The sequence below is a fragment of the Notechis scutatus genome, chromosome 2 (genome assembly GCF_049901735.1).
Source record: "Notechis scutatus isolate UNSWTSFEM ecotype Mainland chromosome 2, rNotScu1.2, whole genome shotgun sequence".
In the NCBI taxonomy this organism is placed as follows: domain Eukaryota; kingdom Metazoa; phylum Chordata; class Lepidosauria; order Squamata; family Elapidae; genus Notechis; species Notechis scutatus.
In genome coordinates, this window is record NC_142010.1 from 178,440,352 (window position 1) to 178,512,440 (window position 72,089).

At 39.8% G+C, this 72,089-nt stretch overlaps 1 long non-coding RNA gene across 2 annotated transcripts; it reads left to right on the forward strand.

Annotated features, from left to right (window-relative positions):
• The first annotated feature begins 3,253 nt into the window (after nucleotides 1-3,253).
• LOC113420612 (uncharacterized) lies at nucleotides 3,254-20,592 on the forward strand. 2 transcript variants are annotated; one of them, XR_015747988.1, is made up of 4 exons: nucleotides 3,254-3,472; nucleotides 6,378-7,672; nucleotides 13,230-14,183; nucleotides 19,057-20,592. It is a non-coding gene; the product is annotated as an uncharacterized LOC113420612 (long non-coding RNA). The 2 variants fall into 2 exon arrangements; XR_015747989.1 differs by lacking the exon at nucleotides 3,254-3,472 and adding an exon at nucleotides 3,934-4,272.
• The last annotated feature ends 51,497 nt before the right edge of the window (nucleotides 20,593-72,089 follow it).

Here is a 72,089-nt window from a genome sequence, read left to right on the forward strand (position 1 = left end):
CCCTTTCCCCCGCAAGTCATTTTGCTTGAAAAAGCACCAAAGATGTTTAACTTTATTTCTTTTTTGGTGCTGCTCAGCCGAGCCCCTTCATGCAGAGGATTTTGAATTGATAGATGGTTCATAACTGGAACCTATTTTTGCTTTCTTGGGAATGTATGCCATGCTAAACTATATGGAATTTCCCCTTAATTGTATATGTAAAATGGAAGTCGTGTGTGAGGCTAATGGTCTCTTTACTAGGTCCAAAAATTATAGCCATATTATTGTCTAAGCACATATCAGTTACAGTTGGAGTGTTTCAAAGATGCTTTTCCAAAAAGCAACTGGACTTTATTTTCCCCCTCTGAAAACATTTTGCTTCTCATCCAAGAACTGTAAAAGCTTCTTGGAACATTTTCAAGGAAAAAGCAAATCAAGAAAGCCCAGTTGCCTTTTGGAAAACACCTTTGTGACAACCATGACTTGGATGATTGAGAATCTCCATAGACATTGTCCCAAAGCAGAGGGGGTATTCAGCAGGTTCTGACCAGTTCTGGAGAACTGGTAGTGGAAATTTTGAGTAATTCAGAGAACCAGCAAATACCACCTCTGACTGGCCTCACCCCCATCTATTCTCTGCCTCCCGAGTCGCAGCTGATCGGCTGGGTCTTCTTTTGTTGCCCTGCACAGGAGAACAGAGCTGGAAAGCAGGCTAGCGGGGAAGGAATGGGGATTTTGCAGTAACCTTCCCCTGTCACGCCCACCAAGCCATGCCCACAGAACTGGTAGTAAATTTTTTTCAATCCCACCACTGTCCCAAAGGTGCTTTTTCAAAAAGGCAACTGGGCTTTCTTTGTTTTTCCTTGAAGACGTTTCCCTTCTCATCCAAGAAGCTTCTTCATTTCTGACCTGGAGCCCCATTTTCCAGAATTGGGCAGTATTGTCCCATTATGGAGAAATGTTGTAATATTCAGTTCAGTGCCTATGCAAAGCTTAAAAATTTAATCTGGCCCCTTAAAATGCAACAATTCAATTAATTAAATGTCATAAACCTCCGTGCCACCATCACTCCTCTCCCTTTCAAGATTTCAAGCATTTGCTCCAACCTTTTGGGAGAGGACCAAAAAAGGACATTCATGCAGGCCCTGTTAAATTACAAGTATTGGGGGCTAAGGCAGCAACCATTATGCCACGAGAGTGCCAAGGCATTCTATATAGATAGCACGTTTGTAAAGTTCTCATGCCTGCACTGTGTCCTTAGTAACTTTTAACTGATGTGACATTTGTTGTTGATATTCTAGCTGTTGAATATCATGGTATTAAACAGAAGTTTTTCAAACTAGTGAAAGTCAGGCAAAATAATTCAGAATGTGAGCTGAAAATGAAATGCTGCAATAAAGCAATTGCTTGGGATAAATGGCAAGCGGGAAAATACAGATGGCAGGTCACATAAGTGACACTGGAGGACAAAATTCTGCAAGCAACATAAGTCTAAACATAGGATTCTCTATTGGCTGTTCTTAATGACTTAATTGCATTTAATATATGTACTAGTCTGTACACAAGTGATAAAGGAAAGTGCAAAGTAATTCTGAGATGATGCAAAGAAACAGTTCTCTTTACTGTTGCGGTAAGAATTTCTTTACAGACAGAATCTAAAGCTGCAATTTTATGTACATGCTTATTTGGGAATAAGTAACATTAAAATTGGTAAGATTTGCATCCAATTGTGTAAACACGCACGTTGAAAGTGCTATAAAAGTGTCTAGTGCCTGCTGAAATATTATTCCCAGGATGCTTCATGCTACACAGATAAATAAACAAAATAATAACGACCATGATGGTGTTAATAACTTGAACATCTTCTTTCACTGTCAGATGGCTTCGCTTATTATAAAACTGCAAAATGCAACTAGTTTCTTAGTTTCTTTCCATTCCTTCATTTTAGCAGATTTATCAAGGGCATCGTGAAGCTGAATAGTTCTTTAGGCAGAGTTGGAAATGTGTGTCATGTCTAATCCAAATTAGACTTGTGATTCTACAGAAAATTATGCAGCCTAGAATATTTTGGAAAAAGCTGCCAAACTACTTTGGTTGTTAAGCCCAGCTTTAGCATTTGATAGAGTTACGGAACTAATCCATGCAGCAGAAATTGAAAAGCAAATGGTTATTTATTGTAGCTCTTTGAATTTGTATTGTTACAGTTGGCTACTTCTGCTAACTGCTGGCTGCCTGCAGTTTGGCAGTTCGATTCTCACCAGCTGAAGATTGATTCAGCCTTCCATCTGTTGGTTAAAATGAGGACCCAGATTTCTGGGACCAATACGCTGACTCTGTAAACAGCTTAGAGAGGGGCAGTGAAGCACTGTTAAGCAGTATATAAGTCTAAGTGCTATTGCTATTTGCACTGGACTGAGATGGATAAATTGTGCACAGGTGTATTGCCAAAAAAACATTGAGTTTCAATTCTATCAAAGAAGTTTTTAAAAAAAAGTCAAGATGGGGAAACAATTATGCAATCAAAGCCTTGCCCTTTTACATGTGTTGTAACATAAAGGAGTATGGCTTCAATTCCATGGTTGAGTCCATTTTGACTTTTTTGACTCTTTTTCTATGGACAACCCTGGATACTGTTCATTTTGATATCAGGAGGTGGGCACCATTTGTGCCTCTGCTTTCAAACAGCAGTGCTGCTTGTGCATACGTTTTGAAAGGTGCATTGTTCAGAACAGTATGACTATTAATGTACCCTGATAGTCTGGCATTTTGTGTTCTTGAAATCAGTTTATATGCTATTTGGAACAGCATGCTCATTTCCAACCTTTGGACCAGTGGTGGGATTCAAATTTTTTTACTATCGGTTCTGTGGGCATGGCTTGGTCGGCATGGCAGGGGAAAGATACTGTAAAATCTCCAGTCAGAGGTGGTATTTGCTGGTTCTCTGAACTACTCCAAATTTTCGCTACTGGTTCTCCAGAACTGGTCAGAACCTGCTGAATACCACCTCTGCTTTGGACTAACTCTTCAGAAACGTAGTGAGTAATCCTCTTCTCTTCTCTTCTCTTCTCTTCTCTTCTCTTCTCTTCTCTTCTCTTCTCTTCTCTTCTCTTCTCTTCTCTTCTCCTCTCCTCTCCTCTCCTCTCCTCTCCTCTCCTCTCCTCTCCTCTCCTCTCCTCTCCCTTCCCCTCCCCTCCCCCCTCCTTTAGTTGTCACTCAATATCACATAGATCTCATGGCAATGTAAAAATCAAGCAGCCCTGTCCAATCGGTGATAGAGAAAAAGTAGTGAAATGGAAAAAGTAGAAACATTTCTAGCCATTCTACTGTTCTTAACCAAGTGAAGAGTTTCCTACTTGGCAAGGAGCAGAGGAAAATAGGGACTCGGTGCTGTTCCTAATTATGAAACTCTTAGGGCCAGCTCCTGCTGGTTTTTAGAACAAGATAAATTTACAGCAGTTTGACACTCACAGCTACTGGCAAACTCCACTCGGAGGTAAGTTTTGCTTGCCTGTTTCAGGCACTGGAGGTTTTGTTCTTTTCTGTTGGGCTTTGATAGATAGAAAATCGGGGCAGGCTCTCCATACGCTCTGTTCACATTGGGCTGAACTACAATAACCATCATTTGAAAAATGTATACCGAGAATAACCATTCAAAGAAGCCTCTTGGTAGAAGCAAGTCTGTCCTGCACAAAGTGCCATTTCTCATCTCTGAAAAGGGTGAAAGAACAAAAGCCTGTTTTAAACATTAAATCACACCAACTATGTTCAAAAGGAGTTTGCAATGAAGCAAAGTGGACCGAAACAGAGGTAGAAGAGGTGCCGTTGCCAAAGATAAGAGCCGTCCCTGTCACTGGGAGAATAGTCTTTGTATATCTTACCCCAGGCTAGAGGTTTTGAGCTAAGCCACTCGACTGAGCAAGTGACAAACGGTTGTTCTTTTCTCCCCAGTTAGGTCATCTTGGAAGGGAAATCTGCTGGCACAAACAATGACCTGAACAATCTCTTCAAATGCTAGCGAGCTGACAGCCTTGGCTCCTGCTGTTGGAAGGAATCTAGGGTTACGTAGCTAATGGGACAGTTGGAGAAGTGACTTCCCAGGATTATGCTGTGGACTTTACCAAGATTGTTCACTCAGCAGACTTCCATCCCAGGGGGACCCAGCCTCAAAGAAAGAGAAGGAGAGGGAGGGAAAGAGAGGAAGCAAGGAGGGAGAGATTCGATTTTAAAGCTTGCCTAAGGCTCTTTTTCTGAAGAGATCAGAAAGCCTCTTTCTTCAAGAGATTGATGTAGAAGGTGGGCCTGCTCTGTTTTGTTTTTAAAGTGTCGGTTATAAGTTTGTTTGCTTGGCTTGGCTTTCCAGTTCTCTATTTCATTCTCTATTATCAGAGACCTCAGAAAAGTAACTTGCCAGGTTACCCCTAATATTTCCTGGAACAGGTAGCCATATATTACAAAGTTGCTTCAATGGCTAAGGCAGGGGTCTTTAAGACTTGTGGACTTCAACTCCCAGAATTCCTGCGCTAACATGACTGGAGGAGGAATTATGAAAGTTGAAGTCCACAAGTCTTAAAGGTGTTGTTGGAAGAATTATCCTTCTGGGTTCAGTTCCAAGTGGGGAAAATGACACTGGAAACATGGAGGCTGTTTGGAAAGATGGTTTAATGGTGGACAGGACCACGTGGCTTGGAGCTCCAAAGAAGGAAGGGCTGAGATGCTGAAAGTGCTTGGGTTTTATATCCTCTGTTGGGATTTGAATTTGACCTTATATTCTGATTGGTTGTCAGACTCCCATGAGTCCATGCAGGGGCAACTCTGTAGGCTGTCCTGAGTCCCAGGCTTGGATGAACCTTGCAGGGTGATGATGTAATGAAAGGGCTTTGGGCAATTCCTATAGCTCTACCTGGAGATCTTTGTTATGTAAAATAGGCTGGCCTAGGCCAGAGTAATGGCCCATGAGCAAAGCGGGGCTGAGTTTCTGCTTCTGAGGTGAGTTTCTGCTTCTGAGTGTCTACTCTTTTTAGTGGAAATATTCTGCCTTTTTAATATTTCCTAGGATATTTCAATTTTCTATGAGATGGGTGGGTTTTAACTCCCAACACTGTCAAGTTTGAGGACCCTTGGGCTAAAGGATTGGCAAGGAGCTGACTGGTCTACCAATGGACAACAAGGTTGGGGTGTAGTTTGAGGTGAGATTAAGGCCCTGAATGGTTAGGGAATACATTGGGTGAGCAGAACCGGACTGGGAAACATCTGAATGCTGTATCCATGGTTGCGGTTGCAATCATAGAATTTGTAACCTGCTCCCAATAAATCCCTTCTTTGAATCCCTTCTTTAGTTCCATTGAAGTGAATGGGGCAAGCTAGGCATAGCAAAGCAAATTTGTATTGATTTCTGCAGGGCTTTAATATAACTTTTTGGGGACTTTGCTGTAACTTTTTCTGGGTCTAATTCGTTGCGTTTTTCTGCCACTATACAGACAGTTGTTTGTCTGCTTGCAAATGAGTGTCTATGAGCCAGCCTATCAAAAAAAAAAACCTTCATTTTTTATTTGAAGAAAACCTTTATTTACTCTCCCCCCAGTATGTCCTGAAACATGCCTGAATGTATATGGAAAAATGTTGCTGAACTATAGATTCCAGCTTCTCTTATCATGGGCAGGTGACCTGCAGCTGTTGGGCTCTGTAGTCCTCCCATATCTAAAGGGCCATAAACTCCCATCCCTGGATTCAAAAAGGTTTGGCTGATTAATTACATGGTAGCTACTAATGAGGAGAGAGTGACCAATTACTCCATCTATCACAGCAATCATCACCTTCATTTTTTTGACTACCTATGTTAGAGATTATTATATTATATATAACAACTTATTTTTTCCCCCAAATAAAATCCCACTAGCCATGGCTTGAATGGCCACAGAATACCCACCTGCACATCTCAGTCCAAGGAACATGAAGCGGTAATAATACCTATGGACATTTGAACAGATTGGGATGGTGGTGGTAGAAATTCACAAGGAGAGAAAATGGAGGAGAAACCCCTGAATAAGAGCATGAAGAAGCTGGAGACAGTGCTCAGTTCTGCAATATTTATTTATTTATTTATTTATTTATTTGTTTGTTTGTTTGTTTATTTATGCGATTATAAGAACAGGTATAAGTATAAACATAGTTATGAATACATGAAATGGATACATATAAGAAAAATAAAAAGAAACAATAGGACAGGGACGGTAGGCACATTGGTGCGCTTATGCACACCCCCTACAGACCTCTTAGGAAACGGGTGAGGTCAATAGTAGACTGTCTAAGTTTCAAGTTTTCAAGACTTACTTTTATGTGTAATAAATTAATACAAATAATGCACATCTGGGTAAGATTTTTTCTTCTTCTTCTTCCAGGTAATGTACTGATGAGTATTTGAAAATAATATAATATTGAACTCCAAGGATTAAGCATGATGCTGGAATGGGAAGTGGATATCCCTTTATTTTTGCATCCAGCAGAAGATTTATGAATGCAAAAGACACTTGGTGCTTTCTGCACAGCAAGGGAAAACAAACTTGCTGTGTCAACATTTGCCATAGAAGTGTCACATCAGCATTTGAAACTGGAAGGTTCATGGACCCATTGATGTATATTCTGGTGAAGAGGATGGCTTAAGCTAAGAGAAACAAACCTCTCTTGTGTTTCTTGAGATGCTGTTCTAAGCAGATTTATTTAGAGTACGCGTTTCCGAACAAAGTGACTGTGGTTAGGTTTGCATTCCTGGAATGGACAAAAAAAAAGTGTTCATGTTTGAGTGTGTGTATGGGTATGGGTAAGGAATTGAATTCAAGAGAAATCAACTTGTTTAGGTTGTCCAAAGTCATCCTGAGATATTTAGAGTTTGGCATAACCCTTTGGCTGTACGATACACTGCAAAAATCTGGTAGCATTTTCCACCCCATGTTTAGGTTTCCACCAGAGGTGGTATTGAGCAGGTTCTGACCAGTTCTGGAGAACCGGTAGTAGAAATTTTGAGTAGTTTGGAGAACTGGCAAATACCACCTCTGACTGGCCCCACCCTCATCTATTCTCTGCCTCCTGAGTCCCAGCTGATTGGCTGGGTCTTCCTTTGTTGCCCTGCACAGGAGAAGGGAGCTGGAAAGCAGGTTAGTGGGGTGGGGAGGGAATGGGGATTTTACAGTATCCTTCCCCTGCCTTGCCCACCAAGCCATGCCCACAGAACCAGTGGTATTTATTTTTTTTGAATCCCACCACTGGTTGCCACCAAGCATCAAGGTTTCTTATAGCAGTTAATGGCTCAGTGGTTAAAGACGAGACCTGAGCACTGTGCAATGGGGTGAACTCCAGTTACTTGCCCCAGCTCCTGACCACCTGGAACAGGGGTGTCAAACTGGTGACCCACGAGCCAGATGCATCACGTGCAGGCCACGCCCACCCCAGCTCCGTGAAGGGAAAAAGCATCACGATACATCACGCGATGCCACAAGTTTGACACCTGTGACCTAGCAGTTCAAAAGCAGGCAAATGTGAGTAGATAAATAAGTACCACTTCAGTGGGAAGGTAATGGGGGTTAGGGTTCCATGTGCCTCGGCCTATAGTCACGGGGGGCCACATGACCATGGAAAGGTCTTCAGACAACACTGTCTCCCTTGGCTGAGACATGGAGATGAACACCATCCCCTAGAGGCACGCGGCTTGCTGGCGCCGCCATCTTTTTCATGAAAAAGTGCTTCCGGTGAGCTTTTTCGGGTAGAAAGCTCACCAGAAGCACGTTTTCATCAAAAAGATGGCGGCGCAAGTGCTTCCGGTGAGCTTTTCTGGGTAGAAAGCCTGTTAGGGATAACATTGTTTTACCCTAACTGTTTTGGGTAAAGATAATAAAATGATGAATCATGGTTTGTCAGATAAAGTGTATGTGACTTTAAGCTAAAGGAATGTAATTAAGGGTGCAGCTGTAAAGTAATATATAAGCAGCAAGGCACTCTCTGGCTTACTGATCCCTAATTACTGGCTGGCTTATTGAAGACTGCATTCTTGCTGGATTGGGGAGGAGAGGAAGTGTTGGATTACTTTGAAGATATTTCTCAACGGAGAGAAGATAAGTTTTGGACAGATTTATTATATGTGTACTGACATTGGCTATTCAACACGGACTTTGCAAATAGAGTATCCCTGACAAGACTTGACTGAAATTGATATATGACTACTGGACTGTTTACATGACTATGCTATAATTCTTAAATGGAATAAATTATAATTTTGATAGCACAAGCGTATCTGTATTTTTACTGTGTGTTAACTAGAAAACTTATCTCACACATTTACCTGTCTTCCTATCTGACTTCGCTATACATTCTGTTTAGTTTGTTTTCCTTAACACCCGTTGGGGAATCCAGGCTTAACACTGGTTATGGGCCCAGAGAGACTGCAAAGTCAGTTTAACTAGGATAAAAACAGGTTTATGTAAAAAGTGAGATTTTGTATTGTTACACGTTACAGTAAACAGACAGCTGTGTTTTATCAATTATAGTTTTATATCCATATAGTGAAACATGGCACAAGTCAGTCTACAAAGTTTGTCCCTTATATCCAAGCTGGATGGAACAAACTATGTTTCATGGTCTATGAAATGTAGTCTACTTCTACGAAGAGAAGGTCTGTGGAACATAATTGAAAATCCACCAAACGTAGAAGAATGGGATCCTGAAGATGAGGAAGATAGTCTAAAGATAAAAGAATTTAAACAGAAAAATGAGCAAGCACTTTGCATCATAGGATTAACTTTAACTGATCAGCAGCTTGTTCATATACGCGGAGAGCAAACTGCTGTTGGGTGTTGGCAAAAACTGAGGAGGATTTATGTTCGAGATAACGTTGGTGCTCACATAAATCTAACACGGAAGCTTTTCCGGACGTATCTCCAAAAGAATGGTGATATGCTGAGTCATTTGAATACTATGAAAAGCATTTTTCCAAGAACTGCATGAGAAGGAATTAATTTTCTCTGAACTACATCAGGTCTACATAATTCTATCTTCATTGGACGAAAGTTTTGATGACTACGTAACTTCCCTTGAAATATTGCCTAAAGAAAGCCTAAATTTAACTGATATCACTGGCAGATTGATTGAAGAGGCCAGAAGAAGGCTTGAAAGAGATCAGTTAAGGAGGGAGCAACCTCACAAGGAAAATAATGAATCTCCTACTGCATTCGCAATTAAAAGTGTTTTAATTGTGGAGGGAGAGGACATTTTGCAAGATTTTGTAAGAAACCAAAGCGCCAGAATGCAAGCCAGAATGCTGTAAGACATCAAAGAAGAAATAAGAATTATGAGTTAGCAATGTATAGTAATGGAGTTGTAAAAAATAATTTATGGGTGGTTGACAGTGGTGCGTCCCACTGTATTACAAATGATAACAAAAAAAAAATTTGTAAAAATGTCCATGAGTTCACAGCATATCTCATTGGCAAACGGATGGAAAATGAAGGCAAAAGGTCAAGGTATAGCTCATTGTTCTAGTATAAATGAGAACATAAAAATGTTATATGTACCTCAACTTAAATTTAATTTGCTTTCTGTTAGAATGTTGGTTAGATTAGGATACATAATTACCTTTAGGGAGATACTTGTTTAATTGAAAAGAAGGTAAGAAAATTACTGCATCTTTAAGAGGTGACTTATATGTGTTAAATGATAATGGTTTAGAAGTGGCTAACACAATTTATGATAAATAAAAAACCTCATAATGAATGTATTCACTTGTTACATCAAGGTTAGGTCATTTAAATTTTAAAATGATTAAGAGAACTGTTCAACTATCTAAAGGAATAAGTTTGAAACCTTGTAATAAGTATTTGCAATGTTCTGCTTGTAATCAAAATAAAAGCAAAGTTATACCGGCAAATAGATTTGATGGATTTACTACCAAAGAGCCTTTAGAGGTAGTATTTGCCGATATAATAGGTCCTAAAAGCCAAGTGTAGGTGGTGCTAGATACATATTAAGCATAATGGACCACTATTCTAGGTATGGTTTCTGTTTTTAATGAAGAGAAAAACTGAAACGTATACAAATTTCTTTAATTGGTTAAAATTTGCAGAGAGGAAAACTAAAAGGAAATTAGTAACTCTTATAACAGATAATGGTACTGAATTTACAAATAATAAATTCAGAATAGACTTAGAATGGCAGGTATTCAACATAAAAGTCTGCACCATATAGGCCTCAGCATAATGCATTTATAGAGAGACGAGGCCAAACACTGCAATCAATGGGAAGGACAATGTTATCTGATTCTGGATTACCTGACAATTTGTGGGGAGAAGCTATAATGTGTGGTAATCACATATTAAACAATGTTGTTAATTCAACAACAGGTGAATTACCATTCACTCTGTGGCATGGTAGGAAACCTGATTTGAGTTATATTCACACATTTGGTGCACCAGCATGGGTGCATATCCCTACACAACTCAGGCACAAAGGACAACGTAGAGCAAAAGGTTAATTTTTGTTGGATATCAAGCAAACCATAGATCTTATAGATTCTGGGAACCAGGTACATCTAGAGTATACTGCAGTGCAAGTGCACAATTCCTAGAACATATAGGATGGAATAGATTAGAGCAGGATTCAGATAATGATGTTATTATAGAACACTACAAGAGGCAGAAAGAAAAGACTAGTTATAAGAAAAGTCCAATTAAAGAAGTCCATGAAGAGCAAATAGAATCAGATCAAGAGGAAATAATTGATCAAGAAGAGATAGATAGTCAAGAACAGGAAATAAAGGAAAGTCCACCTGTAAGTCCTGTTATACCTAGACGCACAACGTATAACTAAACCACCTGAAAGATATCAGGCAAGTATTGTTTGCCAAGTAAATAAAGTTCCAACTAGCATAGATGAACTTAAGATGTATCCTGCTAAGGATCAGGAGAATTGGCAAAGGCAATGAATAAAGAGTTAAATTCATTAAAGGAAATGAAGGTTTATGAAGAAACAAAATTACCTCCAGCAGAAAAATCCATTGGGTGCAAATGGATATTTAAAATAAAGACAGGAAATAATGGGAAAGTAACTTATAAAGCTAGGTTAGTAGCACAAGGATTTAACCAAAATATATCTGATTATGATGAGGTATTTGCACCAAATCTTAAGGCTACAACTTTAAGAGCAGCTTTAGTATGGGCAGCTAAGAAGAATTATATTGTTAACCATTTAGATGTAGAAACTGCATATCTACATGCACCATTGCAGCATACAATATATTTGAAAAACCAGTTGGCATAAATGATAATAAAGTAAATAGCAATGATTGTTGGAAACTCAAGAAGAGTTTATATGGATTGAAACAATCTGGCTATGAATGGAACCAATATATTGTGAAAGAATTAAACAATATAGGGTTTAAATCTGGTTTAGCAGATCCATGTATGTTTAAAAGAGAAAATAATGGAATGGTGTCATTATTGTTATTATTTACAGATGATATTGCTTTGATTACTAAGACCAATAATGAAGCTACTGAGATTATTTCATTATTAGCCAAAAGGATAAAATTAAAGCATTTAGGTGAAATTAAAAAGTATCTAGGATTGACAATTAATAAAACCACAAAAGGATTTAAGATATCTCAAGAGGATAAAATTTGCCAATTAATTAAATTGTATAAAATGGAACTTTGTAAGCCTGCAAAGACTCCAATGAGTCAGGAAATTTGCAAAATGGATGCTCAAAGTCCCAAATTTGATAAGACCATATATCAATCTTTGATTGGTAGCTTATCATATATAAGCAATTGGTCTAGGCCAGATATAGCTTATAGTATTAATCAGCTGGCAAGATATAATAATGATCCACATCAATGTCATTGGCAAGCATTAAAGAGAATTTTTAAGATATCTTAAAGGAACAATGCACCATGCATTGTATCTAGAGCCAAAGGTGATTTGAATCTTAGTGCCTATGCAGATGCAAGTTTTGCAACTGACATAAATACTAGAAAATCAACATCTGGGATGGCTATATTATTTGGTAAGACTTTAATAGGGTGGAGGTCAATCAGACAACAGCATATTAGCTTGTCAACAATGGAAGCAGAATTTTCATGTCTGTCATTACTATGCACTGACTTAATTCTGTACAAACAGTTATTATTAGACATGGGTATAACTGTTAAAGATTCTATTATTGTATACGAAGACAACCAGGCAGCTATACAATTAGCTACTAATATTGCTGTAAAGACTAGATCAAAGCATACTGATTTAAGATACTTAAATGTTAGAGAATCTGTAAAAAATGGTCTAATTAAACTTGAGTACTGCATGACGGAAGAAAACATTGCAGACCAGTTTACAAAAGCTCAAGGTGTTGTAAAATTTAAAGAGAGTTGTAACAATTATGATTTGAAAGTGTAAATGGATATATTATTGTAATATTTATTATTATTACCCAAAAGGGAGAATGTTAGGGATAACATTGTTTACCCTAACTGTTTTGGGTAAAGATAATAAAATGATGAATCATGGTTTGTCAGATAAAGTGTATGTGACTTTAAGCTAAAGGAATGTAATTAAGGGTGCAGCTGTAAAAGTAATATATAAGCAGCAAGGCACTCTCTGGCTTACTGATCCCTAATTACTGGCTGGCTTATTGAAGACTGCATTCTTGCTGGATCGGGAGGAGAAGAAGTGTTGGATTACTTTGAAGATATTTCTCAACGGAGAGAAGATAAGTTTTGGACAGATTTATTATATGTGTACTGACATTGGCTATTCAACACGGACTTTGCAAATAGAGTATCCCTGACAAGACTTGACTGAAATTGATATATGACTACTGGACTGTTTACATGACTATGCTATAATTCTTAAATGGAATAAATTATAATTTTGATAGCACAAGCGTATCTGTATTTTTACTGCGTGTTAACTAGAAAACTTATCTCACACATTTACCTGTCTTCCTATCTGACTTCACTGTACATTCTGTTTAGTTTGTTTTCCTTAACACCCATTGGGGAATCCAGGCTTAACAAAGCCATTTCTACCGGAAAAGCTCACCGAGCGCTGGCGCCGCCATCTTTTTTTGATGAAAACGTGCTTCCGGTGAGGTCACCAGAAGCACTTTTTCATCAAAAAGATGGCGCCCAGCTGATGCCGGTACCGGGCCGCGGCGCCCAGCTGATGCGGTACTGGGCTGCGGCGTCAAAAAGGTTGGGGATCACTGCCCTAGAGGCACGACAGGGCAGGAGAAAACCTTTACTTTTACCTACCCTGCTTTAAGGAGTTGGATACGACTCTGTTTTGCAAAATCTGATGGGGCAAGTGTCACAGTTTCAGTTCTTAGTTATTGCTAATACAAATGTAAAGGTAAAGGTTTCCCTGTCCAGTTGTGTTCAACTGTAGTACAAGGTACTCTGTTTCTTGGCTGAGGGAGTCAGCATGGTCTGAAGACATTTTCCATGACCATGTGGCCCATATGCCAAAGGTGCACGGAATGCTGTTACTTTCCCATCAAAGTGGTACCTATTGATCTACTTGCATTTGGATCTTTCAAACTGCTAGATAGGCAGGAACTGGGGAAGGAAGGGAAGCTCACCCCATTGTGTGTGGCTCTTGGCTTTTGAACGGGAGCTGTCAGCTTTCCAAATGACAAGGTCAGGGTCTTTAAATGTGTCTAAAGGCTAAACGTATCAATTTGGGGGGGGAAACAGCTGGGAGGGGAGATTTTAAATTTCAAGATTTTCAGTCCATTGCTCTCACCAAAAGAAAGGGAAAAGAGCACACGGATGCATCCATAGAGCAAATGCATAAAGCAAACAATGAATTTAATTTCCTGGAGAGTTGTGCAATTTTTGCATTTCATCTTAATGAAGATGGTTATTTTTTTTTTTTAATATAGTTCTATTATACTTTCTCCAAATCATCCAAAATAATCTCAAGTTATCGAGTAATAAATACATAGCCGCTGCTTGTTAGACAAATGTAATCTCTCCTTTTTAAAAATGTTCTCATGGTGTCCTTGGTGAATAGCCATTGAGACAGACATTCATTCTACCGTTCCTAAGTTGCAGGTCCCAGCAGTGTTTCTTTTAACTACGTTGCGTTGTTTATTTCAAGGTGTGATATTTCCAACATTCACAAAAGTCCTTTGTTTTGTGACCTGATCACTACTTCTTTCTCATCAAGGTTAGTATGATTATTTATATACATGCCAGACTGTTTTATATATTTGTTTGGGGTCCTGCATTTTCTTGTAAGAAGAAATCAACCCCCCCTCCTATATTATCTCAAATAAAATATTAACCATAAGGAAAAGCCTTAGAAATAAGGAATATTAACCATAAGGAAAAGCCTCAGAAAAGTCCAAAGCCCAAGATACTAATAAAAAAACTGCCTGAAGCCCATTCCACATTCCAGCCAGACACCTAAAAAAAACACTGTAAAAAGCAGCTAACTGCAGATGCTGGCGCTTAAGGAGATAATGAACTTATTGAAAGAGGAAGCCAACTATCTAGATGGCTCCATTCATAAGCAAAGCAAATACCACCGGAAGAAGTCCATTCAAGACAGGATATTTCAAAAGCCCTTACAGCAATTTTGACAGCTAACAAAACCAGAGTGATAGGCTTAATGTTAGCAGCCACTCACCCAAAAATCTAACACAGGACATAGCCATCAGCCAAAGTAAGAATTACCCAACACCCTTTCAGAATGTTGCACAAATCCCAAACTTCAGAGTTATAGAAACAATAAAGATCCATTCATTCCTTCAGCCATTTGGTCAGTTGCCCCAGGACCACAGGCTGGTTCTGCTCGTTGATAAACAAAGCCTTTCTTTCCAATCAGCCTCCATGTTATTTCCAGCATCTTTCTCCCAGCTTGGAACTGAACCAGGTGGATTTTACTTCCAACAATCTTTTTAACAGCAGTTCATCCATTTATACGTCTTCTTCTTCTTCTTCTTCTTTAGTCTCTACTTCAGTGAAGATTTTTGCTTAATCTGTTCACAGACTTGATTCACTGAGAACATATGTAAAATCTGGTGGGATATTTTACTCTTTTTCAGGCTGAGGTTTTCTTTTCCCTCCATTTTTTTTACTACTCTAAGAATGCTATTATGAATGGCATGTGGTTGGTGACTTACCATACTAGTAAATGATGGGAAGACCATACAATTGAATCTAGAGCTAAAACTTGTTGATTCAGACATATAAATCCAAAGATTAACCAAGAGCGCTTCCATACGGACCCATTTCTATTCCCCAATCTCTTAAAAAAATGTTAAAGTCAGCACTGAAATTCCTTTCATTCTTCTTCTCTCTAGAATGCCAAAACCAGGCAGGAAACATGATGAACCACCAACATTCTCTCCAACTGACCAATAGGAGAAGCCAAAAATTACTATTTAGTTGAATCCCCACCCCCTGGAGTAATAGAATTCTATTTGCCTCTGTTCCATAGAGCTTTCCCTCCCAAAAGAATCTGAACTGGGGATGCAGCAGGAAAATTGTTTGGCTGCTAAAACATCATCCTTGCCAGATATAAATTCCCACTAAAAGCTATGGTGATGATACGATGCCAGGATTCACCAACTGAGGATTTTTCACTAACGGCAACCAGAATTGTTGGTTACATTGTACAGCCTCTCATGGGAGGGTGACGTGGGGAATACTTTAATAGAATAATAGCTATCTTGTACCCCAGTGATGATGAGACAACAATTGGGTACATTTTATTCATGCAAACTGTTCCCCCCTCTTTTTTTTTTTTTTTTTTTGCACAGATTAGGAAAACTAGAAGGATTAAATTAGGGATCATTGATAAGGTTGGCTGTGAAATATGTTGGAAAGCTCCAGGTTCTAGAAGTAGGAGTGAGTGAGATGAGCTTTCCTCAAACCAGCCATGGCCTGCCCACAAACCTCAGAGAATTCTTCTATTGCAATTTAGAAAAGAAAAAGGAAGCTTTGCAATTTGATTTCCAGAGCTAAAAGAAACTCTGCTCAAAGAACAATACTGGAATATGATTCAAAGGGTGTGATGTGGCCCAAATAAAGTGGCCCAAATAACATTGGTTAGTGATCAAGGTGGCAATCAAGGTGGCAGGATGTTTAGTTCCTGTTTGCTTTTGGGGGATTCAGAGAACTCGACTATAATATAATTGAAAAGATCCGTGTTGTGATGGACATGCTTTTAATTTCTTGATCTGAATCATTAGCTTCCTTAAACATTGAGAATGACCTCTAAGTTTGAACTTCCTTTAATGTTTGATACTTGCTTGTTTGTTTTAGTGTTCAGGCACCACCCAGCTCCCTTTGGGCATTTATCAGACTAAATGCTGTGCTGAAACCCGATGGCAACGAAATGTTTCAATGTTTTAGATATTTTGAAGTGCGATTCCTATTGGTCCATGCCACGCATTTTGCTAAATACACGTCAAAGTTGTAGTCCAAAGATCTGGAGAGTACCAAGCTGCTTTAAAGGGAGATCAATGCAAGTTAGATCAGGGTTAGAGAAATGCCCTGGAGCCATAGAACTGCCATGTTTTGAAAGGCACTAAAACCATGCTTGAAGCAACTGCTCAACGGGCTTAGGGAGTTGGCGGTTAGACCTGCCTTCTCCTGCTTTGACACCAAGAACAGGAGCTTTTCTTCTGCACCTGTCAGAACTTGCTATTTCCTCAACCATGTTCAATATCTATTAGGAAGGCAGGCAAGATTTGATCTGTGTTGCAATGTAGGAGAGTGGATTAGTCCCCTCTTAAGACTCACTCTCTCTTCCAAACCTCATCTTTGCATTGGAAGGGAATGGAGTATAATCATTCCGTCAGCGGCATTTTTTTCTAAAATGCAAGGATCTTTTCCCACTTTTGAATTAAAGTGCTATGCAGCTCTCCCTGATTTGATAGAAAACTGGCTATTCCCCATTGCTGATCCCTATCCTGCATCTATAGCCTTTTGCGGTGGGGCCCAAATGGAGTCCTGATTTGGATAGGCAGGTTGTATTAAGCAAAGTAGTTGGTTAAACCTTCTAGCTTTACCGCCGTCTACCCCCAACATCACCAGCCAAAGGGAAACCATTTGCCGGTCAGGACAAGGAACATTTGGAAGAGGTAGTGAGTTTTAAGAGGGGACTAACCCACTTCTCCTACATAATGATGCATATCAAAACTTGCAACTCCTGTATATCTTGCTAAATAAACATTGGTTTGAGGAAACCGCAGGTTCTGACAGGTGTAGAAGCAGGTCTCCTGTCCTATTATTTGTGACAAAGCAGGAGAAGGCTCGTCTATTTGCCAGCTCCTTAAGTCCATGGAGCAGTTGCTTCAAGCTTGGTTTTAGCGCAATTTCAAAATAGCATTTTCATAATTCTAAGGGTTTCCTGAGGTGCCGTGTTTTGAAACAGTACTAAACCCCTGATTAAAACCTTGTGACTTCAGTGGTCTCGGGGGAGGTATGGGGTAAAGCGAGAGAGAAAGTGGCACTTTCAAAACCCATCACCTTTGCAAACATCTGGCCTTGGGCAGGTGTAGAGTTTTGAAAGAGTATGAGTGTCAGCCTTCAAGATCTTTTCTACTGCTTTGCATCTTTTGGCTGCCATAAGTAACGGGGGGAGGGGATATGTCTGGGAAGAGAGCTGGAGGTGTTACATTCCTGTGTTGTGTAAATGAGGAGTGGGGGGGAGTATAAATTCCTACTCTTAAGTTTCTATTCCTCGCTTAGCTTTCTTTTCTCTGCGCAGCTGCAAATCTTTATCAAAATATGTCAAAGTCAACGGACAGAGGCCTCATCACCACCTGAAGATGCTCACATGATCATATTCACAACTTTGAATTGGAAGACTCATTTGGACTATGAGGGGTGGGAACGTTTCCAACACTTTGTATATGCGGTCTGCGCGCCTAATTTCTTAGATTCAGAATTCTATTTGATGCTACCACTTCATTTTCAGTAAAAGATTTCTTTGCTCTAATCTAAAGAGTCTAAGTTTTTCTTTCTTGAATTTTGAATGGAGCACCATCTGACAGTGAGATCTGTGCTCAGAATAAGCCCGCTGAGCATACGGTTTACTTTGATTTTAGGAGCTGTAGTTTACAAGGTAGGGAAAGATGACGTGGAGGCAAGGAGACAGAGGGTGAAGTGAGCATTGCAAGCTTTTGCATAGACCTTGTGGCCTTGTGTGAGAGAGAGTACATAAGGCAGTGGTAGTAAGCGACCAGTTTGGACCCGTTCAGCCCAACCGGTAGTAAAAAAATAAATAAATCCTCTGACAACCAGCTGAGAGGAGAAAGAAGAGAAAAGTGCAGGACCAGCCCTTCTGCCTGCCCCTGTGTTTTTCTCTTCTTCACCCTCTCAGCTGGTTGGCGCTGCAGGTCTCAGCTGGTGTGGGGAAGTCTGTTCTGTATTGTACATTAGCATTCTTGTAGATAACCGTTCTGATTGGCTAAGACGCGCGGCGACCCGATTGGTCGAGCGAGCCGCACTGATTGGCCCGCCGCGAATCCCCCGCGATTGGAAGAAACCGATCGCGGGAGATTCAAAGCGGTGTCATTGGCCGCGGCTTGGCCGGCAAGTTCTATAAAAGCTGCCGCCTGCCCTAGCCGCACCGAGTCGATCTCGGGACCAAATAAAGAGCTGAAAACGGTCACTGACTCCCGAGCCTTTTTCCAACGGCGAACTTAACAAAATCTGTGCAAGTGCATTAGGTGCATGCACAATCACCAAACCGGTAGTGGAACAGGTAGAATCCCACTGCTGAAATAAGGGATACATAAGAGTACATAAGAGCCTGTGTTGCAATGATGCGGCCCTTGGTTTGTCATTCTGACAAAAGTGTTGGGTTCTAGGGAAGTCTCAGAGGCAACACTGCCATCCAAACGTTCAGAATAGGCTGGTTGTTTCTTAGCTTGGTGCACTGTCTTACATTTATTAAATGATTTTTTACCATTCTATTATTTTTAGTTGTTCTGGAATGTTCTCGTTTCCTACTTTCCATCTTTTTTCCCCCAAATTCAAATGCTTGTTGATATTAGATCAACTGCTATCTCATTTTTCCCTTACAGTTTTAACCTAATGGGATAAATTAACCAGAAGATAGCCAGCTGATATCATTCTCAATTCTTCACAATGTGATTTTAGAGTGCTTTTACACAACAGCAACTTAGCTGCATCTGCACAGAAAAAGCAGGAAGGAAGAGGTTCCCGTCACCTGGTGACAATAACTTTCTCTTAATACTTCGTAGAGAATCAAAAAGACATCAGTGAAGAGCATTCTAGAGGGAGCATATGGGATTCTCTTAATGTGTTAATTTCTTCAAAAGAATTAATATAAGACACTGCAGGAAAGGCAATGCAAATGAAGAAAGAATCGAGGTTGAAGTTTTGGAGACATCACTGATCAAATTTGGTAAAATGCAAGGCCACGTAAAGTAGAGAAACTCTCTTGGTTCATTACTATAACATGAACACAGGATGAAAGATATTTGTGACTTGCTAGAAGAAAAAACAGAGGGAGAGTTGTATTTTCATATAATGGCTACATCGACTATCTTGTTTTATGTTACAAGAACCCAGACAAAGCTTAGAAGAGCTTATATTCATGGTAGCATTTGTGATTCTTGGAATAGCTTGTCATACGTTTGTTGTGAAAAGGAAGCTACAGCGAGCTTCTGCTAGATATTAATCAGTAGAGTCTCTTATTTGCTGTTGCAACAAGACCAGAGGTCTGCACTTTGATAAAGTGGGCACTGTCCCATTGGCCAGTGAAAGCCAGCAATAGCAATAACACTTAGACTTATATATTGCTTCACAGTGCTGTACAGCCCTTTCTAAGCAGTTTACAGAGCCAGCATATTGCCCTCAACAATCTGAGTCCTCATTTTAATGACCTCGGAAGGATGGAAGACAGCCTTGAGCCAGTCAGGATTGAACTGCTGGCAGTCAGCAGAGTTAGCCTGCAATACTGCATTCTTACCACTGCACCAGCAGCACGGCAGCAATGCAAATAACTTGCAAACCATCTCTATTGAAAGGTAGAGGACACAATGTTAAGCCAAAGTGTTCTGACTGAGCTCTGTCCCCAAAATAAATGGTGCTGTCCATCTATAATGGGTTGAAGGGACAATTTTGCACTTATTTCTGAATAGCAATAGCAATAGCAATTAGACTTAAATGCCGCTTCACAGTGCTTTACAGCCCTCTCTAATCTAATATTAACCCTTTATCAGTCTGACTGATATTGAGTGATGTCTGGTAGGCAGATTGGTACCAATGTTGATGTTGTCTGGTTAACAATAGAGCTTGGGGTCTTGGGTTCTACCCACCCAGCACATGTTAAAGGATTTTATTTATTTTCTTATTAATCTATTTGCCACCCATCTCATAGCAAACGACTGTGTGCAGCTTCCAATATTAAAACATTAAAAATCCAAGAAATAAATATCTTTAAAAGAGTACAAATAGAAATCCCAATCAAGATATTGTTAAAAGATGGGGAGGCAGGGAACAGAATGTGTGTGTGTGTGTGTGTATGTGTGTGTGTGTGTGTGTGTGTGTGTGTGTAGGTGGGATTGCCTTAATTCAACAAAACCCTCCAATGTGAGGTTATCTGGCAGAGCCAGAAATTCAGGGTCCTGTGGAAGGGAAGTAGGATGGGAGCCAATCTCACTTCAGGGAGTAAGGTATACAGGAGCCGTGGCAGAAATGGAATCCCTTGACTGGCAGGGCCTGCCGACAAACCAGAGGCTTCCTTGCAGATCAATGTTTCTCAACCTCCGCTGCTTTAAGATGCACGGACTTCAACTTCAGCTCCCAGAATCCCCCTCCCCACTCTAACTCCCATGCTGACTGGAGGATTCTGGGAGTTGAAGTCTACACATTTTAAAGCGGCGGAGGTTGAGAAACACTGTTGTAACTGATGCTAGAAGCTTGCGTTTTATTTTGCGGCATGCCAGTTTCGCCTTTAATTGTTCCTAATTAAAAGAGTCCATCCATGTTTAATGGTCGGGTTTGTTTATGTTTTAATATTTCATCAAAAGAATACAGTCAAGTGGTTAGGGAGGCTGAGAGCACCCAAGGAGGTATGGTTAGGCACCATACTGGGCACCACATTGTCTTCCTACCTTATAGGACGTGTTGATAAAAGTTTGGAGAAAAATCTCCTGTGTGGTGTTGAATAATTGCTGTGTTGTGACTAGTCACTGCTTATGGAGTGAGGGCTTAGTATAAAACTGCTCATCATTCAGATCCGGCCATTTTCTCAGCTCTGCATTGTACATGTCAAGAATATTTCTGAAATTGTGTTGGTCCTTTAGTGCTAGACTTTTTCTTTACTTTTTCATTTGTTACCATAATAGAATCGGAGAGAAGGCAATGAAAGCAGCATGTCTGAATCCCTCTGTAATGTCGGAACATTTAATGCCTCTCATTGCAGATGTTCATTGGGTCCCTTCTCTTTTTATGCAACCGTCTACCCTACAGCCGAACATATATTTTACATATGATTGCCACCCCTACCAAAACTAACACGAAGATCTGCTGATATCGTTGCCTCCTGTACTGAGAAATGGGATCTTAAGCCCACTAAAGCATTAAATGGATACGCTGGTAGCAATCAACTGTTTGAAATTGGGCTAACGTGGCATATTCATCACCCCATGCTTAACTGTTGTAGAATCATTAAACCTAGTCATGCTGTTGTACTGTGCATACTGGGGAACATTTGAATCTGCAGGAAGCTGGCTGTTGCTTTGTTATTTGAAATGCTTACAAGTTGGCAACTGGTTTTTAGACGGTATAAAAAGTAAACTACACCTGGATGCATTATCCAGTCATTCTATCCCGAGTTGGAATTTTGGCAACTGAAGATAGTTTATTTCAGGAAATGAAAGAGGGCAGAAAGATGCAACAATGAGAAAGCTCCTCATGGAGCAGGCAAAAACCGAAAGTAGCTTAGCAGAAGACCACCAACTAAGTTCAATGTCTTATCCAAAAGCTAATTTCTTAGTTCATCTGTCTTCATACTAATAGATATGGATGCCCATAATCCACCCAGCCAGCCTTATACTCGCATAATTAAACGAAGGCCCTAATGTGCACAACCACAGCCAGCTGGCTGGGCCTGCTGCTTTGCCTTGGTAAATGACTTATTTGGTGATCTAATGGCAGACAGTCAAAAGAATCTAAAGCTGGTTTGAGAGCTGCTATTGGGAGCAGCTGTTTTAGTTTGAATTCCAGGCTTCCTGTTCTTTTTCTTGTGGTTGATACTTTAGGAAAATAAAACAGGAAAGGTCCATAGTGGCCTGATTGGGTTCAGACCCACCAAGGTGGGAGAAATCTTACTCCATACCACATCCTTTCATGCACCATTTCCCTTTGCTCTGCCTATTTCTAGGTGTGTATGCATGTATACTTTGAAAATAAAAGCAACGTAGCAGAAGAAAACCCATTGCACAGGGCTGTTTTATGCTCCTGTCTCTGTGACCCATGGAGAGTTAGATTTCTCTTTTGGACTTGTATAACACAGCCTGATTTTGACTCTGAACAAATACTTAAATGTAACTGGATGGTACTCTGTGGATTTGGGGGTGAGTATGTCTCATATCAGCAGTCCAGGTTCTAGACCTGAGCGCCACATGACGGGGTGAGCCCTCATCCCAGCTTCTCTCAACCCAGCAGTTCGAAAGCATGCAAATGTGAGTAGATAAATAGGTACCACTTCGGTGGGACGGGAACAGCACTCTGTGACATCATGCTGGCTACATGACTGTGGAAATATTTTTGGACTGCACTGGCTCAATGGTCTTGAAACGGAGATGAACACCAACCCCTAGAGTCGGTAACGAGTAGCGGAGTAAAATCAACAGGGATTCCTTTATCTTTATCATACTGACCCAGGCAGGCTCAGGCTTCTGAATTGACACATTCTCCAAATGAACATTTTCTACAAATGGGGGCATGTCCTCATAGAACTAACTCCCAGATTCTTTTTTCAGCCTGGGGATTCCTCTGATCACAGCACAGATTCCTGCTCCTCTGAAGACACATGAGGTGTCTTGTATTGTATAAACTCTAAGATCTGAAAACCCTAGCAGCTTAGCCAGTGGTGGGATTCAATTTTTTTTACTACCAGTTCTGTGAGCGTGGCTTGGTGGGCGTGGCATAGCTTAGTGGGCGTGGCAGGGGAAGGATACTGCAAAATCTTCATTCCCACCCCACTCCTGGAGGAAGGTTACCACCGGTTCTCTGAACTACTCAAAATTTCCGCTACCGGTTCTCCAGAACTGGTCAGAACCTGCTGAATACCACCTCTGAGCTTAGCCCCCATGATATTAAAGTACATAGTGGTCCTCTCCTCTTTGTAACTATGACTGTTGGCTACCAAAAGTTTGTCCAATGTTATTATGCAGACATAAGCATATATGAGTCAAGTTCCAGTTCTAGCACGGGTGGTCCTCAACTTACAACCTTTCATTTAGTGACTGTTCAAAGTTATAACAGCGCTGAAAAAAAGTGACTTACAAGTTACAACCAGTTCTCACACTTACGATTGTCACAAGCATCTCCACGGTTGTGTGTTTCAAATTCAGACACTTTGCAACTGGCATGCGTTTATAAGGTTATGTGATTGCTGTTTGCCACTTCTCAGCTGGCTTACCACAAGCAAAGTCAATGAGAGAAGCTAGATTTAGTCAATGATTGTGCGATTCATTTAACAACTGCAGTGATTCACTTTACAACCATGGCAAAAAAAATCGGGCAGGATTCATTTAACAATTGTCTCGCTTAATAATGGAAATTCTGGTCCCAACTGAGGTTGTAAGTGAAGGACTACTATACACATTTGAAATTCACAAGTGTCTCAGGTTTGTATTTCACCATTCACTAAAATATTCTGAACTGTCTACAGAGCTCCTTTGTACAACATCATTAAGTTCTTCTTTCACTAGTTCTGCCACTTCTGCCATAGGTTGCAGATGCTTTTTCATATCAAGTTTTGTTTTCATATATTTTTAAAATCTAATTCAGTGCAATAGATTGTTCTGTAGATACATTTTTTTTAACAAATAAACCTCGTTTGGTTAGGATGTTGGGATGGAGGTGAGCAAGCTTGCATTCGAGACCCAAGTACTGTCCTGGAGCAGGATTGAGCTCCTGTCCTTCACTCTAGCTTCAGTAGGGAGCATGAAAGGAGCCCTCAACTGGGCATCTCCTGGGCAACTGTGATGTCACCTTTCAACCCAGAAGCACCTCAGTGCTTCCAATCTGAGTGCAATTCTTTACTGAGGTGGTTATAATTGAATCAGGTGAATGATATGAAATTAAAGGAGGTTAAATATGGGCTTTTGTTAAAAGATAGAATTAATTTAAAAGCACAGGTTTAGGCAATGCCACCTAGTCATGACAGAACATATTACTAGAAAATAGATTTAGTTTTGCACAATAAGAGCTTTGACATTGTGAAACAGGATTACCAAATCATGCGTTAATTAATCATATTTACATTATTGTTTAATATATTTTAATGTTTCTTTGCATACGAAATAATGTAGAATGAGCTTAAAATATAAAATGCACATTAAAACTTAATAAATTAAAAACAATTAAAAAAACCTTTTACAAAAAAGATTTAGTTTGATTTGATGTGTATAATAACAAGTGGTGATGGGAGAAAGCAAAAGGAAGATGATTCATACAGGGAAGGCCTGACTACAGACAAAGATCTTTAGTACCATAGATGCCAGTAGCAGTGGTGGGATTCAAATTATTTTTACTACCGGTTCTGTGGGAGTGGTGTAGCAGGGGAAGGATACTGTAAAATCTTCAGTCAGAGGTGGTATTTGCCGGTTCTCCGAACTACTCAAAATTTCCACTACCGGTTCTCTAGTACTGGTCAGAACCTGTTGAATACCACTTCTGAGTAGTAGGTAGCTCGCACATTTTATGAGACAGAGAATACTAAGGGTTAGACCCACCAGATAAAGGCCAACCAAATGTGATTGAAAGATGGCCCATACATTAGGAATTTCCTCAGTGTTGTGAGTGAAGGTAGCTCATCCCATATCCTTGCACCAAACGGATAAATTTATACATTGAAAGCAGAATTTTCAACCTGGTTCAAATAGCTAATGGTCAGCCAATGCAATTGTCTCAATAAATGACTACTGAGATTCTCAGTCATCCAGGTCATGGTTGTCCCAAAGGTGCTTTTTTTCAAGATGCAACTGGACTTTCTGATTTTTCTTTGAATACGTTTCACTTCTCATCCAAGAAGCTTGAAGATCCAATGAGCTGAAGAAGCTTCTTGGGTGAGAAGTGAAAATACCTTCAAAGAAAAACAAGAAAGTCCAGTTGCCTCTTGAAAAAAAAAACACCTTTGGGGCGTCTCAATAAATATGTTACATATACACAACAGGCACTGGGCTCAGCCAACTTGGCTACCATGTTTTGCACCAGTTGTAGCTTCTAGCTAGATTGCATGATAGTAATCTTAACATGTATAAGGCAGTGACGGGATTCAAAATTTATTTCTACCAGTTCTGTGGGTGTGGCTTGGTGGGCGTGGCTTGGTGGGCATGGCAGGGGAAGGATACTGCAAAATCCCATTCCCTCCCACCCCACTAACCTGCTTTCCAGCTCCATTCTCCTGTGTAGGTCAACAAAAGAAGACTCAGCCAATCAGCTGGGACTCAGGAGGCAGAGAATAGATGGGGGAGGGGTCAGTCAGAGGTGGTATTTGCCAGATCTCTGAACTACTCAAAATTTCTGCTACCGATTCTCCAGAACTGGTCAGAACCTGTTGAATACCATCTCTGGTATAAGGTATAAATGTATGGAGGATACTATAGTAGGTAGGGCTTTTCCTCAGGGGTGGGATTCGACTGGTAAGGACCAGTTCTATAGAACCGGTTGTTATGATTCTGTGCAGTCCGGAGAACCAGCAAATCATGCCCCTGGATGGCCCTGCCCCTCTCTTCCGCCCCTCCCCTCCCAGTTAGTCCTTATTGCACATATATGACATTGTGTGCATGCCCGACATCGCTGACTGCATTCTCTCCTGCCCAGTCACTCCTTAAGGCATTTCTTTTTCCCTCCCGATGATCAGCTGTTCCAATGATCAGCTGTTCTGGGATCCCCCTTGCTGTCTTACTGCTTCACCCAGGAGGCTTCCCTGAGGCCCAGGAGGCAAAAAGGGGTGGAGGGTGCATGAGGGGGATGCGTGGGGGAGCTGTGCCCCCTTGTGCTCAATTTTCTACCTTCCTGGGTCCCAGGGAAGCCTTCTGGGAGCAAAAACAACCCCCCAGGAAGCTTCTCTGAGGCCCAGATGGCCCAAAAACAGAGCGGGGGGGGGGGCTGCATAGCAGGCTCCATTTTTTTTGACTTCCTGGGCCCCAGGGAAGCTTCCTGGGAGCAAAAACGCCCCCCCCCCCCAAAGGAGGCTGTGTCCCAGAAGGCCCGATAAAAACAGGGGGATGCTGCAAAAAACCACACCCACCCAGTCACATGACTACATCCCCCTAGCCACTCCCACCTAGCCGTGCCCATAGAACCAGTTGTTAAAAAATGTGAATCCCACCCTTGCTTTTCCTGCTTTATCCAGGTAAGGTTTTATTTGAAATAATAATGGGCATTTTGGGCCACTGACACTGAGGACACTAAGAAAACCTCCAAATGATGCAATTGAATTTTCTGAGGGGGCATTTCCCATTAAGGACATTGATGTTATCAAAATCTGCTAAGATCAAACGGTCAAACTCACACTCTTCCTCAAGGGTGCTAAAGTTTATCGAAGGGATCTAGTCCTAAACCCAAACCTGGAAACATTCTAAGTATTTCCTTCAAAAACATCTGCAACTACACAGGTGTCCGTTCCTCAGGCACCCTCACATACAGGAGTATTTGTAATAGTGCAGTAGTTGGTAAAATCCTATGGCTTTGTGACTCACTTTTTCAACAGCGGATATGCCACTTGCCTCTTTTAAGGCCGAGAGTCTGGCTCCATGTCATAAGGAAAACACCCCTGCTCCTTGGATCAACACTGCCAATCTTGTTTGGCCATTACAGAGAAAGCAAGATAGGAAGAGCCCAAAGCAGTATTTAGCCGCCCAGACAGTAAAAAACGTGTTATGCATTTCCCCAGCTTCATAAATTGAAACTGAGCACGCAGAATTAGCATTGTGCTGGATGTATCAAAACCAGTATTCAAATTGGCACGCATTCTTTATCCACAAAATGCCTTGCTAATCTGTCACAGCAGGCCTTCAAGGACTCCAATGTCAGCTTTTGCAGAGCAGATGACAATAATTCCTTGACCATCCTAAAGATTTGGACTGGGTAGGTACTTGAGAAAGTAACGGTAGCTTGCAAAGACTTTTACAGTCCTGCTTGCACCGCCCACACAAAGAGCAGGACTGCGTGCACAATGCCGGAGGCCACAGATCACCTGTCCTTGCTTGAAACAAAGGCTGCCTGTCTGGCGCAATTTCTGATTTACGTCCATAATTGGGTTTAACAGTAGCTGTATCAGATATGACACCCTTCTCCAATTGCTTTCATGCTTATATATTAAGCTTTCGTGCATACTTCTACTCTGGAAAGAACTTCAAGATTGTATTTTGTCTGATGCAACCTTGCGTTGTAGCTGTCTGGTTTACTAATTTTAAATGGGTAGCAAAATAACCAAGAGCATCTGCTTACATTTTAGCTGAGATGCAGATCTCCATTATGATTATAGGCAAAGGAATTGTAAAAAGCTGCCAAACTTATCTCTATAAATTTCCAGGATAATATATATTATCCAAACAGCGTTTTTGCTTAGATTCTGCCTAGACTTCTTTAACATCTTCCAACCAGCAGTTCAGCCATTTCAGCCATCTACATCTGTCAAACAAAATCCTAACATATACTGTGATTAAGTGGGAGGAGTTACATTACACGAATTATTCATAATTGTTTTGAGTGTGGACTCCTTGAATGAAAAGAGGTGAAGGTAGGAACTCTAACTCAGCAAGGAGGGAACATTTGGAAGAATACACCCATTACTTTGGAGCCGATATGTTTTCTAATTGCTAGATGCTGCAGGGGTCGTTCTTCTAAAGGAACCACAAAACGCATGAGATAGAAATGGATATGATACAGATAGAACTACAACTAGATACAGTTAGAGATGGAGATGATAATAAAAATGAGAGACAGAGGTAGAGATAAAAGAGACACAGCTAGAGAAAAAGATAGAGATTTAATTCATTTAATTTATTGTCATTCTGAGATGATTGGATCCTGAGATGATTCTGAACTGATATCAAAACCCCATGTGGAAATGCCATTTGTTGAATTCATGTGATGACAAAATGCTTCTGTCATGACCCTGTTGGAATATGACTCAGAAGGGGAGGTTGAACAGCTGACAGGGAATGGGAGTGTGGCTCCATTGGCTGTGGAAGAAACTGGGGAAGGGCAAAGTCCAGCTGGGCAGAGCAGGGAAGAGGTAGAGCAAGGGAGAAGGAATTCAGAGGAAGACCCAGGCCCAGCCCCTCTTCATCCTAGGGCACACAGGGATGAACGGAGAAGGGAGCAACATGAGTTGCGTGGCTTACGGGGGAGGAAAGGGCCCTGATTCCCTTCATTAGCTGCAGCTGGGAACACAGTGTATAAAAGAGGAAGCTGCGCACAGCAAGTTGTTGGAAGCAAACATGAATTTATCTGGTATCTTCATGGCTTATCTGTGTTCCTGGCGTCTTCCCAACTATGTGAGTTTTGCTGTGCTTTCATGTCTGAAATTCCTTCTCCTGCCCTGTCAAGTTAATTACTTCAGCTTGGCATTTGGATTTTTAGTTACAGTTTGTATGTACCTTCTTTTGGACTGAATTTTCTACAGTTAAAGGCTGTTCCTGGGAGAGTTTTTTCTCCAGCCGAAGATAACTTGGACATTGGGGGCAAAGTTGGAGATAATTTTTATTTATTTATTATTTATTTTGATTTGTCAATCGCTTACAAGATAATAGGTATAAGTATATACATAGTTATGAATACATGAGGTCAATAGTAGACAGACTAAGGTTAAAGTTTTTGGGGTTTGGGGAAGAAACCACAGAATCAGGTAGAGTATTCCAGACATTGACCACTCTGTTGCTGAAGTCGTATTTCTTGCAATCAAGTTTGGTGCGGTTAACCTTGAGTTTGTATCTATTGTGTGCTCTTGTGTTGTTATGGTTGAAGCTGAAGTATTCATTGACAAGTAGGACATTGCACTGTATGATTTTATATACCATACTTAAATCAGAACGAAGACAGCGTAATTCAAGGTTTTCTAGGTCTAGAATTTCTAGTCTGGTGGCATAAGGTATTCTACAATGAGTAGAGGAGTGGAGAACTCTTCTTGTGAAATATTTCTGGACTTTCTCAATTGTGATATTACCAGAGAAAAAGCTATGTAGGATTAGGTTAACAACTCTTAATGCCTTTTTGGCTATGTAGTTACAGTGGGCTCTAGCACTTAGATCATTAGAGATGAGTATTCCAAGGTCCTTTACAGAGGTTGGATCATCAACAAGATCTTGACTATTCAGCTTGTATTTTATTTTCTGATTTTTTTTGCCAATATGTAAGACAGAGCATTTATTTGTTGAGATTTGAAGTTGCCATTTGTTTGACCATTCTGATACATAGTCAAGATCTTTTTGAAGGGTAGCAGTATTGTCTGTGGTATTGAACACCTTTACATCATCAGCGAAAAGAACGCAGTTGCTCTTAATATGATCACAGAGGTCATTTATGTAGAGTATGAAGAGAGTTGGTCCTAGAACACTGCCTTGGGGACACCACTATTGACAGGTACAGAATTTGATAGGACACTCCCAATTTTGATCATTTGTTGTCTGTTTGACAGGAATGCTTCTATCCAGTTATGCAGGTGTCCAGAGATACCGTAAGATTTTAGTTTTAGGAGTAGTTTGTCGTGTACCAGTGAATCAAAGGCTTTACAGAAGTCTATGTAGATTGCGTCTATTGCTTTGCCCTGATCGAGTTGTGTAGTCCATATGTTTTTGCAGTGTAAGAGTTGCAGATTACAGGATAGTTTTTTTCCTGAAACCAAATTGTTTATTGGAGAGTAGGTTGTTTGTCTCTAAGTGGAGGATAATGGATTGGTTAATAATTGATTCCATGACTTTACAGGTGATGCAGCATAAGGAGATTGGTCTGTAATTTTCAACTAGGCTGGGGTCTCCCTTTTTGAAGATGGGGATGACTGTGGCTTGTGACCATAGATTAGGCAAGGAGCTGGTCCTGAAAGATTTTTCAAAGATTATGGTTAGAGGTTTGGCTATAGCAGTGGATAGCTTTTTTAAGAAGTAGGCACATATTCCATCCAGTCCAATAGATAGAGATGGTTTTAGATTGTGTAGTGCTTTTTCAACATTGTCTTCTGTAAAATCGATATGTATTAGATCATTGTAGTTGTCTGTGGTTCGGCTAGGAAATACTGGGCAAGATCCATTGCTGTTTACAAATACTGAGCCAAAGAATGTGTTAAAGATGTTGGCTTTAATGGTGTCGTCGTTGCAGTCTTTACCATTAGGTCCTATCAGGGGTGGGATGGACCTTGAGTCTTTTAGTTTGTTGTTTACAAAATTGTAGAAAGTGTGGGTGGAATTGGTGCATAGAAGGTTTTCCTCTTGTTTAATGTGATAATTGGTGCATTCAGTCTTTATCTGGTGGCATAAATTTTTGTATCGGCTTTTGAAATTGGCAACGTGACCAGATTTGTTTTTCTGCCAGAGTGATCTCTTTTTGGATTGAAGTTTCCTTATTGTTATGGGTAATCTGTTTTTTTTTTGTTTTTTTTTGGGAGTTGTTGTTGGTACATATAGTTTGATGACTCTTTTGACTTCAAGTAAAAATATGTTGTAATTGTCTTCAACAGTATTGCATCCAGTGAATAGAGATTGCCAATCAAGGGATGAGAGATCGTTGTCTATAAGATCATAGTTGCCTTTTTTAAAGTTATAATTGGGGATTACGTCATTGTGATGATTTTTGTGTGGGCGTATGTTGAGACAAAAGTCAGTCATATTGTGGTCACTGCTGGAAAAGGGTTCTTTAGTTTGTATTCTGTAAATTAAATTCAAACTATTGCAGAAGATGAGATCGAGGCAGTTGTTTAGTCTAGTGTTGTTGGTTACTAGTTGTTCCAGTCCCAGATTTGTAACAGCATTGTAGAAGGTTGCGTGTATGGGTTCAGTTGTACATTCATTTAGGGTCCAGTCAATATGAGGTAGATTGAAGTCACCAAGAAAGATAAAAGTGTGTGGGCAGGATGCTGCCCATGTTAGTAGTGTATTTAGCTTGTTTACATGTTCGATGTCATAATCAGGTGCTCTGTAACATAGTAAGAATCGAAATGTGATATTTAAGGATAGTTCACAGATGATGGTCTTAGGAAGAGCAAGCTCCTGGGTAACTTGGATGTTTTTTAGATGTAAAGAGTTTTTATAGAAGATAGCAACACCACCTCCTCTACGAATTTCACAATCTGATCGGTAAACATGATAGTGTCTTACTGTGGTAATGGAGTCAGGGAGAGATGCGTTGAGCCATGTTTCACAGACAAATATGATGTCGAATTTAGCCATATTTAGTAAGAAGAGAAATTCAGGTATTTTATTCGCAAGGCTTCTTGCATTGAGTAGCTTGCATTTAAGGCCAGCAGTAGTTGGAATTGAGATAGTTAGGGGCGTGCGTGCCTAGTGGTAGGTGATGGTGGATTGGTTGAGATAGGGTTGTGGTTGAAGGTTAAAGCTGAGTTGCGGGTTGTGTGACTTACTTTTGATACAGTCAGCATGGTAGTCAATGTACAGGTCCATCTCTCCATTGTCTAGATGTTTTTTGAGTTCAGTGCGGAGTACACGGGAGCAGGCACGTTGCTGTATGGTTAGGTCAGGACGACAACGGAGGTTCTTATGGTTGGTGTTGGTTTTGGCGAGTGAATTTATAGTGTAAACGAATTTACATTTGCTTGATTCATTTTTGCAAATGTCCCTGCAGAAGTGTGGGGCCACAGAGCCGTTTCTGTTTTTGAGCTCTCAGCCAATGCGGAAAATGTCAAGTATTTCATCAGGGGAGATGGTTGATGCTTGATAATCACTGATGATGTTTCGGACAGTTGTGATGTCATCATTATCATTGATGTCCTCTAGACCAAATAAGATGGCGTTTGGACATTTCCGTTCACGCTCAACAGCTTCTCTGATGAGGATTGGGATATCATTATTTGTCTGGCTTATGTTTTTTTGTGGATTGGGTTGTGGATTGGGTTGTGGTTGTTGGGTAGAGATGTGGTTTGTAGCTATTGGATGTTCAGGTTTTTGCATTGTGTCTTTTTTTTCAAGATTGGATAATCTTTCTTTTAAGGCGTCCAGGGATGCTACCATGGTGTCAAGGGATGTTATTCGTGTTTCTATGGTATCAACTCTTTCAAACAGATCCAGTTTGGGTCTGCATGATTTGCAGAGATATGGAAACTCATTGGATGATTCTAGATATCGAATCATTTATATTAATCATTCTAGGTATTGAATCATAATAAAGAGAGTCTTCTTGCTTATTTGACTGTATTGCCTTTGTGCCATGCCCCAGGTCATCACAGCTTCATTTTATATAAGACAAATATGGATCAAGACTGTTGGATATATTTTATATTTTTTTACCAGAACCTGAGTTCTGCTCATTGAAGCCAAGTGGTGCATTGTAGATTAATCATAAACTGATCTACAATATATGATTGATCTGTTAATCATCTATTGCATCTAAGTATCTAAATTACTATAATATTTAAAAAAAAATCTAAAGGTGCCAGTGACTAAGTATTTTGCTTTAATTATCAGAATCTAGCCTTTTCATATAAAATCATCCCTGTTATGTTTTTTTTTTTTTGAGGAAAGGCAAAGATATTTTTATTTACTGCTATTGTTATAGAGCAGGCTGTGTTTGCTAGTCTAGAGCCAAGAGACTCAAAGGTATATACAGGTTTATTCTTTGATGATTCTTAATGCGAGGACTTGAGAACAAGCCTTACAGGGACAGGATGAAGAACTTTGGATGCTTGTTCTTGAGAAAAGAGGACGGAGGGAAACCTAAGTTCATTGTTTGGACACATCAGAGAATTTTAGTTATCGTATTTTCTTGTTTGGAATTAATTCATCGGATGCATGGGTATTACAGTGCTTCTTTGTGAATTTGCTTTTATTTATTTATTAGATTTTTATCCCACCTTTATTTCTTTATAAATAACTCGTGGTGGCAAACTACACAATACTCTTTCTTCTCCCTATTTTCCCCACAGCAACAACCCTAGGCAGAGAGAGGTTGGGCTGAGAAAGGGTGACTCACCCCAGTGCCTTTCATGCCTAAAATGGGATTACAGCTCAGTTTCCTGGCCCCTAGTCCAATACCTTAACCATTACATTAAACTAGCTTCTGCATAATGTTTTCCCAATAGGTGTGTATGTTATGTGTTGGTATGGGAAAATATTCTGAAAAGCTGCACAACACTGGAAGAATCTACCTCCTGAAGCTGAAGGTCTCTGACCCTGGAGGTTTCAGGAAGTAGCTGGACAGTTACCTCTGCAAGATGGTTTAATTCAGGGCTGTCAAACTCGCGGCTCACAGGCTGGATGCATCATGCACTGGCCACACCCATGCCTGGTATAGCGAAGGGAAAAAGTCATGATACATCATGTGACACTGTGAGTTTGACACCTCTGGTTTAATTGTTTTTCTTACACATTGCAGAGGGTTGGACTAGATCAGGGGTGTCAAACTCGCATCGTCCACAGTGGCGTCACATGATGTATCGGGACTATTTCCCCCTTTGCTAAACTGGGTGTGGGTGTGGCCAGCGCATGACACATCCTGCCTGCGGGCCGTGAGTTTGACAGCCATGGACTAGATGAACCTTGTGGAGCTTACTCCATAGTTCTATTCGTAGATATAGAACAGGAGTGAGCAAATAGCAAAATAGATTTATGCATCGCAAGGCAATTCAGTATAATACTCTGTGTCATTCACATACACAGAAAATTGAAAATTCACTTCCTTCTCTTCACCTTGCCTCTCAGTGACCTTATTACAGGTCTCTGCCTGGAAGATCTGCTAATTACAGGAGTATTTGTACTGATCTATAAAGTACCTTTTTGCGAAATCAAACCTGAGAGTAATCCCTCCTGTGTTTTTTCTACTGTTCCATGTGCATGTCAAATTATTAAATCATATTGCCATATGGTAGATATGTTTTACTTTTCCAAGAAGAGGATAGAAGTCAGAAAAGAAGAAACACATTTCTTCCAACAGGAATTTCTGATTCGTGTGCCTCAGTGGTCATACCCAGATTTTATTTCTCATTTTTAGAATATCTACCCTACTATTTGATAATCAGTTGATTATCACTTGATAAATAACTCAGAGAGGGACTGTCAAGGGGAGAGGGGAGAGAGATCAACAAAGGAATCTGCTCTTCTGAATATCAAGAAACATTTCTCTTGCTAGTTTCTCCATCTTTCTCTGTTTTTCACACCTTTTGCTTGTCTCTTCCAATCCAGGTGCCTGGCTAGAGTGTACACTCTGTGTGTTTCTGTGTTCGCACAACTAAGCTTAACCTCATGTGACTGGATCTGCTTACAGAAGATTAGATGACAAATCCCGTTGGGCAAATCTAAATGAGATTTGCTGTAATCATTATGGTGAATATAACTCTTGATTGACCATGATGATGATGGTCAGCACATCCTATTCTTTGATTTCTTTTTATATATAATTTTTATATATAATATAAAAATATTTAATCTATCTTTATTACAGTTGCATCTGAGAAGCCTTGGGTCAACAAAATTAATATAGATTACTATATTAGATTACTGTAAATAGATTTCTGAAAGGAATCTAATGGATTAAAATACATCAAAGTAGTGTATTGTCATGGAAACAAAGGATCAATTCTCCTTTACTGGATCAAAGGTGCAACTAATACAATATTCTGTCCTCAACTATAATATACCAGGTATGGAAACCATACTAATATATATTAATATATACATACTTTTTGTTTTGATGGTCTCCAAAATCTGGCATAGATAGTCCTTGGCTTATAACAGTTCATTTCATGACCATTCAAAGTCGCAACAAAACTGAATAAAGTGACTTATGATCATTTTTCACAATTACAACCTTTGCAGCATCCCTATGTCATGTGATCAAAATTCAAATGCTTGGCTATTGGTTCACATTTATGACAGTTGCAATGTCCTGGGGTTGTGTGATCACCTTTTGCGACCTTCTGACAAATAAAGTCAATGGGGAACCAAGAGTCACTTAACAATTGTGTTAATAACTTAACAACTGCAGTGGTTCACTTAATAACTCTGGCAAGAAATGTGGTAAAATGGGGAAAAACTCACTTAACAAATATCTCACTTAACAATATAAATTTTGGGCTCAATTGTGATTGTAAGTTGAGGACTATTCAAACATACAGTACTTTATAATATGGAAGAAGAATAAATTATTATATATGTCAAAAAATACGCAAGGTTTTCTTTCCAAAACATTTAAAACTTTGTATCATAACAAGGAGAGTAAAAACAAAAAAAGTGCTGCTTATTCTTGGTTATTGTTTATTTTCTGAACTAAAATCTTCACTCACTTAACTATCCCAACCATACTTATCTTCCCAATTCAGAATCTTGGTATTCTTCTCATACTTTCTGGTATTTTTCCTCTTGAATGCCATGGGAACCATCTTTTGTTCTCAGGCTTCTAAGAAAAACCCTTGTCAGATTTTCTTAGAAGCCTAAGCCACAGAAGCTGAAATCTTTCAGAACAAACCCTTCTGCCTCTGCAAACTACTTTGGGTATGTTTCAGATTCTCTGTGTATCTCTTTATCTTTCAAATATGCTCTTGAATGCATGAGACAAATCCATGGCATAAGCGTGTGGATAGATGGATGGATGGATGGATAGATGGATGGATAGATATGATATGACAGATAGATAGATAGATAGATAGATAGATAGATAGATAGATAGATTGATTGATAGATTGATAGATGATAGATAGATAGATGATAGATAGATGATAGATTGATAGATGATAGATAGATGAAATATAGATATATATAGATGATGGATAGATAGATTATAGATATATGTAGATGATAGATAGATAGAGATAGAGATAGATAGAGATAGAGATAGATAGATGATAGATAGAGATGATAGATAAATGATAGATAGAGATGATAGATAGAGATATAGATCGATGATAGCTGGAGATGATAGATAGAGATAGATAATTGATAGATTGATAGATGATGGATAGATAGATACATGATAGATAGAGATAGATGATAGATAGATAGAGATAGATGATAGATAGATAGACATGATAGATAGATGATAGAGATAGGTGATTGATAGATTGATAGATGATAGATTGATAGATGATAGAATGATAGATGATGGATAGAGATAGATGATAGATGATAGATAGATATAGATAGATTGATAGATGATAGATAGATTGATAGATGATAGATGATAGATGATAGATAGATATAGATAGGTAGATGATGGATAGATAGATTATAGATAGATAGATGATGGATAGATAGATTATAGATAGAGATAGATAGATGATGGATAGATAGATTATAGATAGAGATAGATAGAGATAGAGATAGATTATAGATAGAGATAGATAGATGATAGATAGAGATATAGATAAACGATAGCTGGAGATGATAGATAGATGATACATAGAGATAGATGATTGATAGATTGAGATAGATGATAGATAGACATGATAGATAGATGATAGATATAGATGATTGATAGATTGATAGATGATAGATAGATATAGATAGATTGATAGATGATAGAGATAGATGATAGATAGAGATAGATGATAGATGATAGATGGATAGATAGATACTCTAGGAACTAAAACCATATATATGGAAAGTACATAGTAACACTTGTAATAATATGCTCATAAAGCCACCTTCTAAACAGGTCTACCAATATCATAAGAGAAAATGAGGTAGTAACCTCAAGCAGCAGATGTCAAATTCCTATTTGTTAGTAATTATTGCATTTTTTTCCTGCTGAATTGGGCAAAGTACTTGTGGATTTTTATACTTCACGGGCCCAAATAACATGGCAGGTCTTTAATACTACATACTTTGAGCATACACAAAAATGTAATAGGCTAACCTTATTACATTAAACAGCAAGCTATAAAATATCTAGTCTGGATGCATGACATAGGGAAAACCTGCAAAATGTTTTGCAAAATGTTCGTCCCATTCCAAAACTGCTGTAGCAATCTGGACTTTACTTTCTGGCCAAAAGACTATGTTATCACTGCAGATAGCTAACCAAGATGGCTTGATGAAAGGTGAATAAAAAGTGAATCTCAACATAGTCTAAACATCTGTTAGAACCAACATGTTGCCACAATAGAATCCTACAATCCCAATTTGTATCAATCATATCATTCGTAACCCACAACCAGAACTGTGCCCAATCATGCAGGGGCTGGAATATCTTGTACTGGCAATTCCTAGATATGAGATTTTGCTGCTTAGCAATGCAGTCCTGTAATATCTAGACCCGTATTGGCCTTGTGTTTCACAGAGTCACCACATGTATTAGATCAAGGCCAGGTCCAAAGAGCAAATGCCATTTTTCTCCTAAAATCAAGGCTATAACACATTCCTGTTTGAACAGTAAAATGCATTTTTTAACTGTAAGAGCAATTATAAAACCCAGTTGACAATCAATCTAGAGTAAGGCACACATGGCCTTTTAGAATTTCTCAATGAATTTATGGATGAAGAAATTGGATGGATGATTTCTCTAAATTTCTTCAAATTACTTCTTACAAAAAAACCAAAAACCCAGCAGTAGAAATTCCCTGCTGAACAGGGGTACCTATAGGAGGGCAAAGGGGGAGGGGAGAGAGAGTGTCACGTGACATAAATGTTGAGTTAGTATGGTAACCTCATGATTTGGATAACTTCATGGCTAGTTGCGTAGGCCTCTATTCATGACATCCCATGAAGACTGAACCCTGGAAAGATAATTTCAAAGAGATTGCAGATTGCTGTTGGGAAGATAGGACATCCTCACAATGCATGAAGAACCACACATCAATCATGCAAATCTCTTCTTTTCTCCTCTGAAAGAATTTAAAAACAATTTCTTTTTTTAAAAATTAAAGATAATGAGAATTATTTCTCTGGCACTAAATGGAACCAGTCATTTTGGGGAAGGGAATGAGCTCACCCTACAGATTTTCAGGACTGTCCTCATTCTTGATTTCCTGCATCAAGGAGGAGATTGAATTAAAGACAACAAGGACCTGCCATTTCCATAATTCTGTGCCTCAGAAATGCATCATCTTTGTAAGAGCCCAAGATGAACGATGGTTCCTAAAATGGCTGTGGGGACCACAGAAATAATTTTTTTACAAAATTCTGAGCTAAAAATTCCTTTCTTAATAACAGTGCTCATATTTTGAGACTAATGGCTCTTATCCCTGATTATGAGAATCTGATTGGCATATTAATAAGTTGTGTAAAAAAAAATCTAGGCACGTAACAGCTGGTACGTTGCTGCAAAACCCATTTTGAGATATAAATTTTGATGAGATATTTGTTAAAGAAAAGCCCCTTTTTAGATCTCTCCCACCAGTGTTATTCCTAGCTTATTACAGTGCAGAAAGGCTAGGGAGAAATGATTAAAGAAAGATACTCAATGGAAATTATGTAGTTTCAGCTACAGAGCTTTCACTAACAAGTTAACATAAGGAGAGAACTGAGAATATGCAGAATATTATTTGAAGGTTTAATAACTAAGACTTGTAGATACTCCTTTATTATCAGCGTATTGAAGTAATATCCTTAGACTGAAAGCCATTCATGTAAATTGAAAGGAGAGAGGGCTTATCCATGCATGCTCCTAAATGCTGCTGGAAGATGACTCACTAACCAACATTTACGGCAGGAGGACCTGCAGATCCAATGTTTTTATCGAAAGGATGAAAGCCATGTTGCCCCACCATGGCACAAGCTGCAGCCCTTTCATCCAAGTACGTAATGTCACAATGCACGCACAAAAGGAATGGAACTTGTATCACGAAGGGGTGGAGCTTGCATTGTGATAGCACAATCCTGCTTTTCTCATTCCTCTCTTCCAGCTCCCACCAGGAAGATCTCTCTTAAGTGGCACTTGGGAGGGAAGTCAAAAGTCAATATGACTGTTGTACCAGCACAATTGAGACCAGTCCACTTTACATGTATATCGACATTGCATGTAAATACAAAGCGGTGGAGTTTCAATTGCACTGTGGCCATTGCCATCCTGACTTTTGAATGGTGCTGGTTGGCATTTCCAGTTCCTGGATTTCCCAGGCACCATGGTGGACAGGAATGAGAGTCCTCTGACTAGTAGTTAGCAACAACTGTCAGACACTGTGAAATAGAGTGGACTTGTCAACAGCAGTGGCTATGAGAGGGATCGAAGTGTCCTAGTGGACAACCACTTAAGCATGAGCCAGCAGTGCTGTGCAGCTGACAAAAAAAGGCAGTTTCAAGATCTGTGACATGTGACAATACGACTTTATACTGCACTAGTGAAATGACACTTAGAATACTGTGTCATGATGATACAAAAAAGATACGGAGACTTTAGAACAGCGGTGTAAAACCAGATTTCTTCGAGGGCCTGATCAGCACTGTAGTTCTCCTCCATGGGCTGGGGGGTGGGAGACGGGATGGATGCCTCCTACAGCATTTTGCCGGCCAAAACAGGGCATGCGTGGCTGCATGTGGCCTGTTTTCGGCCTGGACAGCCTCCTGCAGGACTTTGATACCCAAAACGGGGCATGGGGGGTTCTCCGTGTGCGGCCCATTTTTGCCTGGACAGCTTCCTGTAGCACTTTGCTGGCCAAAATGGGCCATGGGGGGCTGTGTGAGACACCTCCATAGTGGTGGGATTCAAATTTTTTTTACTACTGGTTCTGTGGGCGTGGCTTGGTGGGCGTGGCAGGGGAAGAATACTGTAAAATCTCCAGTCAGAGGTGACATTTGCTGATCTTCGAACTACTCAAAATGTCCGCTACCGGTTCTCCAGAACTGGTCAGAACCTGCTGAATATCATCTCTGCCCCCCCCCCCATCACATTTTGGCTGGCAGAGTGCTGCAGGAAGCCATCCAGGCAGAAAATGGGCCCTGGGGGCGCATGTGCAGCCCCCTCCGTGCCCCATTTTGGCTGCCAGAGGTACCACGGGCTGGTCCTTTGCTATTTCCAGGCCGGCCCTGTGGGCCAGATTTAAGCACCTCGTGGGCCGGGTCCAGCCCGTGGGCCTTGAGTTTGATACCCCTGCTCTAGAAAGTGCGCAGAAAAGAGCAACCAAGATGACATTGGTCTGGAGGCTAAATCATAAATGCAATCAATTATGGGAACTGGGTATGTCTAGTATAACAAAGAGAAGGACTAGGAGTCACATGATAGTAGTCTTCTGATATTTGAGGGGCTATCACAGAGAAGAGGGAGGGGGGTTTCATCTACTCTGCAAAGCAGCAGAGAGCAAGACAAGAAGTAATGGCTGAAAACTTGTCAAGAGGAGTCAGCCTAGAACTCAGGAGATATTTCCTAACAGTGAGAATGGCTTGCCTCCAAAAGTTGTAAGTGCTCCATCACTGGAGGTTTTAAAGAAAAGATTAGACACCCATTTGTCTGGAATGGTATAAGGGTCTCCTGTTCAAATACAGGTGAAAATGGAAAAATTAGAATATTGTGCAAAAGTTCATTTATTTCAGTAATGCAACTTAAAAGGTGAAACTAATATATGAGATAGACTCATTACATGCAAAGCAAGATAGTTCAAGCCGTGATTTGTCATAATTGTGATGATTATGGCTTACAGCTCATGAAAACCCCAAATCCACAATCTCAGAAAATTAGAATATTGTGAATAGGTGAAATATTCTAGGCTCAAAGTGTCCCACTCTAATCAGCTACTTAAGCCATAACACCTGCAAAGGGTTCCTGAGCCTTTAAATGGGCTCTCAGTCTGGTTCAGTAGGAATCACAATCATGGGAAAGACTGCTGAACTGACAGTTGTGCAGAAAACCATCATTGACACCCTCCATAAGGAGGGAAAGCCTCAAAAGGTAATTGCAAACGAAGTTGGATGTTCCCCAAGTGCTGTATCAAAGCACATTAATAGAAAGTTATGTGGAAGGGAAAAGTGTGGAAGAAAAAGGTGCGCAAGCAACAGGGATGACCACAGCCTGGAGAGGATTGTCAGGAAAAGGCCATTCAAAAGTGTTGGGGACTTTCACAAGAGTGGACTGAGGCTGGAGTCAGTGCATCAAGAGCCACCACACACAGACAGATCCTGGACATGGGCTTCAAATGTCGTATTCCTCTTGTCAAGCCACTCCTGAACACCAAACAACGTCAGAAGCATCTTATCTGGGCTAAAGAAAAACAGAACTGGTCTGTTGCTCAGTGGTCCAAAGTCCTCTTTTCTGATGAGAGAAACTTTTGCATCTCATTTGGAAACCAAGGACCCAGAGTCTGGAGGAAGAATGGAGAGGCACACACTGCAAGATGCTTGAAGTCCAGTGTGAAGTTTCCACAGTCTGTGTTGGTTTGGGGAGCCATGTCATCTGCTGGTGTTGGTCCACTGTGCTTCATTAAGTCCAGGGTCAACGCAGCCATCTTCCAGGAGATTTTGGAGCACTTCATGCTTCCTTCTGCAGATGAGCTTTATGGGGATGCTGACTTCATTTTCCAGCAGGACTTGGCACCTGCCCACACTGCCAAAAGCACCAAAACCTGGTTCAATGACTGTGGGATTACTGTGCTTGATTGGCTGGGAAACTTGCCTGACCTGAACCCCATAGAGAATCTATGGGGCATTGCCAAGAGAAAGATGAGAGCAGGGGTGGGATTATACCAGTTCGCACCTATTCGCTAGAACCGGTTAACATTATAAGCAGTTTAGAGAACCGGTTGTTAGAAGAAATTATTGGCCTAATCCTGTAAGGAAGGCAGGAAGGAAACATTCTGGTGTTGCTTACAGAAACTGCCTCTCCATTAACCCTTATTACATTCTTGGCAGGATTAGACTTCCTGTCTCAGGAACTTCTCTGGAGTTTTTTCCCCCTCCTTTGCTGGTACTTTGCTTGTGTGGAGTGACCATTCAAAGTTACAATGGCACTGAAAAAAATGACTTATGACCATTTTTCACACTTATGACTGTTGCAGCATCCCCACAGTCATGAAAGGCCAGGCAAGGAGATGCGTGCCTCGATGTGAGTGATATTGCCCAGCCAATAACATGACCACCAAGCCACGCCCACCCGGCCACATGACCACCAAGCCACGCCCGCCAACTAAGCCACGCCCACAGAACTGGTTGTTAAAAAATTGGAATCCCACCCCTGGATGAGACACGAGACCAAACAATGCAGAAGAGCTGAAGGCCACTATTGAAGCACCCTGGTCTTCCATAACACCTCAGCAGTGCCACAGGCTGATAGCTTCCATGCCACGCTGCATTGAGGCAGTAATTGCTGCAAAAGGGGCCCAAACCAAGTACTGATTACATATGCATGCTTATACTTTTCAGAGGTCCGATATTGTTCTATGTACAATCCTTGTTTTATTGATTGCATGTAATATTCTAATTGAGATTGTGGATTTGGGATTTTCATAAGATGTAAGCCATAATCATCACAATTATGACAAATCACAGCTTGAACTATCTTTCACCTTTTAAGTTGCATTACTGAAATAAATGAACTTTTGCACTATATTCTAATTTTTCGAGTTTCACCTGTAGAAGATCACCATAGTCCCCTCCAACTCTGTTATTCTGTATTCTGTTTGGAATTATGTGTAGTTGTATGGCTATAAAAATTCTCATTGTCTGTACCGCTCCAATAAAGCAGGGCTAGTTGGAATGACCAGGTTAATTAGAATCAGCCTGTTTTAAAAAGCCAAACAATAGCAATAAAAAGAAACTGCAAAATCATATTTTCTACATAGGATGAATGTTTTTTTAAAAACAACACAACTATAGAAACTGTGGCAAACACATTAACCTGCCTTTTCAAACATCTTACTATTTTAATGGCTGCATTCTAATGTCTATTTATGCCCGAATAAGATTTAATTGCATTTATTGTATATCCTTTTGACAGTTGTGCAAAACTAGATTCCTAGTTATGCTGTGTTCTATAAATAACCCAAGCTATGTTCTATAAATAACCCAAGTTATTTATTAAGCTGTACATTTTTGTCCATTTGTGTAAATGACTGGTTAGGCTTTGCCACATAATTAATACAGTTTTATCTATATGAAATAGAAGGAAATAGTTTGGGATGCATATCATGTTAAATGAAGAAATTGATAAACAACTTTGCACCAGAATATGACCCTACTTAGATTTGCTGCCACAGTTGAAAGCCCTTCAAGTTAAAAAAAAAAATTGGACCAATCTCTCAAGGTTGTAATCTTCCACTCATTTATCTGAGAATAAGATGACTGAAGTCAGAGCTGGGCTTTTGAAGAGGAATAGATTGTCAGATACGTTGATTTTTAAGGCAAAACGTACAAATGGCATCACGTTGTTAGGAACAAGATAATATGCTTTTAACAACCCTATGGATTGTTAGAAGATTCAGAAGATGGCCTCATTGTGTTCAGTGCTATTTATTGTGAATTGAAAATGTATTTATCTCGCTCTCTTGTCTGTCTGTCTGCCTCTTTCTCTCTCTTTCTCTTTCTCACTCTCATTTGTCTCTCTCTCTACATTCCACCTCCATCTCAACATCCATCCATCCATATCTATCTATTATCTATCTATCTATCTATCTATCTATCTATCTATCTATCTATCTATCTATCTATCTATCTATCTATCATCTCTCTATCATCTATCTATCATCTCTCTATCATCTATCTGTCAAATCTATCATCCATCTCATCTATCAGCTATCTATCTATCTATCTATCTATCTATCTATCTATCTATCTATCTATCTATCTATCTAATCTATCATCTATCTATCATCTATCTATCTATCTATCTATCTGTCTGTCTATCTATCTATCTATCTATCTATCTATCTATTATCTATCTATCTATCTATATCTATCTATCTATCTATCTATCTATCTATCTATCTATCAAATCTATCATCTGTCTCATCTATCTATCTATCTATCTATCTATCTATCTATCTATCTATCTATCTATCTATCATCTATCTATGTATTTATCTATCTATCAAATCTATCATCTGTCTCATCTATCTATCTGTCTGTCTGTCTGTCTGTCTGTCTGTCTGTCTGTCTATCTATCTATCTATCTATCTATCTATCTATCTATCTATCTATCTATCTATCTATCTATCTATCTATCTATCTATCTATCTATCATCATCATATCTCTCTATCTACATGCCCATCTCCATGTCCAATCTCCATCTCTGTCCATGAGTATCCTGGGGCGTCGAAATCTGCAAGATGGGAATAGAAGCCACACTGCTTTTGTCCATGTGTTGATGTTGCACATATAGACAAAAGGGGTACAAAGCTTTGATTGCAATGATGTGACTGCCATTTTTCAGATTATGACATACACACAATACTCTTGCTGACTGTCTAGACAACTCCCTGCAGTCTTCCTGACAAGATTTTAGAAGAAGTTTGCTATTGACTACTGCCTAGGGTTGAGAGAGAGGGACTGGCCCAAGGTCGCCCAGCTGGCTTTATGCCTAAGGAAGGACTAGAACTTACAGTCTCACTGTTTCTAGTCTGATGCCTTAACCGCTTCATCAAACTGGTTCTTGATATGGAAATAGAGAAATGGTAAGCCTTTGCTCAGAACTTCATGAAACACCAGAGTTTTCTCTTTGCCTTGCCTATACTATCTATGTATTTGTTTATACAGCATTGTCTCCAAAATGCTAAAAGGTATCTGATTAACTGCAATCACAGAATAAAGTCATAGACATAGGTATAAAAATAGTTTTATTGACAGACTTCACACAAAATGATTAATTAGAATTTCTCTGAATTCTACTCGGTCAATTGAGCTAGGGTGCAGAATTTCACATTATTTTCTGACCATGTCTCCTTTGTCCTCTGATTTCTTTGGAAAGCAATCAGCATCCTGGTTTGTGGGCAATGCTAATCAATCAATTAATTTAACACTAATCCATTAAATTAAACAAACTTCCTGGTTTGTTTAACTGTTTTAGCAGTGATATATATGTCAAGCATGGTAGATAGGTAGGTAGATAGATAGATATAGATAGACACAGAGACAGAGAGGGGGGGAGGGAGGGAAGGGGGAGAGAGAGAGAGATTAAGACACTGCAATAAGCAGGAATAGAAAATGTAAAAAAGGGGAAAGAAAGGGCTAAATATTTATGATTCTTTTTCTTGATTCATGTTATGCCTTGTAAAATTACCAGAGTGATATTTTGAGAGCATGTAGTAGAGACTCTCTAAAAATAGTTATTGCGCACAGTTATTTATTTAGATATTTAGATATGAAATTTATATGGCTGCCCAGCTCACAAAAAGTGACTCTGGGAGACTTCTGTATATTTACAAAATGGCCTTCATAACGGTCCTTACCAGTCATTAGAAGGCCATCTGGTGAAATTGTTTGTTCTGTCACCCCACCCCACCCCAAAATACCTCATTTTCCCTTTGTACATTTCTGAGGAAGCAGATAGTTTTCCTCCCCCAAAATGGGCTGTATCTGTTCTCCACTTTACTTTCTACGAGAAGTGATGGAGGCTATGTGGCTGCAGAAAAATGTTGAAAATCAGGATAATAAAGGAGGATGTCAAGGATTTTTTAAAAAAAAATGTGATTTTTTTTTTTTAAAAAAAATAGGAGCTGAGTTGGCCCATAGCAAAGTATTATTTGTTCGGTGCCCACTCTGGCATTATTTGGCACTATTACTAAAGCTGCAGTTAATAAGTGATGTTTTTCCCTCATTGGGTATTATATTTAAACAGTGTTTGTTGGACCCAGGTTTGGCTAGTGCTGGCCTTTGGTTTTATCTGTTTGATATAAAGGGGTCCACTCTGGTTGAGTCTCAGGTAAATCTCCACAATCAGCTAGCAGGCCTTAAGGGAGAGTCCCTCCCTGTCCTGCCACAACAATAAACAATCTGGGAAGAAACCGAGCTGCCTGGAAGAACCTGAAACAGACACGCTTCCTCTGTGGATTGAAAGCAGGAAGGGTTTATGTGGGATATTCTCAGCTTCTCGTGTTACATTTGTTCTTTCTAGTAAATCCATTGCTGATTGAAGAAACGCATTCATAAGCCTACTTCCTCCCCTTCCCTCCCTTTTGCTATTCCCTCTTGATCTCAAGGCATTGATCAGAATCGTTCTAGCTCTCTGGGCTTGGGGGCACCCTCCCCAGCTGGCTGAAATGTCAATTCCCCCCTCCCCCAGCCCTATTTTTGTCCCTGAAAAGTCTTGGTTGTTTGATGGCAGCCGCAGAAGCCTTGGCTCCTGCAGCAAAGATTGATGCCTCCTCAGAGAAGCCCATCCTCTCCGACCACTTCTGCTTGAAAGTCATCAGGCACACAGTTGTAAATGATCACAGGCGATTTACTGGAGATGCTGGAAAATAATAGCGAGCAGGAGAGCATCTGTAATTTCCACGGCTGGTTTGCAATCATCACTCCAAACGAAGCATGCCTAAATGGGAAGGCAAAACTTTTCTGCTACCCCTGCTTCTCTGCGTAGCAAAACTAGACACTGCCTCTTATCCATTATTATGCAAGACTTAGGGTAACCCATGGCACCAGGTGCAAAAGCTCTCTATTCTCATGCCAGGTGCTTCTTTGAAGGACGAGGAGAACCCTGCCCCCCACTTTGTCTCCTTCCACTGTGGTGGGGCTTGCAATGCCCGAGTGGACTTAGCATCTTCTCTCTTACTTGGGATGTGCCAACTATGAACCAGCAGTGTGCTTGCAACTGCCAGAAAAACAACAACCACAAACCAATGCAGTCCTAGGCTGTGTCAATACAGGGATAGCATCAAGATCACATGAAGCAATAATACTGCTTTATGTCACACAAATGAGGCCACATTTGGAATAATGTGTACAATCCTGGTCACCGCATTACAAAACAGATTCTGAGATTCCAGAGAGTGGGCAGAGAGCAACAAACATGATAAGGGGCCTGGGAGCTAACTCCTATGATGAAAGTTAAGGGAGCTACGGTAGGTCTGCTAGTCCAGGGGTCCCCAATTACCGGTCCGCGGACCGGTCCCGGTCCGTGGAACAAGTCCTACCGGGCCGCTGGTTTGCTGGGCGCCGCCATCTTGTTTTGATGAAAAAGTGCTTCCGGTGAGCTTTTCCGGGTAGAAAGCTCACCAGAAGGACTTTTTCATCAAAACAAGATGGCGGCGCCCAGCTGATGCCGATACCGGGCTGCACCATAAAAAAGGTTGGGGATACCGGGCCGCGGCATAAAAAAGGTTGGGGATCACTGTGCTAGTCTATCAAAGAGAAGATTTAGACCTTACAACTATCTTCTATTACTTCAGAGGAGAGGGATCAACTTTGTTTCCAAAGCACCAGAGGGCAGGACAAGGAGTAGAAGTGGAAGCTTGTTCATGAGATATCCAACCTAGAGCCAAGGAGAACATTTCCTGACAGTGAGGACAATTAACCAATGGATCAACTTGCTTCCTGGAATTGTGGGGACTCCATTGCTGGAGGTTTTTCAAAAATAGATAGCACAACAATTTGGTATAAGTTCTCTGGCGTCAACCAGGGGATCGGACTAGAAGCAAGCAAGCAAAGGAAGAGTGCTGGGTGCAGAGAAGGGAAGAGTTCACTAGGCTGAGGGCAGCTGGATATATACTTCTAAAGCAAAGACTGGTTTTCCTTGAAGGGTTGATTTTAAGCTCAGAAGGTTATAGACAGATAGGGAAGAGGAAGAGGATCCTGCCTGCTTATTTGAGCCCTGCCATGCCTCTAGGTCAGTTGTACCGCAGTGGTGCACCACAGCCAGACTAGAAACCAGGAGACCATAAATTCTAGTCCTTCCTTAGTTACGAAGCCAGGTGGGTGACTTGAGATCACTCCTTTTCTCTCAGCTCTAGGCAGGAGGCAAACCATTTCCTAAAATGCATCCAAGAAAACTGCAGGGATTGTTGCTAGCAATTGCCAGGAGTCAGCACCAATGAGAAGGTATAAAAAAATACAACAAATCCTCTAGTCATAGGAAGCTTGGGAGTTGTGCAACTGTACTGGGTATCTCATGCAAAGAGCAAATACACATCTGGCCAGCTCACTGCTTTAGGACATCCTATGATTTTTTTTTTTCTAAATACGAGCCAGATATGCATGCCAAAGATATGAATTCTTTTCTTGGGTCGGTAGCAATGCTGTAGAACTCCTAATGAGGTATACAATGTTATCAAAAATGGTTGTGTTTAAAATATATTTTCCATTTGGGAAATTAAACCTTTTAAAGAATAAAATATAGCCCGTTGAATGTTGTTTCTCTCACCTCTGAAATGTCTATGTCCCCATGGCTAAGAAAACCTGAAAGGGTATCATTCTGTGGTCATTATCCAAGGAATCTCAATGATTCCATGTACAAATTCTTTGTGTATGGTGAAATTATACAGGGAGGGCAACCAGCTGGAAGTGAAAAAGTTAAGAGGGAGCACAGCCTAAGGGGGAAAATCTGATAAATTCTGAACCACAATGATTTTATATGGTTTTACAACCAGTTGGCTCATTGGTATGAGTTTGGGAAGTTCATTCTTGATCCTGATCAATAAATCCTGAACCAACTGAGTTTTTGTAATAAAACTCATTGAAGAAGAAAACTCCATGGGTTTGATTGCTTTCCTTCAGTTTTTGAAATGTAAAGAACAAACGCCAAGCCGGAATAAAGATTTCATTCCCTTTGCATTTGAGTCAGCGTTGTGCGTATTAAGTCATTCAGCCTGATTCAGAGCTCTTTGTTTTTAACCTCTTTGTGAGCAACTGGCTGTGAGTGCCTTCTTGGATACTCTAATTCAGTTTTTGCACACACATCACCTTTTCATGCAGGCATCTCCACTAGTATTGTATCTGCATTTCTATTACAGTGTGAACATGACGAACATCAAACCTTTGATTTACAGTGTATGTTTGCATCCTATACTGCTAATATTCATTTTGTTTGCTGTAGTTCTGCAGAGCTATGGGTAGATTGATTAGTCTAATGTCTCCAGGGGACCTTTCTTCAAATCGCCCCAAATGTCTTCCTCATGTTTTCAAGCACAGCTCTGCCTTTTCAGCAGGCACTTTTACATTGCCACAGATTGTTAGTATGTATGACTAGCTTAATATCTGGCTTGTAGTGTATGCAAACCACATACTAAGTTAGATAGGCCCTGAGTTTGTCAAGCATTGTACAGTTCATCTTCCCATTTCCTTAAGCCTCATCAGATGCCAAGAATGTAGACTGCAGTTTGGACATGAGAAGTTTTGGTTATTTTGAGGGATGGGCTGTAATATAGATAGACAGAATATTGATGGGATGGGTGCCAGTGTCATACGCTTTTTCAGGGAAACATCAAAATTCTCTGCCATTTGTTTTGAATGACATGAAAACCCTTCTGCTTGTCCACAAAGTTAAATGGGAGGCAGAAGCACTGTTTTAACACACACACACACACAAACATGGTTATCTTGATAGCTGCTGATCTCAGTGTTTCCCTCAGAAATCCTGCAGTAAACCACTGCATGAAGAACCATGGGTAGGCTAAGAATGGGAATGTAGCCCATTGGTATATCCATTAAATTATTGCCATGGATGGCTGTCACGATCTGTGCTAAAACATTGATGGAGTTTGTTTGTTTGAGAAATGGTACTCTTGCTGAAAAATGTAAGCAGAGATTAATCAAGGATTAATCACAGAATTATAACTGGTTTCTTGAGGGATGAGAGTGCTTCCTCACCTCAAAATGAAGGAGTTTGTCTTCATGGTTAAAAATGTTCTCTTGAAAAACCTCTTGAAATTGAACTGTTGTGTTTTATTTTTAATAAATAATATCATTTCAGCCTTTCTCCTCTTCTCAAAGCAGTTAAATTACAGTTTTGGAATGATATACATAGTATGTCTTTTCTCTTCACACAAGTAAGCTCTACTGTCACTTCTAAGGCTTAGTTTGCATATGTTTGACATATTTACATTTGATTACTATCTACTTATACGAATCTTCCTAACTTCTTCATTGTCTGGATTCAATTTGCCAATTAATAACTCCTCCCCTAACAATTGCCTGATAAATTCCAGAGTTACCAAATATTTAGAAAGATCAGGTTTTGCTGGATTCCAATGTTGCTTTTTAACTTGGTTTAAGGAAGTTTTACTTGGTTTTGGTTTTGCTATGATTTTGCAATAATTTTGCATTATTGTAGTTGTGTTACAGCATGTTACTTTAAAATAAATTTCCAAGGCATCAATGAATAACATGAAATATACTTGAAGTTGGTTCTTCTTTATCACTGGATGAGCATCACATTGTCTGGGAGTGTTTCTCCATGGTACCTTGGTGATTGAGAAAGACTTAGCTTTAATTTTTTTAAATGATATTCATGCTTACTTTTATTTTATTGAAATGATTTATGTGTATGGGAAAGAGTGGAGCTGGGTGATGAGAGAAAGAATGCAAACTGGCAAACAACCTGAAATTTAATCTATAAAAGCAACAGCTATATTGATTAAGAGTTCCAGAAGGTGTTGGCACAACCTCTATTATCTGATAATCCATCTGCTGATAATGATGTCACCCAGCCTATCTGATAGGCTGAAGAGCAGCTCATTGTAGCTGAAGTTGTAGATTGTTCTATTCATACACTACCACTAAACTAGGCCGTGTAGCCAAATGTGGTTTCTGAAAAACACTTCCTAATTTAAATGTATCTCTGATTGGTCTCTGTTCCACCAATATTGACCACAATGATCAGGTATAGGGTTAAAGTCCACATGTACCTTGAAATGAATGGCAGATCCCTTTCAACAGCACACTTTCACTATTTATTCTGTGGAATCTATGTGAACATGAGAGGTCACCCTGTATTCCTTTGCATCATTGGTCCATCTAGTTTGGATTCTCTACAGTTCTGGCCCTGTCTTGCAGCGACTCTTTGGGGATGCATACAGAAAATGATGAACTATGGAATCTTTGGCAGTTACTAAGTAAGAGCTATCCCATTAAGTCAGGGACATAGTGGCTCAGTGGCTGAGATATTGAACTTGTTGATCAGAAGGGTCAGCAGATCAGTGGTTCGAATCCCTAGCACCGTGTAACTGAGTGAGTTCCTGTTACTTGTCCCAGTTTCTGCCAACCTAGCAGTTCGAAAGCACGTAAAAATGGAAGTAGAAAAATAGGGACCACTTTGGTGGGAAGGTAACAGCGTTCCGTGCGCCTTCGGCGTTTAGTCATGCCAACCACATGACCAAGGAGACATCTTCGGACAGTGCTGGCTCTTCGGCTTTGTAACAGAGATGAGCACCGCCCCCTAGACCTGGAAACGGCTAGCAAGTATGTGCAAGGGGAACCTTTATCTTTACCTAGTTAGAGTTAGAACCAAGAAAGACCACAAGTTGATTCTCTTTTTAGAAGCCTGACTTTCATCAGTGAACACATCTATTCTCAGTCCATTGTTATGCCATTAAGCTTGCAATGAGTGGCTGATTCTGGTTCTTGAAGACTTCAAGTGCTAATTATCACCCCTAATTACCTGTCTAACGAGGTCTACTAGCAACTCTTTGTTGTGAGCCGGAGAACTTTCTTTTCTCCTTGGCACAATTACATCCCTACCAATTCCCTTCCCTCCTGGTACCTAATTCAAACACCTTGTTAAAGGTATCTCTGTTTCTATCATCTGCAACTGAGACACTGATAGGATAAGGTTTTTGTTGTTGTTGTTGTGAAATTCTGATCTTCTGTTAGCCGAATAGTCACATTCGCTGCACTGTTACAAACATAATGTCGACGGTCTGCTATTGTTGTGTGTGGAATTTTAGATTATTTTACCAATTCAAAGATGTAAACTTATTTGTAGCAGAAGTAGAGTGACATGACATCTCCGATGCAAAACAGCTATTTTCTTTAGATACCTGTTTCTGTTCTACAGATACCCTCTAGCGTGCCTTAGAAAGCCCACTTTCTCTTTATCTGAGGTCAGCTTTCTCTTATTTCCTGTTTGCTTCTCCTTGTAAGATTGCTAGGCTGCTTCATCTTAGGCCCATCTTTCATTTCTGCATCTTACAGTTTAATTTACTTCATAGCCTTATCATTCACGCCAATCCTTTGTTCTTAGATGTGTCTTCTGTGTGCATTTGAATCTGGGTAGTTAAATCCACTGGCCTCCTTTCCTTTCTCTCCTTCTCTCTCTCTTTGCCTGATGTTTGGGGCTTTCTCCCCAGATGCATTTAAAGAACCCCTTCCAAATGTGAGAATGCAAAGCACATTTTGTGTTTCAATTTGCAGATGGTCTGGCCTTTCCCCCGTATAGTGATATGCACAGCTCTCCACCTTTGTTCTCCAGATTGTTAGGATGTCCATTAACAGTAATAGGAGCTTGTTAGCCAGGTAAAAAGACCATCCCTTCACCTCACCTGCTTTCAGTACGAGCCCATTAAAATGTAGGAAAGGGGAGTTCAACTGTAATACAAAGAAGAAGAAAAATAGCAAAGGAATTAATTTTGATTTATTAGTGAAACCCTAAACCACCACTCAGAATGGAAGCCAGATTGGCAGCCATGGGAATCTTTAGAAATCTTTATTTGCTGACAGAGCAAGGGAGGGGCCAGAGGTGGCATCTCTTTTCCTCTCATCCTGCCTATAGTTAAGTAAGCCATTTAAGAGGATTGGGCTCATTGAAAGATGGGAGAGCCTTCATCAGGGGCAAATGCTCCATTGTGCATATGAATGGGTGAGAGCGTCAAGCCTCTTCCATGCAGTAACTGAATCCACAGCAGGTGACCTAGTTTGGCTGACGGCATTTGTGTAGTGTGAAATCTGAAAGAGGAGGGGCTGAATAGGATACTTCCTTAAAAAAGACACCCTCGTGCTCCCAGATGTCTCCACGAATATAGTTCAGGGAGGGGGAGTTTAATCTTCTCCATTCTGGTCCTCATCAGACACAATACTCACATTACTCTAACGCAAGGGTCTTCAAACTTGGCAAGTTTAAGACTTGTGGACTTCAATTCCCAGAATTCCTGAGCTAACATGACTGGCAGAGGAATTCTGGGAGTTGAAGTCCACAAGTCTTAAAGCTATCAAGTTTGAAGACCTCTGCTCTAATGCCAAACAGTTGACGGGATAGAATAGAATAGAATAGAATAGAATAGAAGAGAAGAGAAGAGAAGAGAAGAGAAGAGAAGAGAAGAGAAGAGAAGAGAAGAGAAGAGAAGAGAAGAGAAGAGAATTCTTTATTGGTCAAGTGTGATTGGACACACAAGGAATACATCTTGGTGCAAATGCTCTCAGTGTACATAAAAGAAAAGATACATTCATCAAGAGTCAAGAATAATCAGGTACAACACTTAATAATAGTCATAGGGTACAATAAGTAATCAATCATACTAGGAAACAGTTAATATAAATCGTAAGTATACAAGCGACAAAGTTACAGTCATGCAGTCACAAGTGGGAAGGATGGGTGATAAGGAGCGATGAGAAGGTTAATAGTAATAATTGTGCAGACTTTGTAAATAGTTGAACAGTGTTGAGGGAATTATTTGTTTAGCAGAGTCATGGCTTTTGAGAAAAAACTGTTCTTGTGTCTAGTTGTTCTGGGGTGCAGTGCTCTATAGCGTCGTTTTGAGGGAAGGAGTTGAAACAGTTTATGTCCGGGATGTGAGGGGTCTGTAAATATTTTCACAGCCCTCTTTTTGACTCGTGCAGTATACAGGTCCTCAATTGAAGGCAGGTGGGTAATAATTGTTTTTTCTGCAGTCCTAGTTATCCTCTGAAGTCTGGGTCTGTCCTGTTGGGTTGCAGAACCAAACCAGACGGTTATAGAGGATATTGTATAACACAATTAACTTAATATATGGCTCAACACTGAACCCCAAAGCACTTGTTTGAATACAGGCTGTCTTCGACTTACCACAGTTCGTTCAAAGTTACATTGAAAAAAGTGAGTTATGACCGTTTTTCACACTTACGACCGTTGTAGCATCCCCATGGTCATGTGATCAAAATTCAGGTGCTTGGCAACTGACTTGTATTTATGATGGTTGCAGTTTCCCAGGGTCATGTGATTCTCTTTTGCGACCTTCTGAAAAGCAAAGTCAACGAGGAAGCTCAGGTCACTTAACAACCATGTTGCTAACTTAACGACTGCAGTGAATCACTTAACAACAGTGGCAAGAAGGTCATCAAATGAGGCAAAAACTCACTTAACAAATGTTTTGCTTAGCAACAGAAATTTTGGGTTCAATTGTGGTCTTACATCAAGGACTATCTGTACAGAAGCTCAGAATACTCAGAGTCAGTGGTTTTAGGGTGCTACACAGAGGTGGGATTCAGCAGGTTCTGACCAGTTCTGGAGAACCGGTAGAGGAAATTTTGTGTAGTTCAGAGAACTGGCAAACACCACCTCTGACTGGAGATTTTACAGTATCCTTCCCCTGCCAAGCCCACCAAGCCACGCCCATAGAACCGGTAGTAAAAAAATTTGAATCCCACCACTACCCAGCAGGATTTCATGCCTAAGGTGGGACTAGAAGTCGCAGTCTCCTGGTCGCTAGGCCAGTGTCTTAACCACTATACTAAACTAATTTCTGTTAGTCACTAATTAATGAATTTATTTTCCAATCTTTATAAATAACTATAAAAAAGGCAAAAGGCAAATACCACCTCTGATTGCAGATTTTACAGTATCCTTCCCCCTGCCACGCCCACCAAGCCATGCCTGCAGAACTGGTAGTAAAAAAAATTGAATCCCACCACTGGTGCTACAGCGTGGCTTCCAGTAGATGAGGCAAACTTGATTTTCTTTTTCCTGAGCTTTAAACAATTACAAGCGGCCTTTTAACAAGAGTTTTGCTTCAGAACTTGGAAGTCTGCCACTGTGTACACCTTAGTTGGCTATAGCCATATGGCTTGCGATGTTGGGATTTAATTTCTGTTTATCTTTAAAATATTGATCGGTGATAATGTGTAATTGCTTTAAAATCAAGCGATGGGCCATCCTGAGCCACCTGGAAAGGCAGTTGTCTCTTTTTACAATGTGTGGGTTGTCAATTATCTTGAAGAATTCAATCAGCAACAAAATAGATATGCTGGACATTTATTTGGAATTTTGGCCTATCTTACCCGGCCGCAAAGAGTACTCAAAATGAATTACAACCTTTAAAATCAGTGGAGTTAATTGTAGCATAATGAAATAAATCCAACTAATAAAATATAACAGCAGCGCTTCATTAAAATTCCAAGGGGGCTGTTATAAAGACAGAACCATCCCCAAACAGAACAGAAACCAAATGTTTCTTAAATGAAAAATTATGAGGGGAAAAAAACATCCAGGGAAAGGATCGCTATATTTTGAGGGTGGCCATAAGGAAAACACTAATGTGTTCCCACTAATTACCAAACAGCCAGTGACAAAAATGTCTGAGAAGACTCCTCAGCTGTTGGGCCACATAGAAGTGAGCCATATGGAGTCAACATGGTGGAAGACAAACCTTCGAATTCTGTGGAACTGCATTATTTTTAGGAATCTAAAAGGAACAACTGACCCTTAGCATGGAGAAGCAAGCCAACAACTGAATAACAGAGTTGGAAGGAATCTTAGAAGTCTTCTAGTCTGAGCTCTGCCTAGGCAGGAAACCCTACACTACTTCAGTCAAATGGTTATCCAATCTCTTCTTAAAAACTTCCAGTGTTAGAGCATTTACAACTTCTGGAGGCAGGTTGTTCCACTGACTAATTGTTCTGTCAGGAAATTTCTCCTTAGTCCTCAGTTGCTTCTCTCCTTGATTAGTTCCCACCCATTGCTTCTTGTCCTGCCCTCGGGTGCTTTGGAGAATAGCTTGACTCCCTCTTCTTTGTGGCAGCCCCTGAAATATTGGAACACTGCTATCATGTCACCCCTAGTCCTTCTTTTCATCAGACTAGACATACCCCATTCCAGCAACCGTTCTTCATATGTTTTAGCCTCCAGTTTTCCAATCATCCTTGTTGCTCTTCTCTGTAGATATCAATACCATTAATGTATCATGGTGCTTTTTGTTTGGTCAAATGAATGGCAGCTTAAATGGGTCTGAACAATTAATGCTGACTCAACATTTCCACTCTAGCATAAGATCAGACCTATACCTTGCACAAAACAACAATGAAAGGGACTTCCTGCTTCATATTTATGGCAAACTGCTTGGATGTCAGTATCCCAAACAGAAATTGAAATCTGCCAGAAGAGAAGATTTGCACCTCAAGGTTGAACTGTGGGGTGCCACTGCCTAGTTTGGTAATGGAACCATCCACTCAGAGAGCCCCAAGGACCCCACAAACTGAGATCTCTTGGGTTTCCACATCAGTTTGTTTTTCATCGAAAGCTGAGACTAGATCAGATGAATCAACTTTCCAAATGCCAAATAACTAGCTTTTAAAAATGTGCAAAGGAAACCGGGGGGAGGGGGAAAAAAAAGCACTGACAGTCATTTTTCTTTCTCAACAAACGTTTGTAACATTCGAAGCATCAGTGTGCTTACAAACAGATAATAAGTTAGAAGGAATTGGGCAGCTATTCTGTCTTTTCTTAATACTGTACCTTTCAATGTTTCCTTTGAAAGATAGAAGCAGTCACAGGAAAATATGGGAGAGAGTCTCAAATTGCAGACAGTGTTGTCTGGATTCCATTTCTCCTCAGAACAGAATGTGCTCTTGGGGAAGGTACTTTCTCCTCAAAGTCTCATTCAGAAGTTTCTGGTCACAGATACGAGCTCTTGACTAAGGCTGTTTAAATAAAAATAAATCTGCTTTGTATGACAAATCTGTGCTAGAATGGGCATTCCTCCAATTTGTCTATTTCAAAATGGATTTTTAATCAAAGGAATATCTTCCACCACCCCCTCTAAAAATCCAAAAACTCTTTGCCTATTTTAGCAACTTTCCCAAACATATGAAACTTTTGCATACTGTTTGAATATTGCCTAATGTATGTGGTTTTTATAATTTAGAATTTCTCTGTCAGTGTTATTTTATATGCATTTCCTTGGTTTATAAACTATGTATTTAGATGTAAATGCTTTTTTTTTTTAATGCTCTTTTGAGGAACATGTTCAGATGATATTTCATGCAGATGGGCTCAGGATCACTATTCCAGCTTTCGTTTTACATTGATAGTTCCAAAAATGCTTTTTTTCAGGAGGCAACTTGACTTTGTTTTTTTCTTTGAAGATGTTTTGCTTCTCATCCAAGAAGCTTCTTCAGCTCTGACTGGGTGGTTGGGAATGGAAGGATTTATACTCCTTGCAGACCGCTGGTCATTTGCATTCTTTTAGCGAGTTGTTAAGGCCACCTGGAGGTTTGCCTGTGTCCTCAGGGTCACCTGAGTAGTGCAAATGGGTGTGGAGCCTTCTTGGCTGCAGGATGTTTTCTTCCCTTGGTCCCTTCCCTACTGAAGACTGATGCAGGCTGTTGGAGGTGTTGTTTGCATCTCAAACTGAAGTGCAAATGGTTGCTGTAATCTGCAATTTTTCTGGAAAAGCTGTTCATTTTTTTTCAAAACTGCAGATTACAGGAACCATTTGCATTTGAAGCTTCTTGGATGAGAAGCAAAATGTTTTCAAAGAAAAAACAAGAAAGTTCAGTTGCCTCCTGAAAATATCACCTTGGAACAACTATGACCTGGATGACTGAGACTCTCCATTGACTTTTACATTGATACTTGTAAGCAGGCAGTGTTTCTGGAACTTACCTAAGACTTTTAAAGCTGGATCTGAGATTACACTCAAAACTTACTTTTAATGCTTTCTAGCTGTTTACAGTCTTTCAGGAAGCAAACCAAATCTCAGATTGGTGTTCCTTTCTACAATCCTCTATTAACTTTCTAAAATTATATCAGCCACTTTTGTGATCCAATGATCAGATCCTTGTCTTGAAGCCTCTAAGTCACTGGCCTGGGTTCCACAGAGAAACAGCTCTGAATTGGTTTTATACGAGGGCTATCCACAAAATAGATTACGTTTTCGTCTGTAGCAAGAAGGGGTGGAGCTAGCGCATGCATCTTTGGTCTGTGCATCCGCCGCTCAGTCTGCATCTAGTCGTGCTAGTGGGAGGTTCGTATCGTTGCCCGTTATTTCACAGCAAATGTTTGAAATGTGTGCTGCAATTGAAAATCCTGCGAGTTGTGAGGTGCGATCAATGATAAGGTTTTTGTTGGCAAAAAACCATAAACCGATTGAAATTTTAATTGAAAAATTGAAAAACTAAGAAAAGCAATTCAGAACAAGTGTAGAGTAAAGTTAAGCTCAAAAATTTTGTTTTTGCATGACAATGCCCGACCACACACAGCAAATCGCATTCGAGAAGTCCTGAATGCTTTCAAGTGGGAGATTTTTCCTCATCCTACAGCCCAGATCTTGCACCAAGCGACTACCACTTGTTTCCGAGGATGAAGACGTGGCTTGGAACAAAATTTTTGAGCTTAACTTTCCTCTACGCTTATTCTGAATTGCTTTTCTTAGTTTTTCAATTTTTCAATTAAAATTTCAATCGGTTTATGGTTTTTTGCCAACAAAATCCTTATCACTGATCGCACCTCACAACTCGCGGGATGTTCAATTGCAGCACACATTTCAAACATTTGCTGTGAAATAACGGGCAACGATACGAACCTCCCACTAGCACGACTAGATGCAGACTGAGCGCGGACGCACAGACCAAAGATGGCCGTGCTAGCTCCGCCCCTTCTTGCTACAGACGAAAACGTAATCTATTTTGTGGATAGCCCTCGTAGTTCTTGAATGACAAAAGAGGAACTCATAGTGCAGCTCACATATGTTTCCTGCTGTCTGTGGAAGGACTTATAGAGTTATATATATTCCCTGAGGTCCAACAATCTTTCATTTGGAAAGATTACTGATTCAAAGATTTGTCTATTGCATATGGGGAGTGCTCAGCTTATGAACATAATTTGGAACCAGAATTTGCATTGCTAAGTAAGGCAGTTGTTGAGTGAGTCATGCCCAAATTTACCATGGTTGTTAAGCAAATCACAGCAGTTGTGAATCATCAGTAGTTAAGCAAATTTGACTCCCCTCCCCCGACTTTGCTCATCAAAAACTGCCTGGGAAGATCACAAATAGCAATAGCAATAGCACTCAGACTTATATACCACTTTATAGTGCTTTGCAGACCATTCTAAGTGGTTTATAGTGTCAGCATATTTTCCCCAACAATCTGGGTCCTCATTTTACCCACCTTGGAAGGATGGAAGGCTGAGTGAACCTTGAGCCTGGTGGGATTCGAACGGCCAAATTGTAGGCAGCCACCAGAAGTAGCCTGAAGTCCTGCACTCTAGCCACTGTGGCTCATATATACCTGACCCTGAGGTGCTGAAATTGTCATAAATACATGCAAGTTGCCAAGCATCCAGATTTCGGATCATGTGATCATGCTGTGACAGTCATAAGTGCAAGGATCGGTTATAAGCCACAATTTTCAGTGCCGTTGTAACTGTGAATGGTTTTAAATCGAGGACTTTCACCTTCTAACATCCAGTTTCCAAGACTTTCCCATGATCCCATTCCACAGTTGTCTAAGATCTGGCAGTGCCATTGGATGTAGGTGAAAATTTTAACTAATAACTTGATTTTTTGTTTTGTTTTAATAAACATTTTAGAAAGGAATGTAAAGATAAAAGACGTAGAAAAGAATAAAATGTAATTAGTAAACTGCAAGGGAATAAACACCTGATCTGAAATGTCATGGAAGTAACAGTTTGTCCAGATAAACTGTAAAACAATGATTTCTGTTGGTGTAACTAATATAAAGTCAGGCATAAAAGATCAGATCCACATGGAAAAGTCCAATTAAACTGATGTTATTCATGCCTACGCACAGGAATCTTCTCAATTAAGAACATCTGCTAGGAATTAAATAAAGGTCAATGGAAATTCAAGGGTGGTTGGATTTTGTCCTCTTGTGGCTACATAGAGACTCTAGGCTAATCCCTCTTTTGACTCCCCTCCCAGGTTCTGCCACTCCTTCTCTTACCAATATTTTTTAATACAGTATAAATCATTCACTTAACACTAAGAGTCTCATACGTTATGAAGTTGAAATGTAAAGTCTAAACATTAAAAAAACAAGAATAAAACTGAGATGTGGTTCAAATTCATGCCAAACATTAGAGTCCTAGAAAGGTTTTTAGTCAGAACTGATCCTACATCAGATTTACTTTTCGAATATGAATCTATTGGATAGCAAAGCATAGTTCCATAATGTAATTAGCCATTCTTTCCAGCAGTAACAATAGCCTCACAAAAGTATTGCAATGTAGTTCTTAGCCAGAATTTATCTGAAAATTGTGTACAAAATTCTCCAGCTGCTATGATGTTTGAAGAGCTGCCTATCTCCCAGATTGATGTTACTAGCATCTACACTTTTATTTGGATTTCAGTTGGAAAATAACAATATTGATTAGGATATAATAAGAAAACTATGGACAGCTGAACTTGCCTTCAGCAAAATAGACCGATGTGCTTTGGACTCAGGAGAGAGGCTGGTGGAAGATGGAATGAATGAAAAACAAAATTGGTTCCCCATTGCAATAGTCTCTTTTGGGTATAAAGCAAACCGTAGATCTGCTTTGCAGATCAGGAGCAAGTGCTCTCTACCTACAATCTGCTTGTTTGGAGAACATAAAAAGAAGACATTTTTATATAATAGAAATTATATAGAAGAAAAAGAGGTTAGGACAGAACTAGATGATTTTGGCCATGTAGAAGATTCAGCTGACAGAACCTGCTGGCTATGAAGTCTTTAATGGTTTTGAAGATAGGCTTTGCCAAAATAAATTTAAAAAAACATGAGTAGTATCACAAGAGTAACACACACAGTTTTTACAACATTGAACTTCAGATGCCCTCACTGTGCTAGATTCTGAACTTCAAGTTCAGAGCCAACTCTGCATCCACAGATGAATTGCACAACAGTGTGTCTGAAGTTGAGTCATTCTGCAACTGGATTAAGTTTTGTTGTTAGTATGAGATGCTTCACTGCTTATCCAAGCAGCTTCATCAGTCATAGCAAGTCAGTTAAGCAGAGAATTGTTGGAATGTACCAACTCCTGCTACACCAAACTCAGAGGTTTCCTCCCCAAAGTGTGTTGCAATATGTTGATGAAGACATATATTGTCAACCTTCAAACAACTCTACCTGGATGGTTAAGAATCTTCATCAACACAACACTCTATCTTCTTCAAACCTGAAGGACTACAATATAATAATAGGAAGGAACTTCATCTTCCAGGTGTCCAATATAGAAATGCAATCAACTACTGGATAAGGGAAGGAGTATTCCTTGCTTGCACTCATTGCATGTGGCCAGCATGACGTCATGGAACACTGTTACTTTCCCACCAAAATTGTACTGATTTATCTACTTGCATTTGCATGCTTTTGGATTGCTAGGTTGGCTGGAGCTGGGGCAAGTTACAGAAGCTCACCTCATCATGCAGGTCTCAGATCTCAAAATTGAGCTGTCAACTTTCCAGCGCAACCTCTTAACTGCTGAGGCATCGTGCATTGACCATTGAGTAAAATAAAGTAGCAACTTGCAAAAGTGAATTAAATCCTGTTTTTTAAATGGGAATACTTTATATATGTTCTCCTTGAATAGTTTGCACCCATTGCTTCTTGTCCTGTGCTCAGGTGCTTTGGAGAATAGGTTGACTCCCTCGAATGAGGTTGACTCTCTTTAATAAAGGGTTGGACAACCTGGCCATGTGTGAAGACTACTAAAATAGACAAGGTTGGTTTATACTTTTAAATCCACAGATTTCTTCACCTACAATTATTGGAAGCTCAGCTTTGGGAGGAAGTTGCATTGAACTCATGGCATATGAAGAAACAATAAGGCCTCCCTTCTGCTTACAAATTTAGCTGCGATCCCATCCCTGGACACCTGGGCTTTGCTGTAAGTTTTTAATGCCAAACTCCTACCCCTTGCCATCTGATCTGGTTAAAAGTGCTTGCAATTCCTTCTCCTAGTCAACAGCTAGAACGATCCAGTGTTCTAATACTAGTGAAAATGAGAAGAACTACAACTGAAAAGACAGCCCTTTTTTGAAATTGGGGGAAACCCACAACTTGATCCAATTTGAAACCTATACATGCACACATGTATACACTCAATCCTTCTCAACAGCCATAACAAAAAATCATTCTATCTAGGTTGGGAGTCATTCTTGTTGATGGTTTTATGTAACAACACAGATCTGGACTCTGAACAACCAAGTGTTGACTAGGTAGGTAGCTAGCAATTTGAAATTGGTATGCTCAGCACAGGAGCCTTTTGTCCCCATATTCATAATACTCTAAGGCATCTGGTATTATATAGCCTATCATCACTTACGCAGTAGGTGTGCTGAGATGCTGATAACAGAGATGTTGATGTAGGGGGAGGGAAGAGCGTGCATCTCAGGAAAAAAAATTATGGCAATTTTTTTTCCTGAAATAGAAAAACTGGCATGGAGTTTTAAAGATTGCATGTGACTGCATGTGATTTTAATGGCTGATCGACCTCAAGGGTATGATGATGAGCTGGATTTTGTGGTATTACTGGTACGAATGATGGCAAATCAAATGCACAGGTACAGTATATGTGGTACCTTGCTCAATAGTAGTAACTGTGAGAGGGATCTCGGAGTCCTAGTGGACAATCATTTAACTATGAGCCAGGCGTGTGCAGCAGCTGCCAAAAAAGCCAACACAGTTCTCGGCTGCATAAACAGCGGGATAGAATCAAGATCACGTGAAGTGTTAATACTACTTTATAATGCCTTGGTAAGGCCACACTTGGAATACTGAATACTGTGTTCAGTTTTAGTCACCACGATATAAAAAAAGATGTTGAGACTCTAGAAAGAGTGCAGAGAAGAGCAACAAAGAGGATTAGGGGACTGAAGGCTAAAACATATGAAGAATGGTTGCTGGAACTGGTTATGACTAGTCTAGTGAAAAGAAGGACTAGGGGAGACATGATAGCAGTGTTCTAATATTTCAGGGGCTGCCACAAGGAAGAGGGAGTCAAGCTATTCTCCAAAGCACCTGAAGGCAGGACAAGAATCAATGGGTGGAAACTAATCAAGGAGAGAAGCAACTTAGAATTAAGGAGAAATTTCCTGACAGTTAGAACAATTAATCAGTTGAATTAATCCCACAGAAGTTGTGGATGCTCCAACACTGGACATTTTTAAGAAGAGATTGGATAACCATTTATCTGAAGTGGTGTAGGGTTTCCTGTCTAGGTAGGGGGCTGGACTAGAAGACCTCCAAGGTCCCTTCCAACTCTGTTATTCTATTCTATTTTAAATATACATGTCCCAGGATAATGTTGGGTCGCACAACTGGACCAGAGGTTTAGTCTTCTGAGCTTTTGGACTCTTGCTGGAGCCCATCCCCAAGGAATTCCGCTCTCATCAGAATGTGTGACAGACACTTTCTGGGGAGAGAGAAGTTCCCTGAAGATGGACTTCAGCGCGAGTCTGAAACTCAGAAGACTAAACCTCTGGTCCCAGTGACCGACCCAGATGGGATCCTGCATCTCTGGTATGATTTGAGGGGTCTACTCTTGTCCTTAGAGAAGTCATAACTAAAACTCTTTCAATTCATAACCATGGAAAGAGTCAATCAGTTCACAAAGAGTGATGAACCAATTGGGAAACTATTAGCATCTTAGACCAAGCCCAATTCAAAAATGCTAGGAAAGTCCTCATCAATCATCAATTGACCTGAGATAAACCACAGAACTCATAATTCAAAAGAAACAATAAAAAAAACTTAGGAAAGAAACAAAAAAAGACTAGAATACAACCCCTCTAGCCAATATTCAGATAAGCAGGGATCAATACCAGACAAACAATCAGGCAAGAATCTCTCTTACTGGATATAAAAGTAAGTTGAAAGAAGTATAGAATAGATCACTTAAAAATATTTTATGTATGATAAAACAAGAAGAGGCAGGTTCAAGAATGAAGCAGTGATACATGATTGTGAACAGAACACAAAACTGTGTTACTACCATGAAAGTAGGTTGAGATGATTCTTTCCTACAGATAGAATGATCCTGGTTTGTATTACAAAACAAATATATGAAAGAAAAGTAGGCATTAAAATGCCTGGAAGGGGAGGGTATTGTTTTTCTTTCCCTTCCGGGATGATGATGAGAAAAGAAAATATGAATTTGTAAACAGGACAGACAAAAGTATAAATATCATGATTAGAAAGATACTAAAACTTAGAAAAAGATATGTAATTGAATTTAGAAAGGAATGAGATAATTAAAAATAAGGTTGAAGAAAGTAAGGGAAGGGAAAAATTGAGAAAATGATAAAATCATTATAAGATATGGAACAGAATATAAAGATGAATATGTAATTGAGTTTATGTCTGTATGGAGAAGTGATAACCTGGAATCATGCTGTTCTCAAAAAGATATTTTATTTGTATTATGTTTTGTGAAAACCCAAATAAAATTTTTACAAAAAAGAAAAGAAAAGTAAAGGGGTAAAGAGGAATGAACAGATAGAGAAAGTTATGGTTGGACAGTGTTGACAAAATTCTCAAAGGAGAGGTGAGAATTTTAAAGCCCAAAAGCAATATATGAATTGGGCTGTAGATGAGGTGAAAATAAGGATATTTTGCAAAGATTGAAAGGTTCAGGTAATCCTCAACTTAAAAACATTTATTTAGTGCCTGTTCAAAGTTTCATGACACTGAAATAAGGTGATTTATGACTCATTTTCACGTGATCATTGCAAGATCTTCATAGTCATGTGAACAAAATGTGGATGCTTGGAAACTGGCATGTATTTGTGACAGTTGCAGTGTCCCAAGATCATATAATCACCATTTATGACCTCCCCAGCCAGCTTCTGACAAGCAAAGTCAATGGGAGAAGGCAGATTTGCTTAGTGACTAAATGACTTACTTAACAATTCAGTGATTCACTTAACCACTCTGGCAAAAAAAAGGGCATAAAATAGGGGCACATCTCACTTTACAACTCCTTGCTTAGTAATGTTGGGCATAATTGTGGTGATAAGTTAAGAATTACCTGTATTGCCAATCTTTCCTATCTGTGCATTCGCTTTCCCAGATTTTCTTCCCACCATTCTTCATAGAGTGCTTGCTGGCATAAAAACTTGCTAACTGAGGGTTCAAGAAATGGTTATAGTAGAAATAGATCTTCTTTCTTTCTTTCTTTCTTTCTTTCTTTCTTTCTTTCTTTCTTTCTTTCTTTCTTTCTTTCTTTCTTTCTTTTCTTTCTTTCTTTCTTTCTTTCTCTCTCTTCCTTCCTTTCTTTCCTTCCTTCCTTTCTTCCTCTCTCTTCCTCTTTCTTTTTCTTTCTTCCTTTCTTTCTTTCTTTCTTTCTTTCTTTCTTTCTTTCTTTCTTTCTTTCTTTCTTTCTTTTTCTTTCTTTCTTTCTTTCTCTTTCCCTCTGTCTCTTCTTTCTTTTACCCTCTCTTTTTCTTTCTTCCTCTTCCCCTTCCTTCCTTCCTTCCTTCCTTCCTTCCTTCTTTCTTTCTTTCTTCTTTCTTCTTTCTTTCTTCTTTCTTTCTTTCTTTCTTTCTTTCTTCCTTTCTTTCTTTCTTTCTTTCTTTCTTTCTTTCTTTCTTTCTTTCTTTCTTTCTTTCTTTCTTTCTTTCTTCTCTTTCTTTTTCTCTTTCTTTCTCTCTCTTCCTCTTTCTTTCTTTCTTTCTCTCTCTCTCTCTTTCTCTCTCTCTCTCCTCTTCCTCCCTCCTTCCTTCTTTCTTTCTTTCTTTCTTTCTTTCTTTCTTTCTTTCTTTCTTTCTTTCTTTCTTTCTTTCTTTCTTTCTTTCTTTCTTTCTTCCTCTTCCTCTTCTTTCTTTCTTTTCTTTCTTTCTTTCTTTCTTTCTTTCTTTCTTTCTTTCTTTCTTTCTTCTCTTCCTCTTCTTTCTTTCTTTCTTTCTTTCTTTCTTTCTTTCTTTCTTTCTTTCTTTCTTTCTTTCTTTCTTTTCTCTTTCTCTCTTTTCTTTCTCTTTCCTCTCTGTCTTCTTTCTTTTACCCTCTCTTTTTCTTTTTTTCTTCTTCCTCTTCCTCTTCTTCCTTCCTTCCTCTTCTTCCTTCCTTCCTTCCTTCCTTCTTCATAAACTGAACACCATAGTGTGTGGTTTTTCCCAAACACTGACAGTTAGCTGAACTATTCATTTTGAAGCTCATTGTAGGAGGAACAATAGAGCCATGCTCTACTTCTGCCAACCAAATACCCAAAAGACACATCAACTTTTGTTTTAAAAAGAAAAGGAACAGAAACAGTCTGGAGAAGTGAAAAGAAAGGAACAGTCTCAGAAGGAAAATATTAGTGTTAGATATGACTCGCTTCAGAGCTAGTTGGTGACATCAGGAATTTATTCCCTATTGAAACCTGGGAAGGAGGGTGGTGAAAGATAAGCGAACTTGACCCCAAAGTAAAAAAGACCTATATCAACCTTTTTCAACCAGTTGCCTTCAGATGTGGCCAAGATAGCTAAAGATTATGAGAGATGCAATTCAGTTCATGGGAAGGTCATCCAGTTGGAAGAAGTCTGCTTCTAGATAGAAAAACTGAATAAAAGCCTTAAAAGAATCAAGCAGAGGTGCTATTCAGCAGGTTCTGACCAGTTCTGGAGAACCGGTAGCAGACATTTTGAGTAGTTCAGAGAACTGGCAAATACCACCTCTGGCTGGAGATTTTACAGTATTCTTCCCCTGCCAGGCCCACCAAGCCATGCCCACAGAACTGGTAGTAAAAATTTTTGAATCCCATCACTGGAATTAAGGAATTTAAAACTCTGGACAAAGATTGTGATTCCCACCCCATGGAGCATTAGAGTTTTTTAAAATCTTTCTTTGAGATGTCCAATAAATATTAAGGAAAACCTTTTGTTGAAATAAACCTATCATGATACCATAAGGAGCATATTCAGTCATCTTCATTGCTTATGTGTTAATAAGGCATTACAATTACTTATTGCAAAGTTCTAGCAAATAACTACCTTAACAATATATTTAATTGCTTACATAAAAATGAAATAGGCAAAATATTGTAAACAAAACAAAAAAATACTTTTCATTTCAAACTGGGATTCTCTCAAAATATAACTTTATCATGCCAATAAGGATTGAAATTCTGCTTTGTACCAGCATCTTCCATATATCCCTTGCCAGATTATACATTTATATATTTGATATCCTGGTTGTATTATTTTTATAAAAAAAACTTGAGGTGGCAAACGTATCTAATACTCCTTCCTCCTTCTGTTTTCCCCACAACAGCAACCCTGTAAGGTAGGCTGAGATAGAGACACTATCCCAAAGTCACCTGGCTAGTTTTCATACCGAAGGCAGGACTAGAACTCAATTCTCTCTAGCCTGGTGCCTTGAATAAAATTACTGCTAAAAATGAGACCAAACCCTACCATAATATCAAAGGTGTTACTTCACAACTTTCTTACTGTGACCCTAGTGGCTTAAAAACCCCCTCCAAACCTTGGTTTCTTATATATATATATATTAAAAAACTAGTGTATCTTGCTGAATGAAACAGAAAAAAAGCAGAAGTTTTGGCTTACAAGTTAAGCAATGAAGCGATCAAAGAATAAGAACACTGATTCTCAGAAGAGAACAGAAGTCATAAATTTAGGCATTGTCATATCAAATGAAAATCTCGGGTGCTTTTGGCATAGCATCACCTCCAGATTGCTGGGGAGATAAAAATGTCTCTTCAGAAGAAAGATAGGCCAACAATGTAACCACAAATAGCATGTGTATGTATGTATGTATGTATGTATGTATGTATGTATATATATATATATATATATATATATATATATATATATATATATATATATATATATATATATATATCCTTCAAGAATGTCAAAAATTCATAGATGTGCTACTGTAATTAAAGGAAGTCTAATAAATAATTTCACATATAACAATGTGAACACAAGACTAAATACAGAAGAATGTTCTCATCTTTGTTTCCTGTTTAATACATTTTCATTAGAATGAATCCACATTAAGTAATTTGGAATGAAATTAACCTCCTTTTAAGCTTTATTTTGAAGTGATATTTCTACTTTATTATGTGTGACTTTAAAAAGTTTTCTCCATATGTTGAAAAGCTAGCTGATAAGAAAAAAAAGGACATAATGTGACAAATGTTCTGGAGGAATGGGACTTCTCAGCTACACAACTGTTAAAGTGATGGAGATGTCTTGAGGTGGGAAACAGGTAGCAGGCTTGGAACTGAAGGGAAAAATCAATAAAATATTGATTTGAGGAGGGAAAAAAGCCTTCAATTTCCCAAGATCCTTTGAGTAATGAAGACCTTGGTAAGGGTGAATTGGGAATTCCCCTCTCTCCAACATTTTCACCTTTCTTCCTCTCATGTAGCCATTTATTTCTCTCCTCTTCGTACAAATAAAATAATTCAGAGTCCTCTTGACTTGCGTAGGGTTAAAGAAAGCTCAGTCTTCAGAGGGCGGAGGGGAAGTTCCATGTACATGCTATGGATTCTTGGAATGAGAAATCCATGGTTAGGGGTATGGATTCTAAAATGAGAGATGCAACCTAAGGAGAAATTTCCTAACGGTGAGAACAATCAACCAACGCAATGGCTTGCTTTCAGAAGTTGTGGGTGCTCCATCACTGGAGGCTTTCAAAAAGAGACTGGACAACCATTTCTCTGAAATGCTATAGGGTCTCCTGCTTGATGGGGCTGGACTAGGAGACTTCCAAGGTCCCTTCTAACTCTATTATTCTATGTTCTATGAGTCTCTCCCCACACTATTTGGTGACTATGAATGTTCTTTTCTCGTATGCAGGTCAATGAAGATGGCCTGCATAGGGTCAAGTAGACCATGCCATAGTATGGGAATGACACTAGGAAGAAGTAGGTCAATGAAAATGAAGTTTCTAAACCACTTCAAACCTGCAAGGCATCACTCCATCTAAATTAGCTAAATGTTAAATAATTAAATATTAGTTGAAGACATTTCATCAAAGAAGTAATTTGGAGAAATAGGTGCTTAGACTGCACACACCTCTAGAACTATAAGCCACCTTGCTTGATTATTTTGATTTGCTATGAAATAGTATGCTGGCCTCTCCTTACTTCCAAATTTTGCATATAGACCTAGGATGTTGGTTTATTAAATCCAAACAAGCAAGGGTTTGCAGGACAACTTAGCTTGTTTGGATTTGGGAGTAACAAATCAAGACACTTAGATAATGCTTTGAATGGATAGATAAGATAGATAGATAGATAGATAGATAGATAGATAGATAGATAGATAGATAGATAGATAGATAGATAGATAGATAGATAGACAAGATAGATAGATAGATAGATAGATAGATAGATAGATAGATAGATAGATAGATAGATAGATAGATAGATAGATAGATAGATAGATAGATAGATAGATAGATAGATAGATAGATATGGATGGATGCCTGGCTGGGTGGCTGGCTGGGTGGCTAAATGGGGAGACAGGCAGGCAGGCAGGCAGGCAGGCAGACAGACATTGTGTATGCAAAAAGAGGACCAAGTGAAAACAGATGGGCAGGAACAAACTAGCATAGCTTTTTTACAGTTATCCAGCATAAGGCTGTTCTTTATATTATGCGTGAGTGCAACCATCCTGCGTAAATCAATCTTTTGCACTGATATTATTTATTTATATTATTTGTATGAATTCTGATCAGCAATTGTGAATGTGTGAGTTCTCAGTGGCTTTCAAGACTTTTCTAGTCCCAAATGAGATCTTGTGAGATTTCGGGAAACTTCATTTGAGATTTCAAATGACTTTTTCTCCTTATCTGATTAAAGAGATTGCTGACCCATGTGGCAAATCGCAATATTATTTCTGCTGCATGGGAAAATTCAAACATTCAATCCTTTCCACACAGGATCAAATAATATGCATTTATTCATTCATTCAGGTTGCGTCTATTGAATTGAAGCATCAGCTGGTATTATGGCGTAGAGTTCTGCTGAACGATTTAGCTGGTGATATTCACCTTTGCTCTGGAGAATGACGACTGCTTCATTGGCAAACAAAGAACCAGTTTCTGTAAAGAAGTCCTAGCAAGATACAGGTAGTCAGTCCTCGGCTTACAACAGTTCATTTAAACTTCAAAGTTACAATGGCATTAAAAAAAGGGACTTATGACCAGGGATGGGATTCAACTGGCGTTACTACCGGTTCGGTGACTATGTTTTGCGCACGTGTGTAAAGAAACCTTAGGCTGTGCCACCTGGACAGCTGAAAAGCGCTGCATGTGGGTGTGCAGCATTTGAAAAGCCACTTTTTTCCTGCTTTTTCAACCTCAGCTGTGTGGCGCAAAGCAGCTGAGGTTGAAAAAACAGGAAATAAAGGACAGGTAAGAGCCCAGGCAGGTGGGTGGGCCAAACAGCAGCAAACACAGAACCGGTTCTATATCTGCTGCTCTTCAGAGCTACCAGTTCTATAGAGCCGGGCAGAACCGGTAGCATCCCACCCCTGTTTATGACCGTTTTTCACACTTTTGCCCATTGCAGGATCTCCCTGGTCACTTGATCAAAATTCAGACCCTTGGCAAATGACTCATATTTATGACAGTTGCCGTGTCAAAGGTCATGTAATATACTACTTTACAATGCTTCCCCACCTTCTCCAAGCGGTTTACAGAGAGTGAACCTATTGCCCCCAACAATCTGGGTCCTTATTTTACCCACCTCAGAAGGATGGAAGGCTGAGTCAACCTCGAGCCTGGTGAGCTTCAAACTGATAAATTGCAGGCAGCCAGCAGAAGCAGCCTGCAATACTGCACTCTAACCACTGCGCCACCGAGGCTCACTTAACAGATGTCTCCCTTTTCAATGGAAATTTTGGGCTATAATGCAGTCGTAAGTCGAGGGCTATCTGTACATGATGGGTGAAAACTCCCAGGCCAACCCACAAATCAACGGCCAACTGCAGCGCTGGCGCACAAGCTGATATTGTCGTAAATTGCTGAAGAGACATGCTGTGCGAGCGTTCCTTTTCATCAGTCAGGAAAAGACGAGGGATGCCATGCACAAATCTTTAAGGTTCATTTGTGAGGAGAATTAGGGAAGGGGAAGGATGCATTATTAAGCAGACGTCTGGCCACAGGGAACGGGATCACAAGTGAAACAGGCACCTCACCTTGTTTGTGGTAACACCTTCTCTAATCACTTCATAATGAGGCAATAGGTGTGCTCATTCATCAATATTTATGACCTCCTGAAGCGATTTCATGTCATATTGGCATTAGGAAATGGAGCCACTCAACAAATGAGAGGCTTTGTAAGCTCCAGTCATGAAATATTTATTATCAGCTATTTATTGACATGACCACTCCAATAAAACTGGCAACTAATTCATGTCCAGTGCAATTGTTCTCCAGGTTGCTGTAATTATATGGCAAAGCACTGTCTATTGGCACCTTTTGGGGGAACATATGGTGGCATGACTGTTCATTAAATCAAAGCAATCAATGAAACACGTGTGTGTGTGTGTGTGTGTATGTGGTGTGTGTGTGTGTGATATGCAAATGCATGTGCATATGCCCGTCCTACCTTTCCAAATGAAACCAACAACCCACCTAGCTTTTGCTTTGGATAGAGATGCCAAAAAAACGAGATCAAATAATTTACAGCGACAAAATAATTCACACCCAACTTCGATTGTCGCTTGAACAGTTTCCAGGAAAAATAAAACCC